Below are 51985 nucleotides of genomic sequence, written 5' to 3'. Positions count from 1 at the left end.
TTAGGGATGGACTCAGCTGTCAAGAGGAAGAGCCCCCAACCACAGCTAGGGCTCTACCAGTCGTGGTAGCCAGGTGCCCACTCAGACAGGCTACATTCAGCCATGGAACAGAGGGATCTGCACAGTGAGCTGGGAAAGGCAAGGGGAGGCTGCTCCACACCAGCCTAGACCCCATGTCCTAGGGCAGCACGGCCAGGAAGGACCCCACCTACAGCATCACAGCCCACTATTAAGTGATCTGCCCTAAGGAAGCTCTGTACGGAATCAGTGGTTGAGGGGGGAGAGGACCTCTGGGTGTCACCTTGTCCAACATCCCCGCTCAAGCTGGGCCACCTACGGCAGGCTGCCCAGGTCTATGTTTGGATGGGTTTGGAATATCTCCATGGAGGGAGACTCCACCACCTCCCCGGGCAGCCAGTGCTCGGTCACCCCCAGAGTGAGAAAGTGTTTCCCGCTGTTCAGGAGGACCCTCCCGTGTGTCAGTGTGTGTCCGTCACCGTGGGTCCTGTCACCGGCCACCACTGGAAGAGCCTGGCCGGGCCCTCTCCGCACCCTCCCTCCAGACGTTTGTGTGCACGGTGAGACCCCCCGATCCCCCTTCTCCAGGGGCTGCGGGAACACGGCGGCCGGTCCAAGGCAGCCGCTGGGCGTCCTCCGCGCGTCCAGCTCCCGTCCGTGCGCTCCCGGCCCGCCCACGGGGAAAGGGCCCCGACGCCGCTCCCCGCCTGTCCGGGACTGGGTGGCGGGACTCGGCGGGACCGAGCTGCGGCCCCGTCACCGCCCCGCGGGGCTCCGGCCGCGAGGCAGGGGGGGACGAGTATCGGCCGCCGTCTGCCCGCGGCCGGGCTCGCCTCCTCGCTGAGGTGGCACACGCCGCCGCCTCACCGTAACCCCAGGCCCTCAATGGGGCCGGGGCCGGCAGCGACCGGACCGCGCAGCACCCAAGCCCGGCCGGCTCCGCCGCGTCCCGTCCAGCGACCCCCCCCCTCCCTGCCCCCCGCGGGAAACCCTCACCGCCCGGCCGAGCCACGCGCCCGGAGCCCCGGTGCCGGGCGGAGGAGGAGGCCCGCCCCGCCCCGCGCCCCTCGCCCCTCGCCCCGTCTCACCGCCGCCGCGGGCCGGCCCCGGCCCCACTCCCGCAGGACGCTCCCGGCGCGCACCGGGCGCCCGCCCATTGGCCCGCGCGGCCGTCACTCGGCCGGCCCCGCCCCCCGGCGCAGGGCGCAGGCAGTTGCTGAGAGACCGGCCTTTACTGCGGGACCCCGGCCCGGCGCCACCGCCCCCCGCCCGGCCCCCGAGTCCGCCCGCGGTCCTATTCGGCTTTCAGCCCCTCGGCAATGAGGTTGAGCTCGTAGCACCAGGTCTCGTAGCGGTAGGCCATGCGGATCTGGGCCACGTTTGTCTTCCGGATGTCGTTGCCCTGGGGCCCCTCTTCCTGGTAGTTTTCCCCCAGGAACTTGGCTTTCTCCTGCCAGGGACACGGTGCGGAGCTCAGGGCCCTGCTGGCAGCACCCGAGGGAAGCGCCGGCTGCTGCCAGGCTCCCCAGGGGCTGAGCCCACGGCGCTGCCGGCCTGGCCCCAGACAGGGACCGGCACTTACCTCATGGGACAGGCCACACTGCAGGACGCTGTTCCTGGCAATTTCACACATGTCACAGGTGCTGAGCTTGAAGACTTGGGCAGCAATGGCATACTCCTCCATCAGGGCCTCCTGCAGCCACAGGCTGTGTTAGAGGCCAGCAGCCTCTACCGGCACAGCCTATGCTGCCATAAGGGCTGCCCAGAGATGGCCCAGCACACCAGACCCTCTGCAAATGTTCATGGCTTCCCTGAAAATCGAGGCCCACGCAGTCCCAGCCCCAGTTCCCAGGCAGGAGGGGATCAGCTCACACCGTACCTTGGTGTAATGGAACTGCATGGGGTCATCTGTCGAAAGGGACACCATGAGGCCCTTCTGGTGGAAGTCGAGCAATGGATTCTTCGCATACTCCAGGAAGAGGCTGTTGTTGCTGAGTGGGGACATAGCAATGGGAATCTGGGCAAGGAAGTACAGATACTGCAACACCGGGCTCTGCAAAAATGAGGAGAGTTGCCAGGTTAAGGATAACGTTGCTGCATTTTCCACCTCCGGGGTCACTCCTCAGATCAGCCCAGTACCCCAGCCAGGAAATGTGGTGCACAGGGCTCATGTGTGCTGGAAGAGAGATAGGCAAGCTACAGTCTTCTGGGGCCCACATGAGGCCAAGTGAATTCAAACCTGTCTGATTTCAGAACTCTGCTGGCTCCAGTGATAACAGACATATCCAGTGATAGGTCTGTGAGGCTGAACCCCTGAAATCTGAATACGTTTCTCAGCTACATCCCCAAACACACCTGGAGGAACACAGAAAATCAGGTAACATCTGCCTGAAGCCAGGCTGGCTGTGTCAGTCTAGTGCAGAGCACAGTTAACTGTCAGCTATAGTGAAGACCAGCTGTGAACATGTTCTCTTCTGCCATGCCTGGGCTGCTCTCTGGCACACTGCTCCACTTACCTTCTTGAGGTTGAGACCATGGGAGATGTTATCTGCTGTCATGAAGGCTGTAAGCAGATGTGTGAGGGCCCCGGCTTCCCCACAGTGTGGACGGAAGAGGAACGTGTTCATACCATGCTGCCTAGGCACATGGAAGAAGGACTCAGAGAAGGCAAGCAGCAGGGTTAGGTGGCATGTGATGCAAGATTCCCTGACATCAGGTCCAGCTCTGCTTCTACCAGTGGGACCCCAAGAATCCAGCTTGACCTAGGGGCACATTATTTGTTCTCTTTTCTCCTTTGTGCAGAGATGTATCTCTGCAATCCCAAAGTTTTCACCCCAGTCCATCACACTTCCTGCTGAGGAGTGTTTGGATTGCTCTGGGACATGAAGCTCCAAGCTATGCTGTGGCAGAGCAAGGAGAGCCCCACTTCTTCCACACCAACAATCAAAGAATGAGACAAATCATGAGGCAGCCCCACTTCTGCCAGCCCATCATAGGTCCCTTAGCAGATCCTGGGCCTCACCTGCGTAGGTTGTTGAGCACCAGGATGTTGGCATACATGTAGTACAGATAGTAGGTGTAGGATGGGTTCTTCTCAGAAGTCCACTCCTTTGGCTTTGGGCTTTTAGTGCAGAACATGTGTCCGCTATGCTTGGATTCATCATCCACGCTGTCGAAGCCAGTGATCTGCTTGGCAAGATAACAAAAAGGCTGCATCTCAAAGCTCCGCACCTCATCGTGCCCAGGTAGGCTGGCTCACCCTGCCCCACTGTAGCTTGCCACAGCCAAACTGTAGCCTGTCCCCCGCCCCACCCAAGAGCAGAGCCAGGGCAAGGCTGCAGACCTTGCTCCTCACAAATGCCCAAGCTCTATCAAGGGCTAGAAATAGAGCTCACACCAAACACCTCTGCAGGAGGGGAGTGGGCAGCATTTCTCACAGCCCCACAGCAGCCAGCTCAGAGTCTGCCCCCCCCCCCCCCCCCCCGAACTTCTGGACACACACCCCCTTCCCCAGAGCGTGGCACAAGTCCACTGATTAAATTTTCTGTGTCAGTGCCAATACCCAATTTCTTGTGCACAAACAGGAATGCAAGTGCTCACCACACCTTGACAACATCGTCAAGTGACACTCACGTGACGTAAAAAGACACTCAGCTCCTTGTGGGATTGGGGATTGATAGTTGCCTCAAACACGGGAACAAAGATATTTTCCAGCATCTTCTCAAAGTGTGGGAGGAAATTCTTAGACCTGAACACATCACTGTGAACAGAGACAGGGATTAGCTGCTAGCAGAGGAACAACATGCCCCCCATAATCCCTTGAGGATAAAAAATGAGGTATAGTAAGGCACTGTAAGGCACGGTGCTCCCTCAGACCCACAGCACATACTAAATCCTGGGTACTTGGATCATCCACTTCATGTTGGGGGAGTAGACCCGATGATTGTTGAACCAGCTGGCTAGCTTGGGCCACTCCTCAGCCGATCGCCCATAGATTGAGAGGCGAGGCTCCGCGTGCTGGTACTTGGCATCCTCCAGATCAGAGCCAACCTCCTGCAACACAGAACAGACAGTTGCATGGGGACCCTCCAGCTACTGGGCACAGCAGCACCACAGCTTGACTGCTCTCTCCTCCCCTGGATGCTCACCTTGATGATGGTAGCAAAGTACTCGCCGTTGATAGCGTTCTCCGTCTTCAGATAGAGGTCCCGCAGCTCGCTTGCGCCCACAGGGTTGTACTTATCATTGAACTTGTCAAAGCGCTGAAATGTCTGGCGCCCCTGGAGCAGGGAGGATCAGGGGTGAGTATCACACACACACACACCGGGTCCAAGCATAGCAGCTGAGCAGGGACTGATCCAAACAACCCAAAATGGGAAAGCCAGGAGCTGCTACATCCTGCCACGAACACTAACGTGCATGTCATGGGTACAAAAGGAGGGGAAAAGCCGTGCCTACAGGGGTGGATGAGAGTGACCCAAGAGTGGTCTTACACTAAATGCCCTACCACTTACAGCATGGACATCCAGAGAATCCACTGTCAGGTCATAGGGGTGCAGATTGAGCTGCTGGAAAAGCTGTTTCAGGGTGAGTTGTTTGCCTTTGGCATCATAAACGACACGGTCAGCATCCACACAGTATGATTTCTTGATGAACCGCAGAAGATGCTTCTGGTTCATACAGGCTGCAGCATGGATGTGTGTGTCCACCTGAGAAACCAGAAGGACAGCTATCTAGCTTCAAGTTGGGATGCTGAAGTACTGTCACAGGGGGGCTAACAAACCCTTCCAGTGAACCCAAGCTGTGTGGGGAGCACGGCTCAGCCCAGCAGGCCTAGGCCAAGAGCAGCCCAGTCAGCACCATCCCATTAGCAGGAGCAGTGTAGGTGCCACGGACCTTGATTCTAATATCCAGTTCTCAGGGAGGGGAAGGCACCAAGACAGCTCGTCTTCAAGAGTCCCTAGGGCTGTAAGCCTTGCCATTTACCTTCCGGCAGTTGTAGAAGTCCCGATGGGGATTGTTCTTTAGCTCTTTCATCTCCTCCATCTCATTTAGCATTTCATGCACTTGGAACTTGGATGAGAGGAACTTCAGGCGCCGGTGAGTGTAGGTCTTACTAGTGAAAGCAAAGGGTAGAACAGTGGTGGGGCTTCTTATCCCTCAGCACAGGGGCATAGCCCATCAAACACAAGGATGCAGCTTACACTCGAGGTGGAGGAGCTCATGCTGGCCTGGCCTGCATCCCTAAGGTGCTTCTTCTGCTCTATCACAGAGCTTCAAAGGAAGGCCTAGCCAGGTGTAAGCATCCCTGCAGGGCATGGCTCCAAACCCAGAATGCTGACTTTGCTTAAGATCCCAATCAAGATGGCCGACAAGGGCCAAGAACACTTTGGTAGCCAGCAGGCCGCAGGGATGGAATCAGCAGGTTCCTCCCTCCTCCCAGGAAGAGGGGCACAGCCCTGGCTCTGCCCTGCCCTCTGCCCGCTGAGGCAGGAGCTGTGGGCTGCACCCAGCAGTGCTGGGTTGTGCACTTACACAGGGCCCTGGGCAATCAGGGCCAAGAGGAAGTTCATGTCATCAAGGAAGTGCTCGAGGCTGAGGTAGGGCAGGTCCTTTGGCTCATTTCTTTCAGCCGCTGCCTTGTCTCCATAGATGTAAACTACCCCATCCTTCATCTGGATATGGTATCCCAGGTCCTCAGGGAGATTCCCAGTTTCAAAGGGATCCTGTCCATCCTTCACTGGTGGGGTGAACACTGGACCAAAAGGAGAATACCATGAGGCACAAGCTGCCAGCCAAAACCCCACATGCCTGCCACGCTCCTCCACCCTAGGCAGAGGGCAGGGGCGGCCCTGACACTGAAGAGAAGGCCTGGGCAAGTGACTCCCCTGTGGAGCTCTTCCGCAGCCCTTTTCTGACCCATGCCCACCCCATGCTGAAGCCAGAGAGGAAAACCCTCCAAGTGCCTAGCTGTACCTGGGCCAATGTCACTCGCCCTCCAGACCTCGCCTTCGATAGCACGCAGGTACTGAGACGGGGTCCTGGGGAACCTCTGCAGAGACTGCTGCATGTATTTCTCCCGGATGCACAGAGCACGGTACAGGCCTTTGCAGACAACTTCAAAATCTTCAACTGTCACCTGCAAGAGGGCTGTTGCTGAACACAACCACACAACTGGGAGCTAGCTGCCTGAGAGATACCCTGGTGCACCAAGATGAGAAGAGGACAATTTTGTTCACAGCAAGATATATGCCTTATCATCCCCTCCCTCACACTGCTCTGCCTGAGCAGGGCAAAGAAGGGATGACAGGCAAAGCCCTAGACATGGCAGAGGGAAGTTCCTCACACCAGGATCAATGCATTCCAGCTGTCACCCCCTCTTACATTCTTCACTGCAAACTACCTGGCACTGAAATGGAAGCCAGGCCTGGGAAAAACCCTACAAGCTATTTTTGGAGCCCAGGCTGGAACCAAAGCAGGACCAACAACATATGCTGATCCAATGTGTCAAGAATTTTTGATTTACTGCACAGACAAGTGTTTCGGGCAGTCAAGAGATGGCAGACTGGAGCAGCATGGGACTGGAGCAGCATGGGACAATACCATGCAGCACTTGCTACAGTCATGGCAGAAGGAATGTGCCTGTGCATGGAGGGGCTTTCAGCTTCCCCTAATTGCTCCTCTGCTCTTTAACTACAAGCTGAGCAAACTGCTCTAGCCCAGGCGGGAGCGCCCTGCCAGCTGTATCTCAGAAGCAGCACAAATATAATAGGAGGCTGTAGAGGAGGAGAAGGAGGAATTAGCATAGGACATGATAGCAGTCCTGGTCAACTGGCTCCAGGTGACTCTGCTTGAGCAGATGACCTCCAGAGGTCCCTGCCAGCCTCAACCCTTCTAGGATTCTGTGACACACAGATTTCAGACAGAACTCTGTGCGAGCAGGAGCAGGCTGTGACAGAGTGAGCATCACCTGCCCTGACTTGCCCATCCCTCTGTCTGGAGAATCCCATGGGAAGCACGCAGCACCCCACAGAGTCCTGCTGAGGAATTCAGCTCCGGATCCTCCAGGGATGTAGCAGGGCACCGTCAGGTGCTCATGAGACACAGACTGAGCTGGAAGACACAGACTGTCCTCACTGCACCTGCTACAGACTCCTGTGACCCTGGGCACTACTGAGGGACACGTAGGGACTAGATGAGGTGTTAGTCAGGGTGGGGAAGGGTATAGCCAGGAAAGTACCTACCCCAGAGGCATAATCCCCTGTGATCTGTACCCGCTGGAAGTCAGGCACAGTCTGGTACAGGGGGGAGGTAGAGATGACCTCATCAATAGTGGACAGTCTGGTTATAGACCTCTGAGCCACAGGGACTGCCAAGGCAATTGTCTTCATGCGGAACAAGCGCTTCTTCCTGCCGGGGAGGAAAGCCTCAGGCCAACAGCCCCGACTCCATGGCCACACGCAGGTGCAGGGTCAGGAGCACTTACACAGCCATGTTCCAACTGTGCACAACACGAATCATCTCACTGGTGCTTTCTGAGCACCCTAAACAGACACTGCCAACTGTAGAGGCCACAGCACACAAAGTAGCCACAGACTTTCAAGCATGGTTTTTCCAGTCACACCTTTCCAGAGAAAGGTCTCCAAGTCTCCCTTCTCCAACAGTTCTGTGGTCATGGCTGTGCTGACACCCAGGGAACAGGCCATGGGTGTCTTTCAGTCCAACAGTGGGAACAGTTGAAGATGAAAACCCAAAACCTGACAGATGCCCTGGGATTACCAAGGATTTATCCCATGAGTGTTGTGGGCTGTTTTGACTGGCCTTGATTTATACTTATTGATTATCCTGGCTAGGGACCTGCAGACAACGCTCCTCTCCTTTCCCCAACCTCCCTGTTTGTTGCTCACCGCTTTTCTGCAGAGCTCTCCTGAAGTATCATGTACTCTCTCATTTCCTGGCGTGAGATGGGGCAGATGTCTTCCACGTCAAAAGGAGAGATCTCTTGCCTGCTCTCCTCATCTTTCACCTCAGAGGCAAAGACCTTCTCTGCGAAGGAGCGTGTTGCCTCATCTATCTCTGCAAGGAGAAGGAGCAGAGTGCAGGGTCACACAGGCATCTGGTGCCCAGCCACCACCCATGCAGGTGGACCTCAGCCGTCATGGCCTTATGACATACCTCCATGCTGCCTGGAAGACTCTGAGCAACAAGCTTACAGAGCCTGTGCCACACACAGCCGCTGGAGACATACCTACACACCCCCAGCACTCGAGAAAAGGCAAATACACCCCACAGCCCAAGAGTAGCACAAAAAGGCCCAGAAAGAAGCACAGCCTTGGGAAGGGCACTTAGGAGAGCATGCACTGGGGGAAGAGGAGAAGATTGGCAGAGGCCTCACAGTTCTAGGAAGCCCAAGACCCACTTGTTCCACAAGGCATCCAGAAAGGATGAAGACAGAGGTATAGATGGAGATGGAGAGAGCCGGCAGCCCAAGCACTCGGTTCCCATCATCACAGTGCAGCTGAAGAGCACCCAGCCAGGGAACCATCACATGGATTCAACCCCTCTCAGCCCGCCACCTGCAGCATGCTCAAAGGTGCCAGCTAACATGGCCCTGTGAAAGCCACCATTGACACAAGGTTGGCTGGTGCTTTATGAAGTAGGAGAAAGGTTAAAAGCCCTTCCACTGCAGACAAAGTACCATAAAACAAGAACCCAAGGGCTCTTCTGGCAACATGTCCTGGAAGCACACATTTTCATAGCACACATGGACGCTAATCGAGCGAGTGTTGCCAGCAGTCAGCAGCTCAGCATGAAGTGCAGTAAGGATTGGTGCTGAAGGATGGACCACACCACTGACATGTCAGACAGGACATGGTCAGCAGATGAGGACCAAAGCAGAAAGGACTGACATGCACGGCAGAAGCGTGCCAGACCTACAAGAGATTTTCAGCAAGAAACTAGCCATTTTTTTCTCCCACAGGGTGTTGGGCGGATTCAAACCAGTTTATCCCTGTAGCCCTGAATTTGTAGTTCTGAGGTCCAAGCTGTGGGTTGGGGGGCATAACACAGGGGCTTCCTTTTCCTGGTGCTGTATGGTAAGGCAAAGGGGCTTGTGCTGAGCTACAAACACGTGGGAAAATTCTGGCACAAGGTCCATTTCTCAGCAGTGCAATGTCACAAAAATAGGATTTCAGTAACGAAAGTTGCTGTTGTAAAGCTGCTGTATTATCAATGGGTCTCAACATGTTTCTTAGAAGAAAAAATGCAGGTTTTTTTCACTATCCCATTATTTCCTACTGTTAGGGACTCTGGGATGACAAGTGTCTCAGCAAGAAATCTTTTCTGCTGACACATAAAACCTTAGCAAACATGAAGGACAAAGAAGAGGGCAGGGGCACCATACTGCAGACTTCAACCTGAGTAAAGGAGATGAAGCATTGGATCTGTCCTCTCATGGATCAAATGCACTCGGAGCAGGATGCATTCAAAAGAAGTTATATTAGGCTGGATCTCTGTTTAAAAAAAAAAAAAGGAAAAAGGAAAAAAAAACAAACCCCCAAAACCACAGGTGTGAATAGGTGCAAGGGAAATTGCAAAACGTTTCACTTCCTGCCACAAAGAACTCCAATAAAAAAAATTTATCTCCTATGCAGGAGCTCGGGCACGCTAGGACAATATTTAGCAAAGAGCAGCTCCATCAAAGCTGGAACCATTCCGTGAAACAGCGAGGGGCACAGCTGGCACTGCTGAGAAATAGCATCTTCCCGAACTGCTGAAAGATCACCATGATCATGTAACTGCTGTTGGTTTCCAATGATCATGTCTAGGCAGTACCACAGCAGAGCATATAAAAAGTCTAGCAATACTCACCTTTGTCTTCTGCTGTTTGAGATAAAACAGAAACAAAATAAAAACAGATGTGATCGGCCCTTCAAAAGCCTTTTTGCCTCATCATCACATCAGTGATTAAAAAGGGAAAAGTAAAGTACAAGTTTAGCCAAAGCCTTCCCCTTACAAAAGAACGAACAGTACTTGTCGCTTTGTACAATATAAAGGTGTGAGTTCAGTGTTTACTGTTCCACAATACAGCCTCAGAGGTGTGCACATAAATGAGCCACATCGCAGGTGCCATCCAACCTGAGGCTGCCTTCAGCAGCCCCTGGGTTTCCCTCCAGCTGCCCAAGGGAACAGCATTTTCTAGAACCTAGATCACCTCGGTCAACACTACGAGCAACTAACAGATACCCAGTCATCTAATAAGACTGACTTGTCTTGGAAGGTCTCTCCCTACTCCTGTGTCCAGGAAGAGGGATGCAGAAGAGCATAGGAACAACTTACAAGGGCAGAACATCATTATCCTGCCTCAACAAGAGAGCAAATATTTTAGTGACTCAGAGCACCGGGGCTGCTTTGCTATTTATTGTCCATGACTTGCCATCCTTTGTGAAGATCAGGATGGATGGTCATTTCAAAGATGCTGAGTTCCATCCTCCTATGGTCACATCTCCACTTCTTCACTAACAGGATCAGACAGCTGAGACACTGCAGTTCCACAGACTTTCACTCCTGGTCATGCAGTGTGGCATCAACATTTTGGGTATGCAACTCATGCCCTTTCCATCCAACCCAGAAATTTCAGTCTGGAGCTCTGGCATCACAAGCCACCAGCTGCTGACTTCCCACAGTCCAGCCTGCAGAACATACTCTTCCGGCATTTGAACTCCACATACTCATTTGCAAACTAAGCATCCCAGAAATGCCAAGTTTGACCTTTACTCTCTTTAGTGGATGAAAATTGCACTCATGAAGGTCAACAAACTCCCACTGATGTTGCAGGGCCAGGCTTTAATACGTTCACGTGGGACAGTGACTATCACACCACACAGCACTGCAATTCCAAGCACGCTCTTATCAGAACTGTTTGGTGCCGATATTCCCCAGGGCTCTGCAATGGCATCACAGGCCCCTCTGCGCTGCACAGCCCGGCTGGCCCTGCTCCTGCTGCCCAGCCTGCGTCCCCGTCCCCTTGGGACTGCGGCACCCACATCTCAGCTTAGCCAGGTTGACCAGAGACTCCTGAAACCCCTCTGACCTCTTCACAGTGATTTGATGGTATCATTACAGGATACATTACACTGCAGGAGGGACAATATTTTTCTTCAGTATGAGCAGAGCAATATTTAAATAATAATGCTATTTCTTTGCTGCACTATCCAAAAATGTCTCCAAGCAGGAAGAAAAATGCTCAAGCCCCCAGCGAGGTCCCCTGGACTGCAAAGATACCACAAAATCTCAGCGGCAGCAGGCTGACAAGCCTGCCCTGTGGCTCCTTCTCTCACTAATTGCTTTCAGACCTACCTGGAATTCTCACCCGTGACATCTTTCCAGCAAATTTGCAGAGCGTCAAGTAACACCCTACAGTAACAGAGCACAAGTAGCAAACTGACTGCACAACAGCCTAACACTAATTTTACTCCTTTCCCTTCCCTGTAATTAGACTCTCCCGCTCTAAAAGGAGAGCTGAGGTCAACTATAAGACTATTTAAAGCACAACCACAAGCACTTGCACTGAAACAGGTGAAACCAGGGCTCAAATTTAACTTTTTTTTTTTTTTTTTAAATTAGTTAGGCTTTAATTTCACATTTAGTAGCATTTCACCTGTTGTCTGGCCAGATTGCTACTTTCCAGGACCACTGCACCTTCCTAAAGTGCACTGTGGAAGTCAGTTTTTTAAGAGACAGGAAAACTGCTGTCTTCTGTGCTGAGCCAATGGTTTAAAGGAAATCCCTAAGGCACAGGGCTGACATTTTCATCAGAAGAGGAGCTGGGGGTAGGTACAAACAATGTGCTCTCACCAAGGCACATGTGCTATGCAGAGAAGATTTTTCCTGGGAGAGGGATCTACTTGAAAGACTGGATTTTAGCAACAAGAGTGGCACAAATGTCCTCGCATCTTCCCAGCTGAATGAAACAAACAAAGGGAAGGTGCAAGGAGCTATATTTTGTTCCTGAGGTTTTCAGGAACTGCCTTTATAAAAATTTGTATCACAATAGTAAGGTGACATTCTGTTCTGTGCATGGTAAGCCATAACCAAGGCATATCTTACAGAGACCAGCACTTGGTACAATCCAAGGTGTGGCAAGAAACTCCTCCCTTAAACTACATACTGTAGCGTGGATCTGGCAGAGCAGGAGTTTGGGAAGTACCTCTCGGCTTGTTTTAAGTAGATTCTTTCTCACAAATAGGCATTGAGGGCTGTACCAGTTCTTTAGGGTCTCCTCAAACCGTCTTCAGCTCTCACGTGAACTTGGAAAGCTCCTGTCTAAGGAAAATGGCCAGAATTTGTAGTGCCTTGCATGTTGCCAGGGTAACTCTGAGCTTCTGACTCAGCTTCCTGGTGGGAAGTGGGAAGTCTGAACAGGTCAGAAGGATACAATAGTTTTGATTTGAAACAGTCTTTTCCTGTTTGTTTATACTTCACTTCTTGATGGAGTTGAAACACTACACAAATCAGGACAAGTCAAGCAAAGCGTTCTGGCTGTAGTCAGCACAGTCGTACTGCCTGTTTGAAAGGTCATAACATTGAAGAGAACAGAAAAACCAGCAGCCCTGGAAAAGACAACATTGTTTGGAATTACACGTGCATGTAAGGGCTTCCTGTGCTGTATTTTTAGGAACAGCTATGTAAAGGCCTTGTCCCAGAAGACGGCTGGAATAGGTGAAAGAGTTACCCACATAAGATACAGAGCTAGAAATAGCAAGTCACAGATTTTGTCCATAGGTACACGGGGAGCTTGTGGCACAAGGAGCCAGTGAAGTCAGGTGAGCTGCGACCTGGCGCAGCATCTCCAGCGGAGATCATTTCCAGAGCATCCAGAAACTCTCTGTGAAAGATCACTACTTGATGTGCACAACTTCAAAAGATGCTGGTTACGACTGAGAAATTCTCCAGAATTCAGGGAGTTTTAGCCCCACTTCCCAATATTCCCCAAGAATATAAATTGATTTCCTCCCTTGGAAATTGGACACACAGATGTGCAGCCAACAGGGCAAAGCTGGGATGCCGTTACAGTCTTGATCTCTAATAGCTGGTCTCCTCTCTCATGCTGATAGCAGTCTTCAGTTTCTGAATTATTTTTGCTCTTACTCATTCCCCAGTTTGTGGGCCCCTACACCACATTATTATTTAACTATTTAATTTAAGGTCAATAAAAACTGGCTCCTGCTTTTTTTGCTCTTCCATAGGGACTATATCTGCCCCTAACCTTTCTGGATATATCAAGATCTTGGGACTCACATCTGAAACCAAAAATAACCTTTAGGGTACAGGGTTCATCTTCCTCGAGATGTCTCTTGATCCCCTAGGTTTTTAAAAATCACAGGGTCAACTGCGTTGGGTTCAAGATAGAAATACGAGTAAAGCCTGGCTCTGCTGTGCTAAAGTTAGGTCTACCTAAAGCCTCTTTAAACTCAAGTACTAAATCCAAACAAGGCATCTTCCCACTCATTTCCAGCGGGAGAGTGAGTGATTCACACCCAGAGGTTTCAGAGTGGCTCTAAACCCCCACACTTTCACCTCTGAGCTGCCTTCGTTCCACCTAGCTCTAGTCAAAGGGAAAAGGCCAAACATGCCAGAAATTTGGCAGCTTAAGGTATTTAGCAGGATCTTCCTCTAGTTCACCTGGCAGAGCAGCCGTGTTACAGGGGCAACTGTCCCAACAGAAGCGTGGGGGCAAGTTTCACTAGAAAATGGTTTCAATTCCTGAAGAAGAAAAGTATTAACAGAGAGGAGGTAAAGTGGAAACTCATGAGGTCACTCCTTGATGTGCCTTTGACCAACAGCACCTTGCACCTCAGCAAGTTCTTCCCTCCCCACGTTGCTCTTAGTCATTCCCTACACAGATTTCTCCCGGGCTGTTTAAATCGGCCTCTGTTCCAGTAGGCAACAACAGTCAGCGAGTCCTTAGGGTGTGAAATAGGTTCTAGTAACGGATTGCTACAGGTAACAATCACATCAGGGGAGAGCTTTCCTAATAAGCCAAGAAACCCCTTGCTTTTAAGCACCCATCTGTGCTCATGTTCTGAATCTCTCCTTCTGGAACAGGCAGCGACTACTGCAGCTACTCAGTGCAAGGAGTTTTATACCCCTGTTACGAGGAGCCCATCCTTAAGTTCCCTGCACAGAAAACAGACTGGACTCTGGGCTCCAGAGGCTGGGCACGATGTCTTAGGAGAAACACACTTAAAGCACACTTACTGTGTGGTCCAACACAACTGGCCATATTGCAGGAGGAAAGCCAACAGGGAAGTGTTTTAGGAGACTGAATTAAGCAACTTAAAAGGCTAACAGCTTGATTTGGACACAACAATAACTTTATAGCTGATGTCACTCTTGGAATATCAAGTAAAGGAATTTCCCCTCACCCTTTTTTTTTTTTTTGACTTAGGAAGCATCCTTTCCAAGGACAAAGTCAGCAAAAATATTATGAGGGACCCCACTGCAAATACAGAGACTCAACACTAACACAAGCTGCACGACACGACACAGATACGTGAAGTCATTAAAATGGGACTCCGGAAGAAGCCTATGGTAGGTCTCAAAGCCACTCTCATCGCTTATTCGTGCTACAGTGAACATATACGATACAGCTATTCACGCCACATTGCAGAAGTGACAATCTGAGTAAATCTAGATCCCATGGAGATAGCAGACAGAATTGTGATAAGCTTTCTGTTGTGGATCCTGTGCCCAGATCACTATCACAAAAGAAACAATCAAAGAATTCAAAGTTTATTCTTTATAAAAGTTAAGAAGCAAAATAATTTACTTCAATTGAAACCAAAAGAGATGCATTATTGAAAGCAAATAATTATACAAAGTAACAACAAATTAGCCCTTGGATAAAAAGTCCAGATCCCAACAATTCCCTGGAGGTTACACACAAACAGTCACTCATGGCACAGGGAGCACGGGGGACCACGAACAGCATCAGAACTAATTCAAACGTCTCTCCTTCCCCCCTCAGGCCTGAAGCTGCTTGAAATCCAATTCGAAGTCACTGAACTGTACTAACGATCATGATGGCTTAAGCATCACAGTGACCACCCAAAGTCCTACTGGTGACAATAGGAACAGAATTTGAGTGCTGTTCTTTGAACAAGACCATGGAGCGGGGACACGAACAGTAAGAAGCCAGAGTTACGCTGTCTCGTTAAGCAGCTGTTCTCAGTCCATAACAACAGAAACACTTCCTTCAGTTACTGGCACAATTTTTGAACATTAGCTTTACCCTTTTTTAATATTTTACCCCAAAGTTGTTTATGCCTGTTCTTCTCAGTCAAGACAGTAAAGTTAGCTTGGCACTGACACCATCTTGTGCTGTTAGTTCTAAATAAGGACTAAGTCTACAAAACCACCTTTTCCAGGGATCTTGCCTTGTGCAAAAACTTCTGTGCTTATCTTCTAAATAATTTTCCCAAAAGTTCTTGGGCTTTTATCCTTCCACAGTCATGTCTCAGTTGCTACCAAAATCAGGGTTCTCTTATACAGACAGCTGGAAACAAAGTACAACCATTTGCTTCATGCTCATGACTCGTACAACACCCTGATTTTGTATTGCTCGCTAGATTTGAACCTTAAATTAATGCAGCTGGGAGTCCCACCTGTGTGGGTCAGCTCTGCAGCACCCTAAACGCTGATGCATCCTCCTCTAAAGTTCCAAGGGTGAAACAGATACTGGCCTGTCCTTACCAGCTCTTCTTCCCTTGTAAGATTTTTATATTGCCCAAGAAAAAGCGAACACTGAAGAAAAAGTAGATGCATTTGCCAGTTCCCTTAGAATTCCGGGAACTCCTGACTTTTAGGGTTACAGCTAATACATTTTTAATGACACCTAGAACATGCCACACAATGTAGAGAATTATTATGATCAGCCTCCATACAAAAGAAATAGTTTTCCATACTTGGCCGCACAACCTTCAGACATCAAATGCCAGCTGCAAGAGGTTTCCCATGGCCACGGGCAGCAACTCTGAGCTCTGCAGTCCTGCTTGCCAGGCAAGAAACTCTCAAGTTTCCTAAATAATCAAAAAAATATACATCGACCCAGATGACAAGATCTCACCATTCAAACATACTGCAAACGCCACATTGCTCTTTCCAAAACGCTGGGTCCATGTGACCAGATGTGCATCCCAAAAGCTATCATTTTCCACATATAATTCTATTAAGTGGACAACAATTTCACTGAATTTCACTGAATTTTTTTAGAGTTGGAAGAGACCATAGAGATCATCTAGTCCAACTCCCCTGCTGAAGCAGGATTGCCCAGAGCATGTCAGAGCATGTTACTCAGGACTGCATCCAGGCGGGTCTTGAAAATCTCCAAAGAAAGGGACTCCACAACCTCCCTGGGCAGCCTGTTCCAGGGCTCTGGCACCCTCACCTTGAAGACGTTTTTTCTCATATTTGAGTGGAACCTCCTATGTTCCAAAACTTGTGCCTGTTGCCCCTCGTCCTCTCACTGGCAACCACTGAAAAGAGTCTGGCTCCCTCCTCCTTCAACCCACCCTTTAGATACTTATAAGCATCGATAAGGTCTCCCCTCAGCCTTCTCTTCTCCAGGCTAAAGAGTCCCAGCTCTCTCAGCCTTTCTTCATAAGGGAGATGCTCCAATCCTTGAATCATCTTTGTTGCCCTTCGCTGGACTCTTTCCAGTAGTTCCCTGTCCCTCTTGAATTGGGGAGCCCAGAACTGGATGCAGTATTCCAGTTGTGGCCTCACCAGTGCAGAGCAGAGGGGGAGAATGACTTCCCTCGACCTACTAGCCACACTCTTCCCCACACAGCCCAGGTACAATGTGCCACACATCTTTTTAGAAGCAGTCATCTCCTGCCACAGCTCAAAGAATGCTTTTGTAAATAACTTCTTGCACCAAATAAAAGCACAGCACTGCTTGCTGATTACAGCCGCGACAGTCTGCAGTAACTGTAACTCTGTCACGTTCACCTTCAGGCATGAGATCGTCAAACGAACTCCACTCGAGTCACAGCCAACACTATCCATACTGCTGCCCACCACTGTGTATGTTGCTGGAAAATAATGTTTTATGTAAAAATACTGTGTTTTTAACTCTTATCAGTGTCACATCAGTTAAGGGTAAAATAAATTGCAAAAAGTACTTATATGGGTTATCATGGATAAAGAAAATGGGATGCAGATTGATTCTCTTCATTCCAAGAAGAGAATTAAGAATGCAAGTAGTGAAGGAAGCAATAATAAAAGGAACAATTTATTCTCTCAGTATTAACTGTTTTCTAATTTCCATTTGAAATTGAGAACTCCAAAATAAGATGTATGAATCTGACACCAACAAACTGAAATTAAGCCTCTTGCAATTTCTCTGCTGACGCTGTTTGGGCAGCCTGACTGAACACTCCCTCTGTTGGATGAAGGCTCTTTGCTCTTCCATCCCATCAGCTTTGCCGTGGGATACACTGACCACACAGAACAGACTCCAGTGTCAGCAGCAGGAGTACTAGGGAGGAACATGCTATTCCAAGGAACAGTGGTAGGTTTTGCAAGAGAGTACACTTGTACGTCCCAGTTACATGAAGTGACAACCTTTTGTTCTAGGAAGAACTCACACAGCTTATGCAGCAACTCCCTTGTACTTTGAGGCCGATTCCCATCAGTATTTCATACACCTTCTGCGTAGTCATCACTGAACTCACTTCCTTCCTCATTTTACAAGGATGCTGCAATCAGGAACCAGCTCAGTTTTCTGTTACAGCTCATGGCGTTTGCCCTCAGTCTGGACACACAAAGTCTGCGACACCAGAGTCAACCTGAACTCCCACACTCCTTCCCTGACAGGGAGACTCTCCAACTACATTCTACAGAGACACATTTTGAAGAGACTGTCTACAGTCTGATGGTAAGAAACTAATTCAGAATAAAATAATTTGCAAGCTACAGACAGAGCTGAATAACAGCTGTCCAAACTACCTCCAGTCATGAGATTAACTACTGAGAAGCTGCCCATAAATGTTGGCAGTTAATGTTAAAAATGAACAGCTGACTAATTTGGTCCAACTTGGAAAAGGAAGAGATCTGAATGCTGCAGAAAAACAATATAAACATTCCACCTACAAAGAAAGTAAAAAACAGATGCAGTATGTGTCCCCCCCCAGTTCAAGAGTCTTACAAGTGCCTGCGGGATCTTCCAGCCCACAAATTCCTGGTTTAGTATCCTGTCAGGCAAAGAGGTCACCCACACAAGACTTGCCCGCTGAAGACAATGAGCTCCCAAGAAATTCCAGTCCTTGGGGTTTCCCTCAACCCAAGGGAACAGGGGACAGCTTCAAATCTTCTTAGCAAACAGGCACTTAAGTTAGGAAAGATATCTCCTTTTTATTACAGAAAACGAAGATCAGTTAAGTGGCACTCCTGGCACAAAGGAGATGTTGCAAATATGCTGTACGGGTGCACAGACAGCAGATACCACTCCAGTACGTGACAGGCGCATTCATGGTGGCAAAATCATTTCTGGCATTACCTGCCAACCAATGATTAGTGCCACTCCTCTGACAGCACTGCAAATCAGAATCCAGTAGAAAGGGGACAAACATCACTTCTAGTTTTTACTCTAGAGGTAAAGTGTCATCTTTTTCACAGCATTTAGTCTCTAAAGTTCACTTTTCTTGTGACTGGTTTTCTTCTTTAACAAACCCAGATAACACAGTGAGAAAAGAAACCCAGTACATCAAGAGATGCGACTGCTCCATTAGCTGAGCAAGGAGGTAGATGCCATAGATGTTCTCTTCAGATGAAGCACAGAAAAGGACCTTGTGCTAATTAACCGGTACCAAGATTCTGGTCACTGGCACCAAAATACTGCAGGGCATCAGCATGAGACGCAATACAGTAGCATCGAGACTCGTTCAGCAGCTACATCTGAACCACGTGTCCTTGGCATCTGGAACAGAAAGGCATCTCTAGTTAGTCCACCTTCGTGACGGAGGCGCAGTGCAACAGTCTGGTACAAAGTCCTGAGCTGCTCTGCCTGGTTTCACGGTGATGAGCAACATCTTTTAGGTAACTGTTGAAAAGAATTTCACTCAGTTGTGGAACTCATACATATATCATTACTGGCATTATTTTATTTGGCTAATCTTTGAAAAGTGCATATTCCAGAGGAACACAGCTCAAGATCAGCTGTGCAGAAGTTGATCAATCATCAGCGAACGGTGACTGCAGAACTGCACACACTCCTCTTTCCAGTCCAGGTATTTCTCGTGTACAAGACAGAAATTACACATTCTCCAAATGTTTTCCCAAAGGAAGTAGACACTGACAAGAATGATACAGAAAATCACACAATCATCAGGTCAGTGGAAATCCGCAGGCTATGGCCAAAAGGTTGCTGTGAAAAGAATTTCCTTTTCTTAAGGTTCACCTTCTACTCGGGGGGGGGAAATATTGTTGGAGAAGTAATTAATTGTAGGATCTAAATCTCAATGGGCTGTACAATAGGGAAAAACCCCACCTATAGAGCAAGTATTTCTAAAACATGCTTATCAGCAACTGAAAGACATACAAAGAAGCCAATGAAAAACTTAAATTACAGCTCACCTTATCACATCACAACGCAAGACAATCCCATACAGCCTTGATTCCCATCTTCATTGCTGTTGAGCTTTTTCATCCGGTACTGCCGGATCTCTCTCACCAGCGTGTAAAAAGCATCTTCCACACCCTAAATGCAAATGATCCAGGTAAAGTATTTTCTTTCCTGAAGCTTTTGAGATCACTGTTCTTTCCATCACAGGATCCCTTAACATATTTGAAAGACATACTTCTACAGGAAGAGCAGTAGCCAACTTATCCCTTAGCTCGTAAGAGGAAGAAACTAGCACTTATGTCCAAGAAGACTCTCCACTGACACTCTTAGCTGTTCCTCTGAGGCAAACAGCCAGGGTGACAGCCAATAAAAGAAACAAGGCAAGTTGTAACTGCAGAGAGGTCCCAGACAGGAAACAAGCTGTTTCTTGACTAATCACTTCCATTTTAGAATTCTTAGAATTTTCTGGCTACTGCTTAATAACTGCACCTTTTCTGCGTCATTCCACACTGATGTAGGCAGCACGTGGGCTGACTGGACAGAGCCACACATTCAAAGCAACTCTGAAGAAGTCTATTAGTCCAGTCTGGGGAACTGAACTCTTTCTGTAAACATAATCTTGTAATTGGCCTTCATTAAGAAGCCAAGAAAACCAGGTCTGGGATGACTGACTGCACAGTCCGACCACTTCTCAGCGAGAGCAGATAAAGCTCCCTTCTTCTTACAAACATGACCTGCTTGAAAGAAAGCCAATGCAAGTCTGAAGTGATCTGTGTACCAGCCCAGCCCAGTGATAAAAACAGAACTCTTTCAAGCTGGGAGTGACTAAGGAAATAAAAAGTTTAAAATGGCAAATGCTTTAAGAAGTGCTTACTCCTGTAGACAAGAAAAAAAGTACTTGGGAAAATGTTAGACCACTCTGCATTTAGCACACAGAAGAAGTGAGGCCAAGAACGGAAGCATCTTACCTGTCTCGTTTTAGCAGATGTCTCTATGAAGGGGATTCCATAGCTTTTTGCTAATTCTTGAGCCTGTTTTGTGTCTACTGTTCTTGTGGGCAAATCACACTTATTCCCAACTAGCACCATTGGCACATCATCTGAATCTTTCACTCTCTTGATCTGTTCTCTTTAAAAAGACAAAAAAAAAAAAAAAAAAAAATTAGTAGCTATTTTCTAAATGGTTTAGTTCAGTATTCAAACAACCGTGTGCTACAGAAGTATATATTAAAGCTGAGCAGTACCTCAGGGTTCTGACCTACAGCAGTCTGCAGTCTAATAACTTTGTTCTCCATCTTCTACTCCATGTAGAAGGGTAAAGGTTTTGCATTCTTACCCAATTTCTTAGAGATCACCTTCTGTGTGCTCTAAATATCATTTGATTAACACAACCACCCAGATGACTATCCCACTCTCAGCTGACTAATAACATATAGGCACAGAAGGCAGATAAGTTTGAAACACTTTCTGAAAGAAATGGGAGATTTAATATTTGTCTATTGTTCAGTCTGCACTGGGTCTAATAGCAAATGGCCTAGAGCAAACGGCTCTAAAGCCTTTTCTAGCCTTCCCTCCCTGTGGAAAAGACCCAGATCATACCTGTAGAGGTTAATATCAGCAAACGATTTACTGTTGTTAATGGCAAAAACGCAGAGGAATCCTTCCCCAGTCCTCATGTACTGATCGCGCATGGCGCTGTACTCCTCCTGTCCCGCTGTGTCCAGAATGTCTAACAAGCACGTCTCGCCATCAATAACCACCTGCTTTCTGTAGGAGTCCTGCAAAATACACAAAATTTAGATTAAGAGATAAACATTGTACTAGTTCTTTCCACCTCAGGCATTATTAAGGAAAAATAAAAATAACAAAAAAGAAGAATATGATTCAGAGGAGCTTTTCTAGCCCCTGGCAACAAAAAGCTACCAGTATCCAAAACTATCAGCATTTGAAATGTTACTCGAAGCACCCTCGGCCTTTCTTGCAAAAAAAAGAAAAATCACATCCTTCTTAAGAAATTCCTCAATTAGTGGACAGAAAAGAAAATACAGTAAATACCATCAGAACAACAGGATGGTGTGGCTCGAAGGGACCGTCCAACCACCCGGCAGTGACCCGTCCCATCGCCGCCGTTGGTTGCCCACACTCTGCCGTGGAACGCCACGGGCGGACAGGCGGGGAGCCCTTGATACGAGTTTTCCCAGGATTTCTCATCCCGGCCCTCAGGTCCCACATCCGCCTTTTGAAGCCAAACGAACCGGCAGCAGCTCCCGCCCGGGGCGGCCCCCCGCCTCCCGCCGCCGCGCTCACCTCGATGGTGGGGTCGTATTCATCCACGAAGTGGTTCTGAATGAGCTGGATGGTCAGCGCGCTCTTGCCGACGCCGCCGGCGCCCACCACCACCAGCTTGTACTCGGTCATGGCCCCGCGGCCTCGGGCGGACGCGGCGCAGCCCCCGCCCGCTGCTCCCGCCGCGCACCCGGCCCAGCGCTTCCGGCTTCCGGCCCCGGCACCGCGTCATCACGCGCCGCCGGAAGAACCTCGCTGCGCCTCCGCCGCTTCCGGACACGTGACAGCGGCGAAGGGCGGCACCCCCCGGAAGCAAGACAAGGGCCAGGAATGAGGCTTTTTTCAAAATCAGTAAAACTTTATTCTATTTCCATTCTTTGCCATTAACAGAAAAAAATTGGAGAAAGCAATGTTTGTTTTACAAAGATAATGCATCTCCCAGAGAAGAAAACCCTAAATTGAGAATAGAGGTAACATGAAACCCCCCCCCCCCCAAAAAAAAAAAACCACAGTACTGCCCTCTATTCAAAGAAAGTAACTCCTGATCTTTTTGGTTAAAGTAATACTTAGACCAATCATTCCGTTTTCTTGCTTGATAAAGTGTGACGGGAAATGGAGGGAGGGGCAGAGGGAGGGGGGGAAAAAAGAAAGCACACAGACATCAACTATTTCACCTTGATGAAAGTCTCAATACAGCTATGGAAAGCCTAAGTATTTATTCTTTTACAGTACACTGGGTGCCGGCTGCAAAAAAAAAAAAAAAAGAAAAAAAAAAATGTATTCACTTCAGGCACAACTTCTTTCGTTTTAAATTTAAATCAGTAAAAGAAACTGGGTTTAGAAGCTGCAGTGTTCTAAGCAGCAGCAGATTTGTGCATTGTTTTAAATATATTTAAATTACCACACTGATGGCACACCTCAGCCTTATGAAATTCTGCACTGCACGTCTTTCAGAACGCTACAAAAATAAATCTACCCCAGAAAGAGACTTTCATTGAGCTCTAATAAACTTTGCTGGCTAAAGGACTCAAGTTAAATGAAATATGAAAACATTGTAACATTTGGCCATCAACTTAAGTTATCTGAATGTTCATGCAGATTTTATATAAAGTTGAACTTTTTCCGCCCTCGTACGGTCCTCACAATTGGAGCAGAGTGAGCTGAAGTGAGCCTTCCGCTTCCACTTGGAAGGAAAGACGTAATGCTGCTGAGCACTAAGGCATGGTAATACCTTGGCCAAAATAACAAAGATAAAGCATAGATAATTGTAGTGCAGAATTCCATAAGGTCTACCCGGGTAGAGCTGTCTATAATGTTTACTCACATAGGCAATGTAGATTTGCAGTTACCAGTTGCGTTAAATGCACCATTCAAAACAAGCTTCTAAAATGTGATACTATAAGGCGCCACCTTAAGTTCTCCAGAATGCAACTGTGCATAACTTTAAAATGGTTTCATAAATTTATTTTAAACATAACATGAGAAGGTGTTAAAACTGGTGTAATAGCTTCGTAGAATTTGGAGGAAGGGATGAATAGGGAGATATTCAGTACCCTTCACCAGCCCCCACCACTCAGTCGTACATCGGGTATGGGTTTTGTGGATCAGTCTATAACACCAGCTTGACGGATCTTTCTCTCTGCACCAAATCCCTGCAAGGAAAACAAACCAAACCTTTAGCTCCAGCATCATGGTTTTAAGCAAACCTGTTCTGTTCCAACCAAGTACAGCATCAGCACATGTCTAGTTAACCTCATTTGCCCTCAGAAACAACAGAGATGGTAACAAAACAGGTTCTGTCGATTGCTCTTTATAGTCCTAGATACTTCACAGGTTCCAGACACTTTACTCCTCCTGCTTATCAAGTGGTGACAGAACCTTATGTGAAAGCCAAGATTATCACCCTAGTACCTCTGAGAAGAGGAGCAGGAGGTTTACGAAAGAAAAGGCAAACCAAGATGGCCATATGGGCCAGAACACAGGAAGCAATTGCTTCCTCCTATACTGTGTGCTCTTCTGAAACCACAGCATACCTTACTGACACAGGGTACAGCACCCCTGGCTGCACAAAAATAACCTGGCCTCACACAGTGGGCGAGTAGTTCACTGTGGAAGCAGACACCACATTTCAAACAGTTTAGGCTGCCAACAGAGGAAGCATTATTATGTTATCAAAGTTAAAACACGAACTGCAGTTATTCTGCAAGCCAGCCTCTCTCTTACATACCTTTGAGTTATCCGGTCCCCTAGGCTGACGAAGAACTGTTAGACGAGGAGCATTGGCATCATCCATATTAATGCTCTTTAAACGATTAACAAGTCTATCAGGACGCGGAGCAGCAACAGCCTTGGCGCCTTCACTGTAACAGAGTCAACCACACAGAGCACTGATGACTTTCCAGAGATTGTACAAGCTAATTGATTTATAGTCCATTAGCACAGTCAGTCTCATGCGAAAGCAGACCTTCTGGATGACACCATCTACATCTGCCTCAAAACCACTACTTTAAACACAGGAGTCTGAAAAAGCAGTAGCTCAAAACAAGTCTTCTCCAAAGGGTATTCTTTAGAGAGTAGAGGCATTGCATTTACTCTCACACACACGTAATTAGTATTTCCTACATTTCTGCTACCTTTAACTGGAACAATAAAAGGCTTATGAGTTGCCAGTACATAATGGCATAGCATTAACATCTCTGAAGATTATGAGGACAGAACTTTGGGAGAAAAAAAATTAAGTGTTAGCACTTCTACAGCAACAGGAAACTATCTCTAGCTTAAGCAAAATCGAAATTGAGCGGTTGTCTTCAAAATGTGTAGTTCAGAAGCAAAAAAAAAATAACCATCACCATTAAGAAATGAAAAAAGAAGAACAGTGCCTAACATCATTGTTTTTCTATTTAAAAATGAAACTTGCTCTTCAAGGAACAGGCGGAAGCACTATGTATTATGCTGGCCAGAGAGGTCAGCAACTACATACCATCAGTTTTCACAATTAATTAATTTCTACTCAAAAGGCTGTATCCAAATTCTTGCTATGGGGGGAGTTTCTTAAAAAGAGATTAAAAAAGAACAAGCTATCTGTAATTAAGAAGAGCTGAGAGTTATGCTGCTGCACTGGACACCCTACAAGTGCTGGCGGTTCTCAGGTGAGAGACTGAAATTCAGCGCTCCCGTTGCAGAACAGCCAGCTCAGTTTAGAAGCAGCACACACCCCACTACCACGATGTGGACAGCGAGCCAAAATAAATCACTTTAACTGTAAATCCTCACCAGACACGCCACACATTACAGGCACTGCATTTTCCTGTGCGCTGGTTCAGGATTACTGAGAACTCCACTTCATCCCCAGCCTGCAGCTCCACACCATCCTGAACTTCTTTGACGTGGAAGAAGAGCTTTTTGCTGTCACCCACTTCATAATTAATGAAACCAAACTGAAAACCAATACATCACAAAGTTATTGCTTTCCTCTTGATCCAAACAGATGCAACGAGTTACTCATTATTGCAGTTTAACTACTTCTAGAAAAAAACTCTGAAGTGCCCAATGGAAGAGGAAATGCAATTCTACACTGTCTGGAAACAATACTTCTGGAAGTCTAGGCACTCTTCCTGGGTTTGTAAAGTCACATTTAAACCCCAAAGTCTATAGAACAAGCTCTGAAAACTGCCATAGTCCTGGCAGTTGTATTAAACTGAGAAGAGCACTGCTGCGTGCTCTTTTCTAAGACTCCATTTTAAAAGTCACACATTTGAAACAACCCCATTTTTACTCTCTTGCTGGTGTAAGGAGTCAGTTACTTCCATTTACCATTCCACTCATGCACAAACCAGCAAAACTCATCTAGCCTCTCCATAAATGACTAGAGCTTAGTGCTGCAAAGTAACGATAAAAATAGAAAGTATTCACAGCAGTTAATTTTCTAAACATTCTGAGAGGTAACCAACTAGTGCAATTATCAGTCTTCGCATTTCAGGTGGACTGTTATAGTTGCTTAATGCTGTGAAAAAGCTTCCTCTAGAAGCAGCATATGCGCACTTTTGTTTCTTTTTTAAAACCCCTTTTTAATGCCCTGTTCAGCAGAAACTAGTTTGATTAATTTCTAGGACATCTCAAACCCAGGTCCTTCATAATCAACCACAGCAGGAACTGCCCAGTAGCACCAACGCACCAGCACCAAACCAAGCACTGAGTTCACCTTCACTCAAGTCACATTACACAGATTTGCATAAAGCAGTACTTGGCTTACAGAAGCCTATGTCCCTAGAACCAGAGCACAAAGCAATCCACTTATGCACAAGCTTCCCAGATTCAAGCGCTGGAGTGGGTTCTCATCTGCTCAAGCAGTTTCGCAGCAGCAGTCACTCACCTGATCTTTCACACATTCCACTGTGGCTCTGCGGAATGGCGTGATGTTCACAGCCATCGTCTGCCCATTTTGACCAAGAACACAAAGCTGAAACTTCACTGTCTCTCCCTTTTGCAGACAGTCACCTTTGTTTGCCATTCCAACAATTCCAAACGGGTAGAACTCTCCTTTCATCTCACCTAGAGGAGGGAAAAGTACAAGGCAGAACTGAGAGGCATCCTTTTCTATATGAGAACGTTTAAAATTTATTTCCAGTATTAGAAATTATACTTTTGCTGTCAGCTTAGTGGTATTACTATAGCCTGTAGTGTGAATGTAATCCTCAACACCTCTGTTCACAGTTTATTAAACTTCTAGGCTTCTTGTGCATTTGTGAAAGCAACACTTATAATTTAAAAGCAACAAATCTTACCATCCTCCATGACTTCAATCATGCCCTGGTATTCAGTTTGTGTGGGATCTACACTCCTTAAAGGACGAATTACTTTACCAGAGTAAACAGTTGGATCAGCTTCTTCAGTGATACCATTCACTGAAAAGAAACAGACAGTGCAAGACAGGATGTTCCAGTCACTCTTTATTTTAAAAATAATTAATTAGTGATTCAGATTGAGCAGCAGCCAGTAGTTTGCACTGCAAGACACCTAACGCAGTGCACTATCAGCCAGTAAAACTGGAACAGCTTTAAGGCAGCTGTAAGTAATGACAGCTTTTCTAATCAATACCACGCCGACAGTTCAAACATGGAAGTAGAAAAATACTAGTTTCTCATGAAACTAGAGGCTATGGAACTTGAAAAGCAAATTGAAATATTTTACTACTCTTCCACTGCATTCCCATTCCCTGATCACTTTAATCATTCAATAATCTTTTACGTATGCATTTTTTGCCTCCAAATTTGCCTCCTTAATACCCCCAGCTGCATTCCTCCTGCAATTTTCCTTCTGTGAGGCACAGAAAACTACTGCAATTACTAGTTTGGCTCGTTCTGCCGCCAGGTCTCTTCTTACAACTCTCCAATTGAACAAGACAGAGTAAAGATCCACAGAGTTGCTGCTGTCTACAGGACTCTTGGTCTGTACTTGTCTGTTCTCTGGAAACACAGGCAACGGCTTTCAGCAAATCAATGACCACCACATTAAGCATCATCCTCTTTGTTTAAGCTCCAACTGTAAATAGATTATTAACAAACTCTACCCATCAGCACCTGCTAAGAGCCTTGTAAAAGCAGAAAGTACCAGGTACAGCCTTACCTGCATGTGTTTTGTTCACTTTTTCTGCACTAACTTTGTTTCCTTTGCCTTTTGACAAGCTGTATTCAACAGTGTCTCCAAGTTCCAGGCTATCAATATCACCACAGTATTCACTACAGGAATAGAATTACATACAATTTTGTTTTAGTTACGTGACAACAGTGATGCTCATTCAACATTTACGTAAGTTGATCAGAAAACATTTAACTAGCTTAGTACCTCACATTGTCAAGAAAGTGAAGCATTTCAAAGACACAATACAACTGCATTTTTTGGCCTGGGATTCAGGGGCAGAGAACACCGATTGCTGACTAACAGAAAAGCCCGAGCCAGTCCAGCAGAGATAATAAATGGAACTTGAGACACCTAAGCATATATATACACACACATACATATGTGTGTGTGTGAAGTTCAAATGGGTTTAACAGTCAACCCTACCAAACTCCGCCCCACCCTGCCCCCCCGCCAACCAAACAAAACAGCCTACACACACAAACAAATAGTAATAATAAAATTGCCATTTACCTGTAGTGGAAAAAGATCTCCTTATCATGATTGGCTGTTTCAATAAATCCAAAGTTATCTTTCAGGGCTGCCACATATCCCAAAAGCCTCTTAGAGCTGTAATTGCGTCCAAGCATTCTGACAGAAACAGCTGTTTGCAGACCAGTCCTCTTCACTTCACAAACACTGAACTCAACCTGTTGAAGAGGAGCGTATCAATACTAGAAAGAAAAAAAACCCAACCAAACAAACCACAACCACCACCGAAAAAATCCAGACCTGAAACAACTAATTTCAAAGGTGTGTAGCTCTAATCAATACCTAGGCTCTCCAGGAGAGTCATTTTCTAGCCACTGCTCTCCCATAAACACCTGTCAGTCATGGACATTTACAACATTCCAAAGAGCAGCAGTGACATCTGCAAGGCAGGCCAGCCCACAGCATCAGCTGCTTTTACTCATGTAAGATGAGAACCTTTCTGTTTATGTGATTCACCTCCTTTCACTACACTCATCACCAGTGGCCCACAGGGAGCATGTACCCAGCTTTGCTCACTTCTTTCAGGTTTTTAAAAAACAGTAATCAGTGCCTTTCTAGCATGGCTCCTGAACACTGACAGTTTTCAGGCTGCTCTTCCAGATTTCTGAGCTCTTTCTCCCTTTCCACTGTCTCTCAGGCTAATTTGCCCATAAGGGTACATTCTCCCTCTTCAGTATTCATCTCAAAGTCTTCAATGGTAAGTTTCTCTTGATTATTCAGAAGCGGAGTCTACTATCTAAATGATACAGATTCCTTATTTAAAAAGCATCATTTACATACTAAGACACTTTTTTTTCCTATGTGTATCACCAGGTATTAGGATATTTTTCTAGTTTTAGAGAAGATTAAGCCACTCAAACCTAGGACAAAAGAAAAGAAATGGCTGACATTACGCACGTCTTATCCTTCATTTGTTCCAAAAGGGGGAACAAATCCAGTAACAAGGAAAAAAAAAAGCAGCTCACATCTCACAATGCACAGAAAAGTATTTCCTAATGGTATACTTACCTTATCTCCTATCTGGGGATTAGCAGATCCTTCCACATCCTTGGCCTGGTAAGGAATGGTCAATTTTACTCCACAGTCATCATAAACAATTATTCCATCCTCAGCTTCCTAAAAACAAGACATTACAATTCAGCAATAGGTGTCTTATTTGTAAGCAAACAACTTTACTACGTACAATTCAAGTACTGCTCATTTGAGTCACAGTGTTTTTTCACTAACTGCTCGGTAACTGGTGAAAAACACAACAAAGCCATCAACTCTGAGTAAGACGCTTTAAATGATATTAGACAATATTTTTAAAGAAAGTATTACCACCACTTCCAGTTAAGTATTGAATGGAAGTTTAATTATTCTGGGAACGTTTAAAACAGCATGACAAAACAACAGAGGTTTTCCTCCAGCCCTAGAAATTTAATTTTAACCAATTCTATCTTGTATCATATATAGTAGGAAGTAGAAAGAAACTTCGCATCAAGTTCTTGGAAATTACCCTCAACACCATGATCACTAACGATGCTTTTATTATCTAGTTCCACACAAGTTAATTTCACTGACTGCTGTCATTAGCTATTCAATGTAGTTCACATTCATACAGGATGAACAGCGCTTCAAAAAGTTGCATTACAGATTCTAAGAAAGCAGCCTCATTCTCCAAAGCTGGGAACATAGAACAGGTACTTCAAAAGCAGAAGAGCAGCATTACCTTCTCTTTGCCTTTATTTGGGCTAGTGGCTTTGGCTGGAGTGGCTTCTTTGTCTATAGTGCCCACAAAACGGTGATCTGATTGGGTGTGGAAAGAAACCGTGCCCTTTGGAAGTTTTTTAATCCTTATAGCATGATTTCTTTGGGCAGACAGCATATCCTGAAAAACAAGATGGATCAGATTTTAGACAGACTGCACATATTTGTGAAATCTTACCTTTTAAAGGAAAAGTATTAATCTCACTTACAGGAACAACAGTGAACTCTACTTCATCAGAAATATGGAGTTGATTTCCATCCATAATTTCACTGAAGTGAAAGAACATGCGAGCGTCCCGGTCCACACATTTAATGAAGCCAAAGCCATCTCTCATTGCAGCAATCACACCCTGAAAATAGTCAAATGGACAATTAGAGTTTTACTACCAGTATGCGACATCTGTCTGCAGGTTCTCCACATCTGTCTGTGGAGAATGTAACGATCCGAAAACAAGGCCTGAGCTCTACGAATACACTTCTTGGCATATGCAATATGCTTTCTCACAAACTGCAGTGCTAACAGCTGTGGTCAACCTGAAATGCAAACAAGTCGTACTTACCTAGTTTCTCTACTTAAATTGTTATGAAGTGGAAAAGATTAATTTAAGCCATTAACAAGAAGGACTACAGTTAAAGAATCTGACATTACTACTACACTGAGAACACAGTCTGGAAGGGGGTAACTCTACAAATACATGCATCATCTATACAAATATATATAATACATACATAAACACATACACACACACACACACACACACGAACCTACATAAAAAGGAAATAAAACCAGTGGTTGAAGGGAAGAGAAAACCCATCAGGCTTCCAGACACAAATGAAGAAATTAAAAACCTTTCTAACAAAGAAGTTTTCTAAGACCACCATATCCATTGATGCATATTACAGTAATCGTGTTTCGGAATATTTTAGTGGCCTTCCTGGTAATCACTAGAAAAGGAATGCTGAATGACAAATCCATTTCTCACCCTGACTGCTGTTTAAGAAAAAGCCTCCTTAAACTTGCTGAAAGAGTTCATTACTCAAGTTCATAAGAACTAGTACCAGATCACGCCAGAGGTATTGAGCTCACGAACATACTCAGTTCAACTCAGTTACTACAGAGCCTTTAACGAGTCTCAGGGAAGGTTTATAGGATCTGAATGACAATGCAAAGATACTTTCCACCTTTAGGAACATTCTTCTCTTATACAGTTTTCACAAACTCAGGAAGATCAGCTAACCTTTCTAGAAGGAGCCAACACTTGTCACTTCAATGACAGCTCAATTCAGGAGGGCAAATGTATCTAGCCAGAGTAGGAATATAAGAAGTCTGTAAGGTAGAATGCCAAGAACTGAGAGGCTGAAGTCAAAGCTCAGTGGTTTTCTTAAAGCAAAGGGTCCTTAATTCACAGCATACCGAGGTGATAGCACTGTAATTGGACTCCAATTGAAAAGGCAAACGTACAGTCTAGTTGGAACAAAACCAAAATACTAAATTACAGGAATGAAAGATATTCTTTAACACCGATTAGCACACCCACATCCATCTTAGTCCCTGTAAGCCACAAAGAGGTTTCTGCACGTGACAGAACGCAGCTCTTCACTATCCTTCTGCTGGACCCTCAGAGCGAGGGATTGGTCAAAAACCATGAAATCCAAGAGCTGCACACAGTACCTCCTCTGAAATCTAAGGCTTTTCACTACCTGAACCACAGCAGCCCCAGGTTCTTCCAGCTTTCCCAAGGAACATGAGTAGTTATCTATTTAGACTCAAGCGTTTGAATTTTTAAATTAATAGTTCAAGATCGCATTACTTCTGTCTGCTATAATCAGCTAGCAATGCAAACCAAAAGGGCCAATCAAGGTCTAATTTTCTAATACGATTTCATTTACTCAGTAGTTAACTTTTTATTCTTTTAAAGGAAAGACGCACAGCATTAATTCTGACTTTTATACCACTTAAGCACTTTTGAACTTTGAAGTGTACATCTGAGGACTGGATTTTGGAAAAGGCAATGGAAGACATTACTGATTTTCACATTAAATCATTGTTTAAGACAACACACCCCCCCTTGTTTTACTTTGATTTCCCCTCAACAGTTAAAATTTTAAAGATAGATACTTGCCATTTCCCTAGTTTCATTAGTAAACTGGAAAGTATTGGGGAGAACCTCAATATTGGTGGCTCGTTCCAGTTTGTCACGTCTGTCTGTTGAAATATTGAATCGAACGTGGTCACTTTCCAGCAAGGTCACCTTGGATTTTGTATCTTTGTCTCCAAATGGAAGTTCTTTAGGAATCACAAAATCGACTTTGATGCGGCCAGGTAATGGATCACTCTAGCAGACAGAAAACCCAACAGGGAAAGTTAGTTCACCTACACCACTCACCATAACTGCAGACAGAATAGCTGGCAAAATACTAATGCTAACAGAAGTACGGATGGCACCAAACAGCTGCAAGACTCAGACCACTACCCCTAATTTATACCACTCCTGATCTATTTTACTGTCCATAGCCAAATGTAAGGTCATTTTTGGTGGTGGTGGTTGGGGTTTTTTGTTTGGTTTTCGGTTTTGTTGTTGCTCTTGCTGTTTGATTGTGGTTGTTGGTTTTTTTTAAGCACCAAGCACTTATTACCAAAGAAATTAAGACTCTATTTCAAGAATTAGATTTATAACCATACTTAGAACACTTCTAAAAGGAAGTGTCTTTCTTATTAAGTGTTCAAAACACACAAAAAACCTGACCCCAAACCTTCCCAAAACAACAATGCAGACTCATCTAAAACCTTAAGGGAAGTGCTTGTGTATACTCTGTCCTCAAAGCCAAGTTTTCCTCCAAAAACTCATTAACTGTTAATGCTCACAGAAATCTATAAATCAGGATTATTCCAGCAAATATTTTCTCCCCTTTTCCCTATGCTTTTGCCTTAAAGATATATCCTAAACCCACAAAATTCAATGGAAAGTATTTGAAACATTAAAGAAAACACACGCTCCCCAACGTACCACTGCCCTAATTCTTGCTCTTTATAACCTTTAGAAAAACTGCACACTGCGACTGCTACTGTTGGTTGTTACAGGTTAAGTACAAGCTTACTCCTTTACTCTGGCACAATGCTTATGTATCACTGTTACAGGTAAGGGGGAACAATTGTACTGTTTGACTGGAATTCAATACAATCAATACAACATTTCACATAAATTAAAGTAAATACTGAAATTCACCTGGTTTTTGCTGGGTACTTTTGGAATTACTTTGGTTACAGTTCCTTCAAAATGTTCAATGCTGATATCTTCAAAAATGACAGTTCCTTGAGGCAGCAGTCTGACATCTGTTGCAACTTCTTTACCCTAAAAGCACAAAATCAGTTAAACACCCATACAGAAGAGCTAAGGTAGCAGACATTTTCCAATGAACTTCCCCCCACCCCCTTTTTCTTCTTTTTTACAAGTGAATTTAAGAAAACAGATAGCTGTCCAGTTATGCCCTAGGATCTTGTCTTCAGCTTTTACTGGATTTCGTCTTACATTTCTGTCTTTGATTGTAAACTCCACATCATCACCAGGCTGTAAGGCTTCTAGGTCACCTTTAAATTCACTATAGTGAAAGAATATCTCCTTCACGACATCACCCCTCTCAATAAATCCAAAGGCTTCCTAAGAACAGAACAAAGTGTTTAATAAATTGCCTGTTCTCTTAGCATACCAAGACAAAATTTTACAGGTTCTATCAAACACAATGAAAAACTATGACATACCAGTATAGCAGACTTATGAGTGCACACAGCTAACAGATTACCACAAGAAATATACAAACAGAAATAAACGGGACTTCCAAAGATTAGCTGTTTAAATCGTTTCACCCAGTTAACACCCCCAGCTCCAAACTGTTAATAGCTCTTAACTCCCTAAATACATTACTTATCAGTTTCCAGAATAGCATTTAATTTTCAAATGACACTTTAAAGCTAAAGCATCACTTACTTTCATGGCACAGACTACTCCTTGACAGCGGGCTTGTTTCTTTTTTAATAGCATAATGTTACGAGCACTTACAGCACCAGTACTGGAGGGGAAAAAAAAAAAATAAACAGAGGAAACCTGAAACAACTCAAAACTAGAGCAAAAATTAAGCTTATATTTCATAATGTCATTTCAGTTCGTGGAACAGGCATGAATTGCTGCCTGCCTACTAAAACAAAGTATCAATTCAGAAAAGCAATACCAACTTACTGTTTGTTTGTATCAATTACAAAGTTTATTTTATCTCCTGTTTCCAGCTGTACATTTCCTTCAACATCCTCTGGGGTGTAAGTCAGGTAAAATACTTCCTGTAAATTAACAGTTACTAATATTAGTCTATTTGCAGAATAGTTGTTTCAAAGAAATATTAACACAGTTTTGTTTAACAGCAATATTTGCTATTAAATAGTTAATCTAGTGAGAAAATAAAAAATGGTCAAACATGGCATGCAGAAACATTCTTTTTTCCATCGTGCTGTTTTGATGAGTCTGTAACAAGCAACTTAAGATGAAAGGTTCGTACGTGGCCATCTTTAAATGTCAATTTCTAAACTTTGAAAGTTAAAGATAGGGACACATGAACATTACATAACCCAGCTTCATTAAGTTTTAAAAGAGAAAAACAACTATTTGGCTCTATATAAAGTTCTCCATAGATGAAAGCAAGTAAGCTAACATTTCTGTTTGTATTAATTACTAAAGCATGCTTTTTTTTTGGCCAAGAACTACAGTTCTTAGCCGTGTCAAATGTCTACATTAAATTGCATCAATTTTTTTGCTCATAGACCACAGTGATGGATCAGTGAAGAGTTCAAGTAAAATACATAAGCTTTACCCCATTACGTTCGTAGCATACACTCCCTGTTGGACTCTGACCCGGGGCAGCTGGAGATTTACTCTCTAAATTGTGAGGAACAGCGCACACAACCTACCAGTCAAAAAAAAAATCCATTGCTAGTCATTTCAGGAGCAGCATTGTTGAATACAAAATGAATCTCAGTATCCTCTACTACACACTCAGGGACAGGGAATGCCACGCTGCAGTTTCAATCTTACAGAACACCCATTGACTGTGAGAACTGACTGGAGCTCAGTAAGAGCTCAAACTGAACCTCTGAATTTTTATCAGAACAAGAGAAGTATCTTTCAATGTAACTGAATACTGTATGTAGTTACTATGCATGCTAAATGAATCTAGCCTTCAGTACTGGAGCAAAGGATGGAAATTATGCATCTATAGAAAACAGGCACTAACTTGTCCATTTATTCGTTCTTCAGGTAATATTTCTGGTTTTATCTTCACCAATTTAATAGCAATAGGTTTTCCAGTTCGGCGATCAGAAGACACTTCAAACTCAACGTCATCTACAAGACAATCAAACATGGTAATGGCGTTACAGAGTTTTGTGTTTGTTGTTTTTTAAATCACTGAATTGTTACATTTCATAATTCACCGCTTGTAACCAAACACCACAAAGTAAAACTCTGGTGCTTTTGTTACCAGGAAGGACACACTATTTGCAAATACTTCTCTGGTTATCCTGCATATTCACTCCTGCTGCTAACGAACTATTCTGTTGTAATGGTTTGCCCCTCAATAATTACACACACACACACATATTATAAAGCAGGCTTCACACTGAAGTTCAGACAACATAACATATGCCATTAAGCAGTTCAGAAACTTCACTGACACATTAATTAGTAGCATGAAGTAGCAGCCTCCCTATTCTGAAAAACAACAGTCCACCTTCAAACTAATTTTAGAAAAAAAGAAATAGCGTACATGAGGTATATAATTCCAGAGTCTAAGTGCTTGCTTCCATCTCAGTTACACAAGTTTGACCTAATACCACACCTTTCCCAGGATGGCCACAATTGCATTAACATAAGCTGTACAAAGCTTTAGTGCTGATGAGAGACCTTTACAGGAGTGGTAGATTTTTTAATTCAATTGTTTCTTTAGCCCATCAGAAGCAACAGCGTGCACCTGTTCATGCCACAAGGCAAAAGGATTTTCTACAGCAAGTGAAAGAGACTTGTTTTCATGCAGTCAAGCAGCTCTGAAAGTTGCCCAATTACCTCCTACTTTGAGCTCCTGTAAGTTGCCATTGTACTGTGAGCAGTGGAAGAACAGTCTGGCTTGCCGTTCTGAACACTGAATGAATCCATACGAGGTCAGCAGTTTTTCTATAACCCCAGTCTCACGCAGTGCTGCCGAAGTACCATTGGGGTACCCGTTGTGTCCATTGTTGTGGAGAAGGTTTGGATCAAAGCTCATCTGTTTAAAAGAAAGCATGGCGGTGGGGGGAAACACAAAAAACATTACTTAAAATAAGTTTCCTTTCTTCACGTCCACATAACAGAATAACACACACAATGAGCTTGTATAAGTTATTGTAACAAGCGAATTCTAACCATTTTTAAAATAGAGTAAGAACACCAAAGCAGTCAAGCTTCTGTAAAACAATAATCCTTAAAATTCAGACAGGCAACGTGTATAAAATAGCCCAGAAACACAGCCCCAAAATAAAGCTTGCTTTGACCAAAACACACTTCTGACTTTCTTCAGTATTATATCTCAAAGTACTCCTACATTCGCTATTTCACATCAGAGCCTGAAAATACCTAAAGTATCTGCTCTTCCAAATTAAACAGGTAATTATGAAAATGCAATGGTTATGAAGCAACAGAACTAGGTTCACAACCCTGCAAAGTTTGTCCCCTGTTTGTTCAGTCTTTCATACTAAAAAAAAAAATGGGTTTAGGTATTTAAACATTTTTGCAGTTATAGAATTAATACCCAGAATTAAACTAACATTTCTGTGGCACAGGAGCTCAAGTGCTAGAGAAACTAAGAAAACTTGAAAACAGCATTAAAATAAAAAAGCTGTCGTGAACTGTTAAATTAACTTACACCCTTTAAAACTTTTTTTCCTTTTTTTTGGGGGGGAGAGGGAGGCGCTGTCTCTTTTCAAGGCACATACTCAATCTTGAAACATTCACAAGTCCCTTTACTAACTCATTGGCAGCTTGATGTGCAAGTCTCATTTTTAAAGCAAGCCATTTCCATTTAGAAGTTAGCAATTAAATCAGTTTAAATGTATTATACCTCACCAAACACTTTCATTCAAAAAAGACTACTGAAGCACACACCCCCCCGTCAATATGCATCTTAAAATACAGTATTGGAGAGCTTTACTTGCTGCAGTTTTTAGCATATTTGTTTTGGAAACAGAATGAGACTGTATCTGTTCTCTGCTTTCTTGTTGCACCAAGCAGAAGAGATTCCATGTTAGTCAGCAATATGTTCATTGGAGATAAAAGACATCTGATTAACTTAGGGTAAGAAGAATGACCATTTTCCAACACAGACACTGGGTTACTCAAAGTATAAAAAGGTATCGTTATGGCATGTCTCATTATGCTATTTGGAAATCAGTTTAAAAGCAATCAAAGAGCACCACTCCAGTATATGAACTTTCATCTTTTGAGGAAGGCAAGCCCCAGGACATTCCATGCACAAGAGGATGTCTTTGTGCAAAGGCAACAGTTGAAGTGTGTGATTTTAACCCATCCTAGACTTTGAAATTATTTTCAAAAATAAATTGGTCCTGCAAGTAGGTTGGCTGGGAAAAAGGAAAATGATACATTATTATACCTTTTCCCAGGAGAATAGGCAAGACCATTAACCCATTCTGAAAGCTCAAATCAGCATGACAAATGCTTTTTGTGAGTCGTTTACAAAATGCCCACATCACATCTCTAATGCAAGGTAAGTACACCAACACACACACCCCTGCCACAGAAATTAAGTAACGACTGCTACTAAAGGTATATCACATACAGAAAACGACAAAAATCTACCTAAAAATCAAGTTCAGAATAGCCTGTTCTAGGATTAGAAAACCACACTGCTGTAATCTCTTCCTCAAGGACTACCATTGCATGATACCATTTGAACAGTTTGAGTTTAAAGGAGTATTAGTAGTATAGCACAAAGAGCGCATCATTAATCATCTAAAGCCTGACAATTTAAGTGCAAACAAAAACACACTCCTCAGGGTGGCACTAAGATTTGCTGTAGAGAGAGAGAGACACGATAACATTGGCAGCTTTTCCAAATGCTTGTCATATTCCTAGACCTGTTCAAGCATAATGTTATAACAGAACACAACAAAAAAAAAAAAATCAAACACAAAGTCTATTTATACCTATGACCAGGAGTACTGTCATAAAACTTTAAGAAATTTCTAGTAATAAGCTATTAATGTAAAACAATACTTGCTTGGACCTACCATAACACAGTTATATACTGTATCATGATGACTACCTGCCTGTGCTGTCCGCTCCCAACAGCTGACCTGTCCGTTCACAAGAGTAAGAACTGTGAACCCCACCAGTACACATACTCAGAGGAAGAAAAACAAACTGTGCAGTAAGGTTTAAAGATGACTAAATGGAGGTTATTTGAAAAAAAAAAAAAAGGGGGGGGGGGGATTGGTACCACAACACTACTGTTACTGGAGGAGAGAAACGTTAATAACCAGCTGTCTAGGACTGTAAGTATTGTTAAATAGAACCATATTGCAGGTACTATTAATTTAGCATACTTCTAGTAAACCAACATAACAGCAAATAACTGCTAAAAAAAACCACCCTAACAAAACTCACACCCTCTATTGACAACTTAAATTTAGAAATATATATAACTCTTTATAACATATGTACCAACCTCGCAGTGATATTCAAATATTGCACTTTCAGTAGTATTAGCCGATTCTTCTGTTTCAGCACAAGTTTCTAAAGATGAAGACTGTTATTATTTAAAAAAAAGAAAGAAAGAAAGAGAGAAAGAGGAAAAAAAGAGAGAAAGAAAGCAAGAGAACGTGATATATCAAGCTAATAGAGAACAAGCGCTGCTGCCCTGGGCAGTTTCAATACAGCACTGGAGAAAACAAAGACTATTAGCAGCGTTGGGACGTGCTCTTTTGAAGCTGTTGAGTAGGCACAAACTTCTTGTTTCAGATCAAGCCTTGTATCTTCAGTGTAAGTTTCCTCTTCTTTGGTCTTGAGTTGTTGTTACGATGTGGTATATTCTTTTCCTGATCTGAACTTGAAGCAGCAGTTTCAGGTGGTAAATTCTGTTCTGTTCCACTTCATACTGGAGAAAGGAAAGAGACACACACACTAAGTATCACCTTAAAATAAATTATCCATCAGTCATAGGTGTTCCTACAAACAGGTGCATTTCCTCTACCTTAATACTGTAGGTTTGATCCACGCTAGGAAAGACTGTTTTACACATATATTTGGCATTCTCATTTTCAGTTTTGTTTTCCAAGAAACTCCAAGCCAGTGATATGGTATTTTCAATTTTAAACTCTTCAGATGCAGTTAGGCATTTCAGGAAAAGTCCCAATTTGTAAAATTAAAAGAGCAACTTCATTTTGATGAATAGCAACATCATTTAATGCAAGTCTTAGTCCTCCTACCAGTAATTTTATGTGGGTGCCATCTCATAATTTAATTAGTAAGTGCTTGCACAGACCTTCAGAGTAGCAATAGGGTTTATGTTTGTGTGGGAATTAGAACTTCCTGACAATTTTTCTTCCAAAAGGTAAGTCAAGGACTAGCAATACCTGAAGCACCTTTAGCTTTGTACACAAATAAATTTCTCAATTATATGTACAGATGCTGTACATCTGTTCTACACAGACCATACGCACCCTGGCACAGCATGTACAATAACTGCAGAGCCATTCTCTGGACTTCTTAAAACACTGTTTGCAAAATATTGATTACGTATAGATAATATTTGTGTAGATAACGTAAGAGAGACACCTCTGCAACAGTAACTAGATAATAATTCCTTCCTAAAGTTTTCCAGAACCACTTTGCATTTTCATGAGAAAGCAATTTAGACAAATTGCCACCTACCACATTAAACTGAAACATTATAGAAACAGAAGCTTTTTTTTTTTGAGAAATAAAACCAAGTTTTGATTTGAGTTTGTTAACTCAATACATATAGAGAAAAAAAAAAAAAGTGGTAACATTTTTGTGGACAAAAGTTGCTAAGATGCAGCACAGCTATGAACCTATGGATAAACTTGCATGTTATGCAGTAATCTAAAGGTATGAAGCATCAGAGCACAACTCTTTCCCAAGTCACTCGACAAGTCCCACACCAAATGAGCAAAAACATGGACAAAGCCTATTTCTCCACTATGGTGGGAAAGTGAACTTCACAATTTGCATTGAGCTTTGAATTCCCTTTAGTGAACTTGAAAAAGTCAACTTAAGTGACTGAAACATGAATACAAAGAAATTTAACTCTCATCACAGTGAAAATGCTGACTGCAGTCAGCTATGACAAGTAAGAACTCTAAACCCCAAAAGGACACAATGGCTGCATGCAAACTCATCACCCAGTTTTCACAAAAGTCTTTATTTCAATGACTTCTCCTCCAGATGAAGGATCTTCCTTTAGTCACTACTCTGAAAAACTTTCTGCTGACCAAGTTTTCTTGTCAGACCACTATATATACATGAATGAGACTAGGTAAGAAAATGGATGAGGGCTGCACAAATCAGTATCTGGTATGAAAGGTTTGCAGTGAAAGATTCAATTGAAAAAAAAAAAAACTTTTAAAAAAAATCAGAAAACACAAAGCTAGTGCAAAAATAACAGGATCACTAGACTTTTCACATACGTCTGTATTACATTCAGGCAACTGTTACCACGATCTCTTTCAGGATAGTACTATTTTTTGGGCAGCATTTCACATCTCAAATGAGCATCCCCCGAACCAAGTTCAGGAGAAATGAAGGAGGCATTCACTGTACCAGGGGAACTGCACAAAGACACTTCTTATTCATGTACTTCTCCCTCATCTAATTAGACTAATATTATTAGAGTTCTACAAGAGCTGTAACTTGTATCACATTACATTTCTCATTTTTCTGTGCACAGACTACACTAAATTTTAACAGAATAATCAAAACACCTCTTCTGCCCAAAGATGACTAAAGCTAATTTTTTCAGGTAATGGAATAAGGCATAAGCTTTTGCCTTAAACGTCAGTTCAATGTGATAACAAGATTGGTTTACTACACTTCAGTAATTATAAAAAATGGGGTTATCAAGCAAGCATAACTCAAGTAAAAAAAAAAAAAACAATCAACAAACAAAACTCTTACTGTGCGTGTCTGCCTCAAATTCTTACTTTTTAATTCAGCTACTATAAATACTCCTCCAAACTGTAAACAGCCTAAGCAGCTACCCAGCTCCCAAGTCACACTGGGTTCTGCATTTGTATATTTACAGCTGAAAGGATTAATGAAAAGACAGGGAAGAGCTGTACAAGTCCTGTTCTTGAAGTCTTTCAGACACAAATTTTGGTCAATGACAGTAACTCACACAAAGCTGTTCACAGCTGGAAACCATCTATACAGCCTAACAGTAGAACTTGCTGGGTTACACTGCTTTGTTTACCATTCTCTTCACAAAAAGAGGTAACTGGAAGAACATGTATTTTACTGGATTAGAACACATGCTTCTAGAAATAGCCATCTCTTACATGAATAAGATGAAATTTAATAAAAATTACACTTTATATTTTCGGTATGCACGTACAACACAACTATTAGATGTTACTTGGAGATAAAGCTCTTGCGTATTATTTCAGATGAATACTGGAAAGCAGTGCTGAACACTTGCTCTTTGAGCACCCCAAACAATAAATGACAGCTATGCAATCAGCTACTAACATTCACTAGATTAGTGATGCCACTTTTACATAAAATAAAAACCACATCTATAGGAAAACAAAAAGTTAAACATCTTCCAAGGACATCTGTAAAGACACGTATACACATGGAATCATTTAAAAAAACATTAATCCGAAAAATCCGGTTTCTTTTACCGGGCCTGGGGCTTGGGAAAGCACCCTGTGCTGGTTATTACTGCAGACGACAGAAAGCGGGCCCCAGACCGGCAGACTCGCCGCAGGCCTTCCGCCGGGGCCTGCGGCTGGGCCAGCGGCGGCCCTGCAGCAAGATGGTGGCCGCGGAGCGGGGCGGCGGGCCCGGCCGAGGGGCGGTGCCAGCGGCCGCGGCCAGCGGCGCTGGAGCGGGGGCTGCCGGCGGCGGGGGGCAGCCGGCCCACGGCCGAGGCCTACGCTATGACAGCGCAAAGGCGCAGGGGGGCCGCGCCGGGCGCCGCCGCTTCCCGGCCTGGGGTCAGGGCAGGCCTGGTGGAGGGAGTAGCCGCCCGGCCGCCCTCCCCGCACACAAAGGGGGGCGATGGCGGCCGCTCCCCCGCACACAAAGGGACGGGGCCTAGTCCCCGCGCCGGGCGGGGCCGCGCGTGGCACGCCGGGAGCCGCAGTCCGCCCCCAGGAGCCCCCGCGCCGGGGCCCCACCCGCGGCCTGCCGGGACCCGTAGTCTCCGCGGCACCACCCCCGGCCCGCCCGCCGCCCGATGGCCTGCAGGCCCCAGGCAGCCCCGCGGCCGCCAGGCCGCGCAGCGCGCCGGGAAAGCGAGTTCCAGCGCGGCCACGGCCCCGCCCTCGCGGCCGGGGAGCGCCCCCGCCCTGAGCGCTCCGGCGGCGGCGCGTCCCCCCACAGGACGCCGGGAAGCGTAGTGCGCACGCCACCGCGGCCCAGCCACCCGCGACTGCCGGTACTTCCGTCCGCAGCGGCGGCGGCGGCGGCGGCCTCCCGGGCGGGCACCCACTCGCCCCCCGCGCTCCGCGCAGCCGAGGGGAGGCCGTGGGCGCCTTTACCTCGCCGCGACGGGCGGTACACAGGGGCCGGGCCCAGAGGTGCCCTCTGCCTCCTCCGCCGGTTCCCAGGGGCCGCCGTGTCCCCTCAGCGTCGCGGGCGCGACCCGGGCGGCGCCGGGAGCCGCGGCGGCCGCCGCCCGCTGTACTCACCCCAACAGCTCAGCGCCCCCGCTCCAGCGCCGCCATGAGCAGCACGGCACCGCACGTAGGAACAGACCCGGCCTCTCGCGAGACCGCGGGCGGGGCCGCGCCTGCGCACACGGCCGCCCGCCTGCTGCGCATGCGCGTCGCCACAGCGGCTGACTGCGGGGGCGCGCGCAGAGGGCTGCGGCGCGCGAGCAGCCTCCCCCCTCAGCAGCACGCGCCCCGCGGCTCGGCTCCCCCCGTGGAGCGTATTTAAACTCCTCCTGCTAATTAGGGCCCACTCCTAATGAATAATCAACTCATCAGTCAAAGCAACTGCTGATCAGTTTCCAGTTTCTGAGGAACGTTCACCTCCTCCGGGATAACGAAGGTAAAACCACAGCGTCACCGGCGTTTCCAATGATGTTAATTTAAAACAGATAAAATGCAACACTTTTGGTCACAGTAATTTTTCCCTGGGGCAAGGTAGGGGTGCAAAAGGCTTGGGTACACACAGAACAGACAGAATGACCCCCGGGATCCACAGAACAGAATACACTTGAGAAAACACTGTCCATTGGGTGGGGTTTTTTATTCCCTCTCAAACAATTTTTAATAGAAAAGGATTGTATACAAGAACACTCCTGTACAGAAATCCCTTATAACTGCCAAACAATCTTGCTCAATATTCCAAGTTGTTGCAAGACAATGTCTCTTATTAAGCACAGGAACATAAATCACCTTCTGCATCTATCAAAATCATCACTTGGGAAAAAGTAGCATAAAAATTTAAACTAATATTGAAAATGAGATGTTTACTGTTCTTGGAGGAATATTTTTTGATCACAGGCAAGAAAGAAATCTTGATATCAAAGTGTTGTTAAAAGTACCACAATATTGATAAATCCCTGCAAGACTGCAGCTCTCATTTCACTCAACGTAGGATTCTGCAATAGCTATCTAACATTTGTCGCTAGACTTACCTGTGATGTAACATTAGAACCCTGTCTACATGGCAATTCTGGCTTAGTTTTGAGGCAGATCTCGACCGGGACGGGCTGCTCCACCTGGGTCCGAGCACAGATCAGAGCTCGCCCACACCCCCTGGAGCATCGGTAAAACCCAACGGGTCTGCCCATAGAAAAACATTAGTCAGATACAAAGCGTCCTTCAAAGCTGCACAGGCGACAGAAAGGGTCATCTACTCGGAGTTTCACCCCTAAATCAAGGTAAAGCATGCTCCTTTCGTGATTTACCACTTGAACTGCTCTGCTGGCTCTCTGCTGTTCTCTCCATCTGCTTCCCCACAGTTGTCCGACCTTAACCCAGCTGGACACCAAGCCTCAGCTCTTCAGAGGAAAATGAAAGCTCTGCAAGCAGAGCAAAATGTGTACCTACCATTTACAACGTAGTTTTTGAATAGTCTCTTATTCCTTCTATCAAATAAAGTCATCACAACCTGTATTAGTTCTCTAGCTACTGACAGGGTGGATTTAAGTGCCACCTGCACAGTTGGAATTATTAACTAAAGCTCATAAAAAATAACAAACAGGAGAGGAAATGAACTATCACAAGGGAGTACACATAAAGTACTTCATTGTTAAGCATCTGTACGCTGCAATTATGAAGACGGAGCCGCAATGCAAGCCTCTGCCATCAAGAGTATGTAATTTCAGAAAAATGCAAAGAAAACAGCCCACACATTTTGAAAGATAAAACAAACAAATAAGGAAACACCTGAAAGAACAAATCAAACCCCATCCTTTTAGGGTAGTATCATAATAGTCTCTGAAGTCAAGATTTGGAGATAAGGTTACTTTGTGGGCTAAGCTTCACAGTCGGGGAGATCTTCTCTTCCCACCTCAAAAGATTCCTTGCTGATTGACAATAGTTCACGCAGCTCTTTGTTTTCAAGCTGCAAAACCAATATTTTTGCTGAAATGGAAATGAGCTAATTCACAATTAAAGGATGATAATCTTTAAGTAGCTCCACTCCTTCACAGCTAAATAAAACACTGATTTTGTAACATAAGCATTAATACAGCGCTAGCAAGAAGGGAACCACATCATTTAAAGGTTATCTTTTGCTTCTGGCTTTGTTTACATAATACAAACACCAAGAACTTGAAAATAAACAGATCACCTTCTGCATTTCCTGACCCCACCCCCAAATTTTTGATTGTCATAAATCTTTGACACATGCAAACACAGAAAGTCTAAGAGGCACCCAAAGTAAGTCTTACTCCCAGACTAAGACTTACTCCCAGAGTAAGTCTAGAGGCTCCCAAAGCTTCATCTACCCTTAGCAACTGTGTCTGTTCTTACCTCCAACTGAGCTAGTTTCTCCTGAACTTTAAAGAACTCATCATCATCGACTTGAATAGCTTTTCTCATCACCTCTCCCATCTCACATATTCTGTCTATTTCACTTGCAATTTCCTGAAAGACATAATATATTCAATATGCTCAGGCAAAAGCAGCAGTAATAATTATTTTCATTTTCTTGATTTTGGATTATTTTTCCTATTTTGAATGCTAAACCTTTCCTCCCAAGCACGTGCAATCCTGTTTAACTTGTATAATATTTAAAGATGAAAACATGTACCTTATTGTCCATTATCATCAGTAATCAATAAAACAGTGATTAGAATTACGTCAGCAAGATAAGACACCCTTACTTACTAAAACAGAAAGTCTCACGTGTGACAAGGACTGACACAACAGATTGAAGTTACTGTGAATGTCATTAGTACGCAGCAAATTTTATATTGCTTTATTAGAAAAGCCTGACTGTGAATTTATAAAAACACAAAATATAAAAGCAAATGAGATTTCAAAACTAAGTAACAGTGTGAAGTAAACAGCATCATCTCAGAAAGAAGCCAAGCAAGGAAACTAAAATAAGACAGAGCCTTCTAAGGCAGTCTTTACAGAATCCGTCTAGATACAGCTCTAGTCCTTTGGAAGATGGATTTTGTTGAAGCCCAGAAACACACATACAATGAACGATGAAAAACTCCAACATGTAATGTAGCAACAGTTCCTGTTTGAAGAACACTCACTTTCAAAATATTTGAAGTATCTAGGGTGGAACTCAAATATGCAAACACAAAAATTGACAAGAAGGAGCAAGACAAGAATTTGGAAGCTTTTGAAGAATTTTAACATAACATTAAAATGTTGGGGAATATCAGATAACATTGTAGGGTGGAGTTTCTTTTCTCTAAGTGTCGGTAGTTAATCCGCTGCCTCTGAAGGTAAATGTAACACCAGAGCAGAGAATTCAGTTTTGAATGCCATTATTCAGAAAATATGCAAACAAATTAGAGCACCTAGAAGAGAGCTGGAGGAACAAGAAAGACTTAGATAACTTAATCTGGGAAGAAAAAATAATGTTTTTTTTTCTAAACAGAGAAATGGTTATAATAAGAATATAGCTTTTTAGAAGATATCAAAAGATTGTTACTATTCTCCAAGTGGGAGGTAGGAAAAAACTCATGAACTGAATCTGAAGCACAGAAGATTTTGCCTAGATACTGAGACAGTCTAGGTACATTCCATCAAAGGTTCCTCCAGAATCTCTTCAGCTTTGCATTTCCATGCCATTACAATGGAGCAAAAGCAGTGCCAGAGAATAACGTTAGGAGTTTTGTTCAGATGTTAAGTCTCACTCAACAGAGTAATTCATGCACCTAAGCAAGCACTGGAAGCAAGACATTGCTACACTATTTAACTTCAGAGAACTAATGCGTTGCCACATACCAGTGCAAAGATACATGTGCTAAGTGTTGGGCTGGCTCCAATTCCAATTAAAAAACAGTAAGATACGAGATGTCACTAGGTTGAACCACACATAAAATGCATTCTAACAAATTACTAACTTCATTCATAAGCCTTAAATAAAAATTTAATGTTATTATATTGTTATTAGACACCCAAATGTGAAACAGGCAGCAATTATCAGCAGCAACACCTTAGATTTCTGAAGTCACTGCACTCAACATGGATGAAGGGACACTTCCAGGCCATTGCAGAGAGTATCCAGATTTAAAAACATTTGGAGTGGTGATTTCTTAAGAACTAAACATACTGCAGCTCACAGAGGTTCTTCTCCCTTTGTTACAATTACTGAACAGGAACAATAATAACTCTGATGTCTTTGATTTTACTGTAGAGAATCGTGTGCTTAACCCAGGAAATTTAATTCCTAGTGCATAAAGAACAAGCCTTCACCTGGGCCATGAAAGGGTTATGCTTTTCAGTGTCCTCTGTGACAACTGTTACAACCTGTGTGCTGTAAAAGGAATAAAGAAAAAACCAGCAGCATAGAGAGACAAGAGTTTCAGAAAACCTATTTTGGAGCACAGACGTTCCATGAATGGAAACAAGGATTGTATGAAAGCAAGGAAGAGACAGGGAAGAGGGGTCTTGATCCCTCTTCTGTCCCCATCCCACCTTACCAAGGAATTAGCCTGATGAACTTCCAAGACTGGTTCTGCATCTTCACCTTTTCTCCCTTGCAAGAGCTGCAACATCTGCTTTCTATATTTGCTCATGATGAGCTCTAACGCATCTTGGTGCTCCTCCAGTGACATCCATAGCTCTGCAAAATACAGTATGTCACCACCACAAACAGCAGGCAATCCTTCACAGCCACGACAGAAGCCCAGAGGTGCTCAGTGCCGGCTGCTCGCTTGATCCGCGCTCCCCCACAGCTCCCCCACACAGCGCAGCCCTGGGGCTCCGGCCGGGGCAGCTTCTCTCCCGACCCCGCCGGTAGCCAAGAAGCCATCGGGCTCCCCTCGCTTCCGCACCCGGGCACCCAGCGACGCTGACAGGAGGCAGAACAGACGCACCCCCGCCTCGACAAGCCCCCTCCCGCCTGGGCCACCAAGCAGCGACCCCCAGCACCCTGCCCCAGGGTATGCTCCCCAGGAGACACCCCCCCCAGTACCCTTAAGCGCCGCGAGGCGCCCCGCTCAGCACCCAACACGGCCCCCGGGGTCCTTCACCCCCCCCGCCCCCGGCTCACCCCTGTTCTCTTGCCGCAGGTCGCGGATCTGCGTGTTCTCCTGGGGCAGCAGCACCGGGGGCCGCAGCCCCGACGGGTCGGCCCGCTCCGCCGCCGCGCCCTGGCCCTGCCGAAAGACGGCTGTCGGTCCGGCCGCCCCGTCGCCGTCCCGCCTCCCTCCCTCCCTCCCTCCCTCCCTCCCTCCCTCCCGCCGCCGCCGCCGCCCTCACCTTCTCGGCCCAGCCCGCGCCCGCCTCGCGCATGGCGGCCACGCGCTGGTGCAGCACGGCGGACTGGTCGATAAGCGACTCGGCCGCGGTGTCGTGCTCTTTCAGCCGCTCCAGCAGCGTCTTAGCGTCCGTGAGGATCTTCTCGATGGTGCAGGCCATGGCGGCGCCGAGCCCCTCACCGCCGCGGCCCCGCCATCCCGCTGCGCGCCCCTCGCCGGGCCCGCCGGCCGGGGACGCCGCTTCCGGCCGCCGCGCGAGCGCCGCACCTGCGCAGGCGCGGGCCGCCGCGCGAGCGCCGCACAGCAGCCAAGGGCCACCTGGCGGCGCGAGAGCGCCACCACCGCCCGCGGGAGGGGCGTGGGCAGGGGCGGGGCGTGGGCAGGGGCGGGGCGTGGGCAGGGGCGGGGCGTGGGCAGGGGCGGGGCGTGGGCAGGGGCGGGGCGTGGGCAGGGGCGGGGCGTGGGCAGGGGCGGGGCGTGGGCAGGGGCGGGGCGGGGGGGGGCCGTCCCTCCTCCAGCCGGTTGAGAAGGAGATCTCAGGGCGCTGGAGGCGTTTTCGCTGTGGGGTGGGTTTCAGGGGAGGGGACACCAGCCCACCCCCTCCCCCCAGGGAAATGGCGTTTCAAAGCCACCCGCAGCCGCCTTTTGGCGCGCTGTTGCAGAGGCAGAAGGTTCCCCCTGGCCGGGCTCTTGCAGAGATTCCCGCTCCCCGGAGGGGTTCGCTCCGCGACGCCCCGACAGGCAGCGCCCCGACAGCCCCGGTGGCGGAAAGCCTGTGGCTGCAAGGAACGCCGCTCCGAGCAGTGCAGTCTGTTTGCAGAAAGGCACATCCTTGACCCAAGGGGTTCTGGTTATCTTTTTAAATACTCCCTTAAACAGCGTGCGATAAATTCTGGGCTGAGATCTGTTGAGCTGTCATCTTATCTAATATTCTTGTTTGTCCCTTTTAACAGTAAACATCCTCTACTCAAGTTAAAATAACAAGCTTCGTAATGCTGACTTGCTGCTTTGATATTTATTTGCTAATTGAAGCTACTGTTAGTGATCCGGGATGTCCTTGATGCTTTGCTTAACTTTGTGCCACATAGCTTTTTTTATTTAGTATTACCAACTTTATAAATAATGTTTTACAGGACTCCCAACAATATTTTAACAGGACTCCCTTTGACTTGAGTCATCTTTCAAGCTGAAATCCCCATTCAGACACGTAAAAAAAATCTAGGACACTTTATCTGATAAAAGGTTCTTTATGAAGCACAGAAATAATTAAACCCAGGGCAGAAGTGCTGAATAAGATAGTTTTATATAAACAACAATTTAAAAACATTCATACAGAGAACAGAGTAAGCAGCTGCATTTGGAGTATTTAATCAGAATGAGATCAATTAGTAAAGTATGAGACATATTTTGCAGATTTGGGAAATGTAATGCTGCTTTATTGTAGCCTGTGTGGAAATACAGGTCTTGACCATGCTTTATGGCATGTTTTACCTTCTCGTCCTTCCTTATTTTTCTTCTTACTAGAGCATACTGAAAAGTTAAGACTAGTTATCAGAATTCCTTTTTCATAACGGGTGGTTCATGAACATTTGGAAAACTGACAAATATTACTGTGTTTACCATGCTGGTTGTGCAACAAGTTGGCAAAAGACTGCCCTGTGCTAAGACAGACACGACATCCCTAAGTTCTCGCTGTGCCTGTTTCCCCTGTCCCACGCTGACATCCCCAAATGACCCCACCTGCGCCGGTCAGCACCTGATGCTCTTTCACTCTTATTAGACTCCCAGCTCCGTGGCTGCCTTTAAGCTCAGTTTTTGCAGAGCCTCTGAGCAGCCACACAGGAGTGGGCCTGATCCAGCTACATGGAATGATGTATGTGTTCCAGTTCAGCATCTTCCCATTTTTCACCTTATGCAATGTAAGGAAGTTCTGTGAAATCAAACATGCAATCTCTTAAGGTTCCACTGAATTCAGCTTTTGGCAGGAGCCATTTAGAAATGCAGCACTGGAAATTCCAATTCATATCTAGTAGGAAGCCAGCTAAAGGAACAACCCGTTTGTGCATGGTGAAGGATCATCACATCTCAGCAGAAGCTGCACCTGGATGGCATGTCCAAACCTCCTGCCTCTTCTGGTCCTTGTGTTTATACTTTTGATTTAACACTCACTTTTCCCTGCCTCCAGAGATGACACCCTGGCCTTTCATGCCAAGCAGAGACAAGCCAGGAGACGAGGGCCAGCACCACTGTGTCTCAGATGTTCATTTCAGGGTCGGTGCAGTCCCTCTGCGGGATTCTGGCTGCTTGGAATTAAATCGCAGAAGGAGAAGACAACGAGAGTCTCCGGTACTACACCACACAGTGCTCTGTCTTGGGATCTCACTCAAGAATGTGGCTCACCCTTCTCCAGCAGATCTTTTGACGCAGAATCATTTTTTCTACTTCCAAAGGACAGTAGAATAAGCTACTGTGGCGCCAGGACACAGATTGGATCCCAGCAGGACAAAGCTCCTCGATTCAAATGCTGGGAACGCTTGTCACCACAACTTCTAGTGTGTAGCAACAGAGCTTAAACAAATCAACGGATGAGCATTTTCTGAGCAGTGGTGTCTTATAATTCCTTTGGCTTATCACATCAATTCTGTATAAACTGAAGAGAATGTATAAATTTGGCCTCTCAAACTTTTTAGTGTTTAACTTCAATTCGATTAAACACTTATGTATGTGTACAAAGTGAAAAATGAGGTTACAAGAGGTTAATGCTTTAATGCTTTTAATAACTCTTAACCACATGGCTGTATTTTGTCAAACAGAACATGGATTGGTTCTAGCAGGAGAAGCATACACTAGACAGAAGCACATCGAGGCTCTCCAAAACAGTAAAGCTGCTACAGAACCAAAACCATTTCTAGGCCATCTTTGAAAAATAATAAATAGTGTTTCTGTGATGGAATAAATACATAGCATTTCTGAGTACGGCTGAGGAGGTTCTTGCTCACAGTAGGAAAATCAAAAAGGAAAGAAATTTAGACAGACCGAAAGCATAGATAAAGTAATTAAAGAGATTGGTAACAGACAGAGCACAGAATCCTGAGCACAGCACAGCATCTGTAAAACTGGGATGAGTTCAGGCATCAGTACTGAGGATGTTAATGCAACGTGCACCAGGTAATGCCCATAAACTTAGCCAGAAACTGGCAGTGGGGTAAATGACGGATAATAATGCAGAGGAATTGACCAGTAGAAAATGGCAACATCTGTGACAGCCCGAGTGGCACCATTCTATGATTCTGTGATTCTATGATAAATGCCAGAAGTAGATAAAAAAATAAAGGGCAAATTTCTAGGATACTTATTTGGTTTTGGGTAAAATCATATTAACCATATGTGCGGTCAGCACAGTTTGAAAAATTTTCACAGAATCTTCATGGTTGGAAGGGACCTTTGAGATCATGGAGTCCAGCCACAAAAAAAAAACAACACAAAAAAACCCCAAACACCCAACAAAAAACCCCCACACCACCCCACACCCACCCACAAACAGACACAACCCAACAATCTCGGGCACTAGAGCATGCCCTGACGTGCCACATCTACACATTTCTTAAATACCTCCAGGGATGGTGACTCCACCACCTCCCTGGGCAGGCTGTTCCAGTGCCTGAACCGCTCCTCAGTAAAGTAATTCTTCCTAATATCTTATCTATTCCTCCCCTGCCGCAACTTTAGACCATTTCCTCTGGTCCTGTCATTATTCATTTGGGAAAAGAGGCCAACACCCACCTCTCTATAACCTCCTTTCAGGTAGGTGTAGAGGGCAATGAAGTCTCCGCTCAGCCTCCTCTTCTCCAAACTAAACATGCCCATTTTGGCACAGTCTCTGAAAGCGAAAGTCTCACAAAGCAGTGCAGCAGAGATTAGCTTTTCATTTCCACTATAAGTCTTCCTTCAGTGTCTAAAAGCC

At 45.3% G+C, this 51985-nt stretch overlaps 4 protein-coding genes across 11 annotated transcripts; all 4 read right to left on the bottom strand.

Annotated features, from left to right (window-relative positions):
• Positions 1-1233: 1233 nt before the first annotated feature.
• On the bottom strand, positions 1234-11618 carry AMPD1 (adenosine monophosphate deaminase 1). 2 transcript variants are annotated; one of them, XM_074163122.1, is made up of 16 exons: positions 11377-11398; positions 9889-9900; positions 7926-8094; positions 7263-7428; positions 5995-6157; positions 5554-5773; positions 5005-5134; positions 4533-4727; positions 4167-4298; positions 3908-4071; positions 3652-3778; positions 3041-3204; positions 2535-2655; positions 1898-2071; positions 1601-1711; positions 1234-1468 (listed from the first exon to the last, which is right to left on the bottom strand). In XM_074163122.1, exons 1-16 carry the CDS (start codon positions 11396-11398, stop codon positions 1313-1315), a joined length of 2226 nt encoding a protein of 741 aa, XP_074019223.1. In that variant the 3' UTR covers positions 1234-1312. The 2 variants fall into 2 exon arrangements, with proteins under 2 accessions (XP_074019223.1, XP_074019224.1); XM_074163123.1 differs by lacking the exon at positions 9889-9900 and having other exon boundaries at positions 11377-11618.
• Positions 11619-14798: 3180 nt separating this feature from the next.
• NRAS (NRAS proto-oncogene, GTPase) lies at positions 14799-22151 on the bottom strand. The gene is made up of 5 exons (XM_074163496.1): positions 21949-22151; positions 21241-21419; positions 20611-20770; positions 19654-19777; positions 14799-18997 (listed from the first exon to the last, which is right to left on the bottom strand). The coding sequence occupies exons 1-4, from the start codon at positions 22057-22059 to the stop codon at positions 19658-19660; spliced, it is 570 nt and encodes a 189-aa protein (XP_074019597.1). The 5' UTR covers positions 22060-22151; the 3' UTR covers positions 14799-18997; positions 19654-19657.
• A 107-nt stretch (positions 22152-22258) lies between these two features.
• CSDE1 (cold shock domain containing E1) lies at positions 22259-42882 on the bottom strand. 4 transcript variants are annotated; one of them, XM_074163192.1, is made up of 21 exons: positions 42809-42877; positions 38605-39033; positions 35952-36150; positions 35125-35234; positions 34705-34797; positions 34080-34177; positions 33831-33912; positions 33375-33503; positions 33072-33197; positions 31968-32180; positions 30054-30194; positions 29807-29965; positions 29104-29211; positions 28078-28253; positions 27553-27665; positions 26712-26831; positions 26300-26478; positions 25201-25364; positions 24155-24287; positions 23511-23579; positions 22260-22671 (listed from the first exon to the last, which is right to left on the bottom strand). In XM_074163192.1, the coding sequence occupies exons 3-20, from the start codon at positions 36148-36150 to the stop codon at positions 23532-23534; spliced, it is 2391 nt and encodes a 796-aa protein (XP_074019293.1). In that variant the 5' UTR covers positions 38605-39033; positions 42809-42877; the 3' UTR covers positions 22260-22671; positions 23511-23531. The 4 variants fall into 4 exon arrangements, 3 of the variants coding, with proteins under 3 accessions (XP_074019292.1, XP_074019293.1, XP_074019294.1); XR_012463638.1 differs by having other exon boundaries at positions 22271-22671; positions 23481-23579; XM_074163191.1 differs by having other exon boundaries at positions 22259-23579; positions 42809-42882.
• Positions 42883-43353: 471 nt separating this feature from the next.
• SIKE1 (suppressor of IKBKE 1) lies at positions 43354-48269 on the bottom strand. Of its 4 annotated transcripts, none has more exons than XM_074163299.1 (5): positions 48023-48249; positions 47814-47919; positions 47242-47384; positions 45107-45220; positions 43354-44716 (listed from the first exon to the last, which is right to left on the bottom strand). In XM_074163299.1, exons 1-5 carry the CDS (start codon positions 48179-48181, stop codon positions 44576-44578), a joined length of 663 nt encoding a protein of 220 aa, XP_074019400.1. In that variant the 5' UTR covers positions 48182-48249; the 3' UTR covers positions 43354-44575. The 4 variants fall into 4 exon arrangements, with proteins under 4 accessions (XP_074019400.1, XP_074019402.1, XP_074019401.1 ...); XM_074163301.1 differs by having other exon boundaries at positions 43356-44696; positions 48023-48269; XM_074163300.1 differs by having other exon boundaries at positions 43356-44696; positions 48011-48181.
• Between the last annotated feature and the right edge of the window lie 3716 nt (positions 48270-51985).

Source organism: Numenius arquata, chromosome 24 (assembly GCF_964106895.1).
Source record: "Numenius arquata chromosome 24, bNumArq3.hap1.1, whole genome shotgun sequence".
NCBI classification, from domain to species: Eukaryota; Metazoa; Chordata; class Aves; order Charadriiformes; family Scolopacidae; genus Numenius; species Numenius arquata.
This window is presented reverse-complemented; position numbering and strand designations above follow the sequence as displayed.

Bases quoted from the DNA above. Each gene is read 5' to 3' on its own strand.
- AMPD1 (XM_074163122.1), bottom strand. From the start codon at position 11,398: ATGTCACGGGTGAGAATTCCAG. The intron at 2,656-3,040 runs GTGAGGCCCAGG...CCATGTGCCTAG, and splicing joins GTGCTCAACAACCTACGCAG to GCAGCATGGTATGAACACGT. The intron at 2,072-2,534 runs GTAAGTGGAGCA...TCATTTTTGCAG, and splicing joins ATGGTCTCAACCTCAAGAAG to AGCCCGGTGTTGCAGTATCT.
- NRAS (XM_074163496.1), bottom strand. From the start codon at position 22,059: ATGACCGAGTACAAGCTGGTGGTGGTGGGCGCCGGCGGCGTCGGCAAG. The intron at 21,420-21,948 runs GTGAGCGCGGCG...TGTATTTTGCAG, and splicing joins AATACGACCCCACCATCGAG to GACTCCTACAGAAAGCAGGT. The intron at 20,771-21,240 runs GTATGATCTGGG...GTCTTTTTAAAG, and splicing joins GCTGATATTAACCTCTACAG to AGAACAGATCAAGAGAGTGA.
- CSDE1 (XM_074163191.1), bottom strand. From the start codon at position 36,150: ATGAGCTTTGATCCAAACCTTCTCCACAACAATGGACACAACGGGTAC. The intron at 29,212-29,806 runs GTAATGCTGCTC...TCTTGTTTTTAG, and splicing joins CAAATAAAGGCAAAGAGAAG to GAAGCTGAGGATGGAATAAT. The intron at 25,365-26,299 runs GTGAGTGACTGC...ATTGGTTTTCAG, and splicing joins TGGAATGTGTGAAAGATCAG to TTTGGTTTCATTAATTATGA.
- SIKE1 (XM_074163298.1), bottom strand. From the start codon at position 48,181: ATGGCCTGCACCATCGAGAAGATCCTCACGGACGCTAAGACGCTGCTG. The intron at 47,385-47,813 runs GTGAGCCGGGGG...TGTATTTTGCAG, and splicing joins CCTGCGGCAAGAGAACAGGG to AGCTATGGATGTCACTGGAG. The intron at 44,697-45,106 runs GTAAGAACAGAC...TTGGTTTTGCAG, and splicing joins AGAAACTAGCTCAGTTGGAG to CTTGAAAACAAAGAGCTGCG.